At 36.6% G+C, this 72,089-nt stretch overlaps 4 protein-coding genes across 4 annotated transcripts; all 4 read left to right on the forward strand.

The window, feature by feature from the left end:
- The first annotated feature begins 23,661 nt into the window (after nucleotides 1–23,661).
- LOC127121744 (AT-hook motif nuclear-localized protein 28-like) lies at nucleotides 23,662–24,321 on the forward strand. The gene has a single exon (XM_051052189.1). It carries the CDS (start codon nucleotides 23,662–23,664, stop codon nucleotides 24,319–24,321), a length of 660 nt encoding a protein of 219 aa, XP_050908146.1.
- A 6,204-nt stretch (nucleotides 24,322–30,525) lies between these two features.
- On the forward strand, nucleotides 30,526–38,201 carry LOC127121745 (tetraspanin-8). Its single transcript, XM_051052190.1, has 3 exons — nucleotides 30,526–30,633; nucleotides 37,415–37,930; nucleotides 38,193–38,201. Exons 1-3 carry the CDS (start codon nucleotides 30,526–30,528, stop codon nucleotides 38,199–38,201), a joined length of 633 nt encoding a protein of 210 aa, XP_050908147.1.
- Nucleotides 38,202–38,616: 415 nt separating this feature from the next.
- On the forward strand, nucleotides 38,617–40,626 carry LOC127117862 (uncharacterized). Its single transcript, XM_051047983.1, has 5 exons — nucleotides 38,617–38,744; nucleotides 38,828–38,934; nucleotides 39,319–39,440; nucleotides 40,009–40,097; nucleotides 40,420–40,626. The coding sequence occupies exons 2-5, from the start codon at nucleotides 38,873–38,875 to the stop codon at nucleotides 40,513–40,515; spliced, it is 369 nt and encodes a 122-aa protein (XP_050903940.1). The 5' UTR covers nucleotides 38,617–38,744; nucleotides 38,828–38,872; the 3' UTR covers nucleotides 40,516–40,626.
- On the forward strand, nucleotides 40,531–41,613 carry LOC127121746 (uncharacterized). Its single transcript, XM_051052191.1, has 3 exons — nucleotides 40,531–40,587; nucleotides 40,882–41,187; nucleotides 41,338–41,613. The coding sequence occupies exons 1-3, from the start codon at nucleotides 40,531–40,533 to the stop codon at nucleotides 41,566–41,568; spliced, it is 594 nt and encodes a 197-aa protein (XP_050908148.1). The 3' UTR covers nucleotides 41,569–41,613.
- The last annotated feature ends 30,476 nt before the right edge of the window (nucleotides 41,614–72,089 follow it).

Here is a 72,089-nt window from a genome sequence, read left to right on the forward strand (position 1 = left end):
GGCCTAGGGTCAAAGAAGGAGAAATAGACCAAAACAGAACATGAACATTGATCAAAATCAAGATTAATCAAATAAGAACAAAGTCCAATTGGTCTCATATCAAAACTATGCACAAAAATCATTTCATAAGCAAATCATGTCAAACTAGGCAAGTTGAGAACTCGATGATGTAAACAGAATGAACACAAGCATATCAATACCAAAATGGCTCAATAAATTTAAGAAAAATCCTGCCTAAACAGAACACATTGAATGAGCAACACACCAAAATTCATTGGATTTGGATAAGTGGAAGCAAGTCAATTAAAATCAACAAGTCAAAGCATGTTCAAACAAGCTCATACAAGGCACTAGATCATGCATCAACTTCAAGCAAGCATAAAACAGAAACCAAACATGATAAATGAATGAAATCAAAGCCATGGCAAACTTCAAGATGTCTATAATACACATGCCAAATTTCAAGTCCATCCAATAAGCCACAAGAATTTCACAAATCATATAAGATCATGACTCACAAAAGATTCACAATTGGTCAAACAGGGGAGAAATTCTCAAACAAATAGAAAATGCATTCCAAAATTCCAGGAAAAATCATGCTCAAACTAGACATCCAGAAGTATCATTATGCAAAAATCCAGATCAATTCAAGTTCAATAGGCATGGCAAAGAAATCAAGAACATGAACAAGAAATGGTGTGACATACATTGTCACACCTTCAAAGATCACATCATATCTCACAATCCAGAAAGGCAAAAATCACAAACCATATACCAAAATGACCAGGAATGAGTCTAGACTACACATATAAAATTTCAAGAATTTTGGATCATCCATCATGATTTCACAAATGAAATGGTAAAGCATAGGCAAATAGCATACATGATCAAAACCATTAGACCAAAATAAAAACAAACCGTGCACAACTTTTGCTATCATGCTAGTAAAAAACTAGAGGGAAAAAGGAGATCAATGCAAAAATTCCCACTCAATTTGGATTATCCATGAATGACTTATGATTTTTTGAAGATTGAACATGAAATGAAATAAAAATTTGGAAAGTAAAATGAATAAGATGAACGCATGGCAATTATGTAAATATGCTGAACATATTTGAAATCAGGCGCCAACATGCAACGCTGCGTTTCATTAAAGGAAACGCAACCCCAATCACAACATGACAAGTGGACCACTCCATGCGCTGAAAACAGAAAACAACATGCAAGCGCGGGCCAGAAGGATCAAAAGTGGCCTGGAAAAGCAAACCCTAGGGTTCTTCATGAACTCATCGTGTTCATCATCAACATGAACCAACATGCACAGAAATCATCAAGCCATATATCAATCGAAACCTCTCACTTCATACATCAACAATCCAACATCATTTTCAATTAATTCAAGCTAACACAAACGGATCGAGCTAAAACAGATTTCACATGCATAGGTTCAAAACAGCATAACTTCCTCAAAACTCAATGAAATCAAACGATCTAAAGTGCAGAACAACCAGCAGCAAGGGATCTATAAGATGCATATCATTATTTCAAGAATTGGAAGATTCGAATTCTAACCTTGTTGGAGAAACAGAGTCGGAATCGTGTGAATCAAGGCCAGGAAGTGTGAAACAGATGCTCAATGATGATGAGGAAGATGAATGAATGCAAGACTTCAGCTCAACACAGCTTGATTTCGATGAAATTTCCAAATGCCATGTGAATGTTCAAGCTTCAACAGTTCCAATTCTTCAAGAATCCTCCAATATTTGCTTCAACAGATGTTCAATTATACCTGCAGATGATGATCAACACAAGAACAAGCAAAAGGAATGGTGAAATTCGATGCAAAAGTTGAAAAAAAAGTTTGAGAGAATTTGAGAGAATTTGAGAGATTTTGAGTTTGGATCTGAGATTGTGAAAATGTTGATTATGAATTCTGTTAGAATTAGGACTTTATACCACCTGTTAATCACACTAGCTAAACATGATTAGGCAAAATGGATTGGATTAGTGAAATTGGCATGTTAATGGAATTTGGCAAAAATGCCCTTATGCAAATATGACCAATGGAACAGTAAAATTCCACTTGAAGCAAGTCACAAATTCTGTTTTAAGGCAAATTGAATTGGTTTGGCATGAGAATTATGTGTACTTTTCAAAATGACCTTTTTTCCCACCAAAATTCAAATTGATTCACTTGAAAAATGCACTTTTTGTATGGTGATTTTTGATGAAATGTGATGATGGATTCTGATAGAGCATGTCAAAACAGATTTGCTCAAAAAAGAATCACATGAATTGGCCTTTTGGTTCAAGAGTTATGCCTTGTTGAAGTTCAACTTTTCTTGAAAATGATTTGATCATAATTTGCCAACCACAAATGAGAAATGGATGTTCTTGGACTTTTTGGAAAGGTAAGAGCAAGATCTTCAACTTTCATGTTGGACAAAACTTGATTTGAAGCTTTCTTGATGATGTAAAGTTGAGGAGAAAACCTTTCCATTTTTGGCAATTTGAAATTACAGGTCACTTACTATTTTTGGAAACTTTTTGTCTGACCTCCAATTCCTCAATGATGATGTTTGACATGTTATATGAGACTTGTATGGACATGAATAAGGTCTCTCAAACCATTTCCCACCTTCAAATCCCTGATTTTATGCACAGTTGACCATAGTTGACTTTGCTAGGGTTTTAGTTGACTGAGCCATGCTCTGATGAATTTCAAGCCTCTACCACTTGAGATCTTGATTCAAAATAATGTCACAACTCATATGAACTCTTATGAATGATCATGGTGCCCAAATTCTTCAAGAATGGCCACCATCTATGGCTCAATGAATTGCCTGTGACTGGTTTGACCTAATGTTGCTTCCTCTGCAAGTAACAAGGTTAGATGACAATATTTTTGTACTTTTGGTTAGTAAACAAATGAAAAGCAATGATATACAAATGCTAGACATGCTTGGTGATCAAGAACCACTCTCACAAAATAACCCACCCACAAAGAGGGAGGCAAGGTGCACAGTGATCCTTGAGGCAATGATATGATATGATGTGATGCCATGAGGGATCTTAGGGACAAAATTGGGGTCTTACAATATGGCATCAAAAATTGGGCCATCTGCATCTTAAAGGAATGAAGAGGATTATATCTGTTGAAGCTGTCAGAGGAATTCCAAACTTGAAGATTTATGAAGGAAGAGTTTGTAGGGAGTGTCAGATTGGAAAACAGACAAAGATGTCACATCAGAAGCTCAGACATGACACCACTTCCAGAGTGTTGGAACTTCTCCATATGGATTTGATGGGACCCATGCAGGTGAAAAGTCTTGGTGAAAAGAAGTATGCTTATGTAGTGGTGGATGACTTCTCTAGATATGATGTATTTGAAATCTTCAAAGATCTTTGTCTAAGACTTCAAAGAGAAAAAGAAAGTCAGGTTATCAGAATCAGAAGTGATTATGGGAAAGAATTTGAGAATAATAAATTTGCTGGATTCTGTGCATCAGAGGGAATTAGCCATGAGTTCTCATCTCCCATCACTCCCCAGCAAAATTGTGTGGTAGAAAGGAAAAATAGAACTCTCCAAGAATCAGCCAGAGCTATGATTCATGCTAAGAAATTACCCTACCACTTCTGGGCTGAAGCTATGAACACAGTCTGCTATGTTCACAACAGAGTAACCTTGAAGAAAGGGACTTCTACTACTTTATATGAAGTCTGGAAGGGGAGAAGACCTACAATCAAATACTTCCATGTGTTTGGTAGTAAATGTTATATCTTGACTGATCGTGAACAAAGAAGGAAGATGGATCCCAAGAGTGATGAAGGAATATTTCTGGGCTACTCAACAAACAGCAGAGCATTTAGAGTCTTTAATTCCAGAACAAAAGTAATGATGGAATCTATCAATTTTATGGTTGATGATTAGCAGACTGATGTCACAGATGATGTTGAGACATCCCCAAATGATCCCCCAGCTGATTTCCCAGACAAAAGTAATGAGAGTGAACTCACTCAAGCTGAAACTGAAGCTGACGAAACTAATAAGGGACCCTCTATCAGAATTCAGAAGGATCATCCCAAAGATCTCATTATAGGAGACCCAAATAAAGGGGTCACAACTAGATCAAGGGAAGTGATCTCACATGGATATTTTGTGTCCAAGATTGAGCCTAGGAATGTCAAGGAAGCCTTGAATGATGAATTCTGGATCAATTCCATGCAGGAAGAGTTAGGCCAATTCAAAAGAAATAAAGTATGGGAACTGGTTCCAAGACCTGAAGGAATAAATGTCATTGGAACAAAGTGGGTTTACAAGAATAAATCTGATGAACAAGCGGTGGTTACTAAAAATAAAGCAAGATTAGTAGCACAAGGATACACTCAAGTTGAAGGAGTTGACTTTGATGAAACATTTGCCCCTGTAGCTCGCCTTGAGTCCAATAGATTATTGCTTGGAGTGGCATGTATTCTAAAGTTTAAACTGTTCCAAATGGATGTAAAAAGTGCCTTCTTGAATGGCTACTTAAATGAGGAAGTGTATGTTGAACAACCTAAAGGGTTTATAGATCAAAATCTTCCAAAACATGTGTATAAGCTAAGGAAAGCCCTCTATGGTTTGAAACAAGCTCATAGGGCTTGGTATGATAGACTCACAGTGTTCCTCATTAACAGTGGATACAGGAAGGGAGGCATTGACAAGACCCTATTTGTTAAGAATGAAGGAGGAAAACTCATGGTGGCTCAAATATATGTGGATGATATTATGTTTTGTGGGATGTCAGATCAGATGGTCGAACATTTTGTTAAACAAATGTAATCTGAATTTGAAATGAGCCTTGTTGGAGAGTTGACCTATTTTCTTGGGCTACAAGTCAAGCAGATGGAAGATTCTATCTTTCTATCTCAAAGAAAATATGCCAAAAACATTGTTAAGAAGTTTGGCATGGAAAATACAAGTCATAAAACAACACCTGCTCCTACACATCTGAAAGTCTCCAAAGATGAAAATGGTGTTAGTGTAGATCAAAGTCTTTACAGAAGCATGATAGGAAGTTTGCTATATCTCACAGCAAGCATACCTGACATTGCTTTTGCTGTAGGTGTTTGTGCTAGATATCAAGCTGAACGAAAAGTCAGTCACATAAACCAAGTGAAAAGGATACTGAAATATGTCAATGGCACCAATGACTATGGGATGTTGTATACTCATGGATCTGGATCTATGCTGTCTGGATACTGTGATGCTGACTTGGTTGGGAGTGCTGATGATAGGAAAAGCACATCAGGAGGATGTTTCTTCTTGGGGAACAACTTAATATCATGGTTTAGTAAGAAATAAAATTTTGTGTCCCTGTCCACTGCTGAAGCTGAATACATAGCAGCTAGAAGTAGTTGTTCTCAACTGGTTTGGATGAAACAGATGCTGACTGAATATGTAACACCCTTCTACCCAATCGACATATTTAAATAAGTTATCAGAGTACCACATGTAGAAGAGTTTACATTTCTTACAACATACACTTATCGCATCACAACACATAACACATTATTTATTATATTTAAAACTTCGCAGCGGACAACAACATAATTATTATTATTCATCATATAATAATTCATAAAAATGTTTCAACATTGTCTCGACAAAACATCTCAACATTTTAATCCTCATGAACAACGTAAATAAAATATAATTATCTATCGAATCCCATAACCCCGGTGTCACATGACCAGAGCATTTGACTCGACTCCGTAGAATAGCTCTACATTTATTCTTCAAACCTCAACGAAAGCTACTCCTCTTTATCTGCACATTGCTCATCATAGATGAACATAAACACATGCAGAAGGGGTGAGAATTACATTATTAAATAATAATATAACGACAGAAATATAAACATAAATATATTTCACATATGCCAACACAGCTCATCATAATCATCATAATCAACATACTCATGAACATCAACAAAACAACATATCAAATGCAATGCATACACCCATGCATGACTCAACACGACTCGGTATACCCATTTTGTGACCACTACAGGATCACCACTCCCAGATTCATCACCATAGAATCCGGATTCCCCGCAAGGAACCAAGCCTCTCAACAAGCCCGGAGTCAACAACATCATTGGAACTCAGTCCGTTCATCACTAGGCATCGGCCTTTCATGAATGCATGCACACCAAACATGCATCATAATCAACATCGCAAAACATCGCAACAACAACATCATATGATCATGGTATCTTCATCATTAATAGCATGACATACAACTCAACAAAACAACAACAACATTACATCTTAACACATGGATTCATCACAATCAACCACAATAGGCCAAATCACCAATTCAACATAAAAATTAGTCATTTTTCAATACTGGAACAGTGTTAACCGGTTAACGCCACAGGTTAACCGGTTAACGCAGGCAGAACTCACTTCTGGGCAAAACGCAACAGTGTTAACCGGTTAACGCTATAGGTTAACCGGTTAACGCAGGCAAAACGCAACATTTTCACAATATACAACAGTGTTAACCGGTTAACACCCTGGGTTAACCGGTTAACGCAGACAAAACAGCAGTTCCTGCGCTAACACAAGGCAGAATGCAGAGTTCTCCGCATTTTCCGCCGTCGGAGGACTTCCGGACCTCCGATTCAACTTCCGTAAAAGGCTACGCGTTCGGGAAAACGCGACTCACACAACTACGGATTCAATTTCAGCTTAATTCGACTTATTCATCATAGTACTAAACGACGGTAAACCCCAACTTCCCCAATCTTCCTAATTCCCCAAAATCCATCAACAATCCTACATAAATCATGAAAATGCTCGCATATTATCATTTAATAAGGTTCAGACCCCTTACCTGAGATAATTCGGCAACTCAACGCTTCCGCTTTTCCGCTCTTCAGCCTTTGCTCTACAGCTTCTCCCTTCTCTGCAGCTTCTCAACTTCCACGTAAAACTCTTCTGTTCCAAATGAGAAACTTTTTCTCTTATCCCAACTTATATATTTTCCAATTATTATTATTCCAAATAATAATAATAATAACAATAATAATAATAATAATAACCCAATTTATTTAATTAAATTAATAAAATAATATTATCAACTTAATTAAATAATTCTTTTACTTTATTTGGGGTGTTACAACTCTCCCCCACTTTAGAAGTTTTCGTCCTCGAAAACATACCTCAAGCAAATAGAGCCGGATACGACTCCTTCATCTGATCTTCACGCTCCCAAGTCAAGCTCTCACCAGCTGGACCTCCCCAAACAACTTTCACCAGAGCAATCTTCTTACCTCTCAGGGTCTTCTCTTCTCGGCCATCCATCCGAATTGGCAACACCTCAACGGTCAAATTATCCCTCACCCGGATATCATCCAACTGAACAACATGCGAAGGATCCGCAATATATTTTCTCAACTGAGATACATGAAACACATCATGCAGATTAGAAAGCGACGGCGGTAAAGCTATCCGATACGCCACTTCCCCAACTCTCTTCAAAATCTGATACGGACCCACAAACCTCGGAGTAAGCTTTTTAGACTTTAAAGCTCTTCCCACACCTGTCGTCGGAGTAACTCTCAAGAACACATGATCTCCCTCTTGGAACTCAAGCGCCTTTCTCCTATTATCATGATAACTCTTCTGACGACTCTGAGAAATCTTCATTTTCTCCTGAATCATCTTAACCCTTTCAGTCGTCTGCTGCACAATCTCAGGTCCGAGTACAGCACTCTCACCTGATTCATACCAACACAATGGAGTTCTACACCTCCTACCATACAATGCTTCATATGGAGCCATACCGATACTAGCATGAAAACTATTATTATAAGTAAACTCCACCAACGGCAAATAACTATCCCAAGAACCACTCTGCTCCAACACACAAGCTCTCAACAAATCCTCCAAGGATTGGATAGTTCTTTCAGTCTGACCATCAGTCTGAGGATGATAAGCTGAACTCAACCTCAACTTGGTCCCCAACGCTTTCTGCAAACTTTCCCAAAATCTAGAAGTAAATCTGGGATCTCTATCAGACACAATACTGGATGGAATACCATGCAGCCTCACTATCTCCTCAATATACAACTCTGCCAACTTCTCTAAAGAGTGATTAATCTTCATCGGCACGAAATGCGCCGACTTAGTCAACCGATCCACAATCACCCAAATAGAATCATTACCTTTCACCGTCCTCGGCAATCCCGTCACAAAATCCATGGAAATGCTATCCCACTTCCATTCAGGAATCTTCAAAGGTTGCATCATACCTGCCGGTTTCTGATGTTCAATCTTTGACTTCTGACAAGTCAAACAGGCATACACAAACTTAGCAACATCTCTTTTCATACCAGCCCACCAAAACAACTTCTTCAAATCCTGATACATTTTAGTTGCACCTGGATGGATACTCAATCCACTCCTATGGCCCTCTTCAAGAATACTCTTTCTCAATTCAGACACCTCAGGAACACAAACTCTACCTTTAAATCGCAGGATGCCATTCTCATCAATCTCAAAATTACCACCATTACCCTGGTTAACCATAGTAATATGATCAACTAGAGCGACATCAACTTGCTGACCATTCCGAATATCTTCCAGAATTCCACTAGTCAACTTCAGCATACCCAACTTTACACTATCAGCGAAAACCTCACAACCCAAACTCATATCACGGAACTGTTCAATCAACTCAAGCTCCCGAACCATCATCATAGACATATGTAGAGACTTTCTACTCAGCGCATCTGCAACTACATTAGCCTTACCGGGATGATAACTCAATTCAAAGTCAAAATCCTTCAGTAATTCTAACCACCTTCTCTGCCTCATATTTAACTCTTTCTGATCAAACAGATACTTCAGACTCTTGTGATCACTGAACACTTCGAATCTGGAACCATACAGATAATGCCTCCACATTTTCAACACAAATACAACAGCTGCAAGTTCTAGATCATGCGTAGGATAATTCCTCTCATGAACTCTCAACTGTCTAGAAGCATAAGCTACAACTTTACCATTCTGCATCAAAACACCACCAAGACCCATCAAAGAAGCATCACAATAAACAACGAAGGACTCACCAGGATTAGGTAAGATCAACACTGGAGCACTAGTCAACCGCCTCTTCAACTCAACAAAACTCGCTTCACAAGCTGCATCCCACACATACACTTGACCCTTCTTAGTCAACTGCGTCAACGGCAATGCCAACTTAGAGAAGCCCTCAATAAATCTGCGATAATAACCAGCTAACCCTAGAAAACTGCGTATTTCAGTAGCAGACTTCGGAGTCTCCCACTGTAATACAGCATCAACTTTAGCAGGATCAACAGAAATTCCACCACTCGAAATCACATGGCCAAGGAAACTCACTTCCTTCAACCAGAACTCACATTTAGATAACTTGGCATATAACTTCTTTTCTCTTAACACCTGCAAAACAATTCTCAGATGTCCTGCATGCTCTTCTTCCGTCTTAGAATATATCAATATATCATCTATGAACACCACAACAAAATTATCAAGGTACGGATGAAATATACGATTCATATATTCCATAAACACACCTGGAGCATTAGACACACCGAACGGCATCACAGTGTATTCATAATGACCATACCTCGTACGGAAAGCAGTCTTCGCAATATCATCTGACTTCACTCGGATCTGATGATAACCCGACCGCAAATCAATCTTACTGAAAACATGAGCTCCAATCAACTGGTCCATCAAATCATCAATCCTCGGCAATGGATACCGATTCTTGATAGTCACCTTATTCAACTGCCGATAATCGACACACAACCTCATCGTACCTTCTTTCTTCTTCACTAACAATACTGGTGCACCCCAAGGAGAAACACTTGGACGCACAAACTTCTTCTCAAGCAATTCTTCAAGTTGCTTCTTCAATTCAACTAATTCAGTTGCCGACATTCTATAAGGAGACATCGACACTGGACTCGTACCTGGTACTAAGTCAATGGCAAATTCGACTTCACGTTCTGGAGGTAAATCGCTTACATCCTCCGGAAACACATCCTGAAATTCACAGACAACAGGCAATTCTATACTCACCACTTTCTTATCCGCTTGCAGAGACGCAAATAAAGCGAATATCTGAGCTTCATCTTTCACAAAATCCCCCACCTGCCTAGCAGATAGAAATCTTGCCTCATCATCCTCACCAACTTCAGAAAACCGCACCGTCTTCCTGTAGCAGTTGATAAACACGCCATAGAATTCTAGCCAATTCATTCCCAGAATAATATCGATTTGGCGCAAGGGTAAGCACACCAAATCAACCACGAACTCTCTCTCAAAGATCGTCAAATGACAACCTCGACAGACAACCGAAGTCTTCACAGAACCATTAGCAGGAGTATCTATCACCATACTTCCGCCTAGGGACGACATAGTCACACCAATCCTAGTTGCACACTCATATGAAATAAACGAATGAGTAGCACCAGTGTCAACAATAGCAAGCAATTCAACATTATTAATCAAGCAAGTACCTTTAATCAGATTATCTTCTTTAGGAGTTTCAGCCCCACTCAGAGCAAACACCCTACCAGTAGTATGAGCTGCAGTAGCCGCCTTCTTCGGTTTCGAGCACTGCGAACTGATATGACCTTTCTCGCCACAATTAAAACATGTCGGACCAGCATCCTTACATTCCGTAACTCTATGACCAGTCTGACCGCATCGGAAACATCTCAGCACTTTCTTGGTACAGCTATCAGCACGGTGGCCTGGCTCGCCACACTTGAAACATTTACCAGCTAGGGAAGATCCTCCCCCACTTGGCTTCTTCTCATCTACCACTTTCTGCTTACCTTTACCATTCGGAGATGCATAAGGACTACCGCGATCCTTATTCTTCTTCTCACTAAGACTTTTGTAATGAGCAGTCCTAGCCTTGCTATCTTCCTCAAATATCCTGCACTTATTAACCAATGTAGGAAACCTACGAATCTCCTGGTAACCAATGCCTTGTTTGATCTCGGGACGCAACCCGTTCTCAAACTTGACACACTTGGATCCCTCAGCATCAGCGTTATTATAGTGAGGACAATACTGCACCAGCTCCTCAAACTTCGAAGCGTAGTCAGCAACAGACATGTTACCCTGCTTCAGTTCTAGAAATTCCATCTCCTTCTTACATCGCACATCAGCAGGAAAATATTTCTCCAGAAAGGCCGTCTTGAACCTTTCCCAAGTCATCTCAGCACCTGGTACTTCAATTCTCTGGCGAGTGTTATCCCACCAGTTTTCAGCCTCTTCAGATAACATATGCGTACCAAACTGCACCTTCTGTGCTTCAGTACACGTCATCACCCGGAAAATCTTCTCTATTTCCTTCAGCCAAATCTGAGCACCATCTGGATCATAGCGCCCTTTGAATGTAGGGGGGTTATTCTTCAGAAACCTTCCCAAATTCTTAAACTCGTCGACCGGCGGATTCTGCTGCGCCTGCATAGCCTGCGCCATAGCAGCCAAAGCCTCAGCAATCGCACGGTCATTTTCTCCAGCCATACTCTGCACAACACAACCACAACCGTTAAATATCGACAGTGTCATTTACACTAATCGACCAACAGGGAAAACTTCACAATATGACTCGACTGGACTGACCATGCTCTGATACCACTAATGTAACACCCTTCTACCCAATCGACATATTTAAATAAGTTATCAGAGTACCACATGTAGAAGAGTTTACATTTCTTACAACATACACTTATCGCATCACAACACATAACACATTATTTATTATATTTAAAACTTCGCAGCGGACAACAACATAATTATTATTATTCATCATATAATAATTCATAAAAATGTTTCAACATTGTCTCGACAAAACATCTCAACATTTTAATCCTCATGAACAACGTAAATAAAATATAATTATCTATCGAATCCCATAACCCCGGTGTCACATGACCAGAGCATTTGACTCGACTCCGTAGAATAGCTCTACATTTATTCTTCAAACCTCAACGAAAGCTACTCCTCTTTATCTGCACATTGCTCATCATAGATGAACATAAACACATGCAGAAGGGGTGAGAATTACATTATTAAATAATAATATAACGACAGAAATATAAACATAAATATATTTCACATATGCCAACACAGCTCATCATAATCATCATAATCAACATACTCATGAACATCAACAAAACAACATATCAAATGCAATGCATACACCCATGCATGACTCAACACGACTCGGTATACCCATTTTGTGACCACTACAGGATCACCACTCCCAGATTCATCACCATAGAATCCGGATTCCCCGCAAGGAACCAAGCCTCTCAACAAGCCCGGAGTCAACAACATCATTGGAACTCAGTCCGTTCATCACTAGGCATCGGCCTTTCATGAATGCATGCACACCAAACATGCATCATAATCAACATCGCAAAACATCGCAACAACAACATCATATGATCATGGTATCTTCGTCATTAATAGCATGACATACAACTCAACAAAACAACAACAACATTACATCTTAACACATGGATTCATCACAATCAACCACAATAGGCCAAATCACCAATTCAACATAAAAATTAGTCATTTTTCAATACTGGAACAGTGTTAACCGGTTAACGCCACAGGTTAACCGGTTAACGCAGGCAGAACTCACTTCTGGGCAAAACGCAACAGTGTTAACCGGTTAACGCTATAGGTTAACCGGTTAACGCAGGCAAAACGCAACATTTTCACAATATACAACAGTGTTAACCGGTTAACACCCTGGGTTAACCGGTTAACGCAGACAAAACAGCAGTTCCTGCGCTAACACAAGGCAGAATGCAGAGTTCTCCGCATTTTCCGCCGTCGGAGGACTTCCGGACCTCCGATTCAACTTCCGTAAAAGGCTACGCGTTCGGGAAAACGCGACTCACACAACTACGGATTCAATTTCAGCTTAATTCGACTTATTCATCATAGTACTAAACGACGGTAAACCCCAACTTCCCCAATCTTCCTAATTCCCCAAAATCCATCAACAATCCTACATAAATCATGAAAATGCTCGCATATTATCATTTAATAAGGTTCAGACCCCTTACCTGAGATAATTCGGCAACTCAACGCTTCCGCTTTTCCGCTCTTCAGCCTTTGCTCTACAGCTTCTCCCTTCTCTGCAGCTTCTCAACTTCCACGTAAAACTCTTCTGTTCCAAATGAGAAACTTTTTCTCTTATCCCAACTTATATATTTTCCAATTATTATTATTCCAAATAATAATAATAATAACAATAATAATAATAATAATAACCCAATTTATTTAATTAAATTAATAAAATAATATTATCAACTTAATTAAATAATTCTTTTACTTTATTTGGGGTGTTACAGAATACAATGTCACGTAAGATGTCATGACATTGTACTGTGACAACCTGAGTGCTATAAATATTTCTAAGAATCCTATGCAGCACAGCAGGACAAAACACATTGATATTCGTCATCATTTTATTAAAGAACTAGTGGAAGAGAAAATCATAGCCATGGAGCATGCTACTACTGAAATGCAATTAGCTGACATATTTACAAAGGCTTTGGATGCTAATCAATTTGAATGTCTAAGAGGGAAATTAGGGAGTTGTATCTATGAGAATTTGTAGCAATTAATTTGGAGTGGAAAAGGTAATAAAAATATTGTCTGCCCACTTAAAATAAAGTTCCCCATTTATGGTAAATCATCACCTAGTATTGGAACTTCCATCTATAGCCTTTTCACACGCAACCTCTACTCAAACATTTCTACCTTCCTTCGACTTCATCAACCTTCTTTGCTAGGGCAACAGAAACCTTTCCACAAGCTCAACAAGATGTCACAACATCCTTCACCTTATGGTAGAGACAGAGGATCTGTTCACAGACCACCTATTCTGGATGGATCCAACTATGACTACTGGAAACCTCGAATGGTAGCCTTCCTAAAATCTTTGGATAATAAGGCTTGGAAGGCTGTTTTAGAAGGCTGGGAACATCCAGTTGTTACTAAGGAAGGGGAAGCTACAACTAATAAGAAGGCTAAGGAACAATGGACCAAGGAGGAGGATGATCTATCCCTTGGGAACTCTAAAGCATTGAATGCTATATTTAATGGGGTTGATAAGAACATCTTCAGATTGGTCAACAACTATGAGGTGGCTAAAGATGCTTGGAATATTCTCAAAACCACTCATGAAGGCACCTCTAGAGTGAAGATGTCTAGACTACAACTGCTCACTACCAAGTTTGAGAATTTGAGGATGAAAGAAAATGAAAATATTCATGAATTTCAAATGAATATCCTTGAAATTTCTAATGCCTCAGGAGCCCTGGGTGAGAAGATGTCAGATGAAAAACTAGTGAGGAAAATACTCAGGTCACTTCCTAAGAGATTTGCCATGAAAGTGTGTCGCTACCAGGATTTCACGATAACGAAACCGGGACTAAAGAGAATGCCAAAGAGAGGCAAACTCAGAAGAGTCTCCACTGAATTTTATTTAGTTTACCTCTATCGGAGAGGAGAGGGGAAATAGTCGATAAAACCCTCAAAAAAGAGACGCGCAAGGGAAGTGATAAAAGAGAATAAGGAGTCGGTCTCGCAACCGAGATTTGGGTTCGGAAGTCGGTTACGTAAGGGGAAGGTATTAGCACCCCTTACGTCCATGGTACTCCATGGGAACCATTTGGGTTGTTTTACATACATGAGATTTATCTATTTATTGTTTTATTTTCAAAAGATTGTGTGAAAAGAAGGGGGTGTCTTTGTTATTATAGTGCTCGCCAAGGATTGTGGCCCTTGTGCCTACATATCACTCATTCTGGGATGAAGAATCAGAGCTCCGCAGTTCGGAGTAGAAAATATTTGTGTGTTGGTTGATTTTACCTTTGAGAAAAGGGTTTTCAGGATGATGCGCTAAGGCACAAAAATGAGTTTGATGAGTTGTATGGTTTTTACCTTGAATAAGGGTTTTATGAAAGAATGTTTGTGATTATATTGTACTAAAGTCTATGGGCGAAGGTGATTATTCTAGACAACAAGTCAAGCGTCTTGCGTCCAAAATAATCAGAGTAAGGGTAGGAATGCTCCATTCTCACTCATTCTCCACCACTTAAGGCTCGTGGCGCACAATAATAATCGTAATTATTAAGTGTTTTGAATTTGATTATAAAAATGACACTTGACGTTGAATCAAGGGTTTGTTTTATTTAATCGTGAAATTTGGCTTATGCAACATGAATGCAAAGTAACCAACAAGAAATTAAAGAGTCTCATTGTAAGGTAGCCCAAGAGAAAGCCTTTTGTGTGCAAAAGTGACCTAAACTAAACAAAGGATAATGGTCTTACAAACATGTCCCCCTAAGGTGGTGCCATGATGCCATTCTTACAACATGCATGTAAGTTACGGATGAAAATCCAAGTGTTTACAAAGTATCACAAAGAGTAATGAAAAGGCCTCCCAGCAAAGGTCCTAAGATGAAATCCTCTAAGTCCAAGTTGATTAAGAGTGAAGTGAATATTTTTGGTCTTTATCATTTTATCATGTTTTTGTTATTTTTAATGTATGATGACAATAAAATAAATAAAAAGTAAATAAACATGCATGATGAGTTTGTACAATGATGATGATAATGAGTACTTGAATGTAAATGAACAATAAAATAAATTGCAAGGGAGTAAAGTGCAATAATATAAATGTTAGAAGTTAGTAGTTAATGGTTAGTGGTTAGTAGAATAACAATAAGCAAATATGATAACAAGTTAATGTGAAGAGAATGGTTTCATCTATGGATCAAATGACCCAAATATGGTTGAAATAGAGGAAATCTATCAATGCCTCAAAGTATCATGAATGATCTATTGATCAACCATTAATAGGTTTGAAGTATTGAAGATTTAATCAACTCTAAACAACCATGGTCATGATCTAATAGAACTCATCAACCAAATAAATGTAACAACAAGTCAAAAATAAATATTAAATGATAACAAGAAACAATGTAAAGGAAATGGTTTCATCTATGTATCAAATGACCCAAACATGATTGAAATAGAGGCAACCTATCAATGCCTCAAAGTATCATGAAGGATCTATTGATCAATCATTAATAGGTTTGAAACATTGAAGGTTTTATCAACTCTAAACAACCATAGTCATGATCTAATAGATCTCATCAACCAAATAAATGTAAATGATAACAAGAAACAAAGTTTGATTGAAAATGGTGGATAAAAAAGTAGTAAGAGCAAAAAATCCCTAAAAGGGTGTAAACCCAACAAAAACCACTTGTCTCAAAGTTGACTCAAATATCTCTCAAAATACAACCCAAGAGTAAAAATCCATTTTCAAACACAAAACAAAACCAAAAAATATCCAGGAGTTTGAGTCCAAAATATTATCAAGATTGTGGTGTCAAAACTAGGTTGTTGTTGTGTTTGGGTTTGAGAATGAATCAAAAAGCTTGGAAGAGGGTGGTTATGGTTGTTGTGGTAGAAAAATGGAAGGGAAGAAAGTTGTATGTTTATGTGGTGGTGGTGAATGATTATGTAAGTGAAGGTTACAAGTTTGCTACTGTATTTTGTTGTGTGGGGATGGTGGATTTTTTACATGGTGGTTGGGTGGTTCAAAGGAGAAAATAGGGTTTGGGTGAGTTAGGGTTTAGGTTGAAAAGAGGGAGCTTGAATGTGATTTGGACAGAGGTTTTGTGGCTTTCAAGCTTGAAAAATGAGTGGGGATAGTGCTCTATTTATGGGGGAAGCAAAGGGGTTGAAGGGGGTGAACCAAAAGGTCCTTTGTGTAAAAAACAGAGTCATTTTTGCTGCCTGCGCAGGTGTAATCAGTTACCCTGATTAGGGTAATCGGTTACACAGTCCCAAAATGGCCAAAAAATCAGTTTTTGGTTTGGGTAATCGGTTACCCAATTTTTTTTTGAAATAATGAATGTATGCATGTGCAGTAGGGTCATGGATCAGATGAAAATTGTATCGGGGTAGGGTGAATTATGGGGTATGACAGCTGCCCCTATTTAATCTTCTCGAATCTGAATGTTTAGATAGTAACGACTTCCACACATCCAAGGTAAGAGAGGATTAAATAAATAAAAATATCCAAAAATTCACTCTATTGGGAATGAAATGAATGTGATATGAAGTGATGGGTATTTGTGAAGGTTGTTCACGGGATGGAAAATAAATTTGATATGAAATCATCTATTGAGAATAGTTTATGGTATTATGTGGGGAGGACATGAGTCAGCTGTATGATGGTTATGTCACAATGTGTATGATATGCAATGTATGTTATGGCGTGTAACATAAGTATCTCTTCAATTGGAAAACAAAGAGAAAAGCTTCATGACAAAAGGTCAAGAAGAAAGATGAGAGGGAATATGACTTCGTTGGGGATAAGTTTCTTATGTAAAAGATAGTGAAAATCCCTAACAACGGCTGAGAAGATTTTAGTTCAGTGACGCTTCCTAGCAACAGCTGAAATACCTGAAATCTAAAGGTGTAGATCCCTAGCAACGACTAAGGAGGTTTTAGTTTAGTGACGCTTCCTAGCAACTGCTGGAATACCTGAAATATAAAGATGCAGATCCCTAGCAACGACTGGGGAGGTTTTAGTTCAGTGACGCTTCTTAAACAAAACAACCTCACCCTCTTCATCTTCCTCTCCAAAATCTCCACCCTACTATAACCTTTCCTCAGATACTGAACCATCTGACCCTCCCTCTCCAACTCTGGCTCAGCTCCAAACACGTGCTCTGGCCTCTCAACAACCAATACAATCCATTCCTGAACCAGAAGTCACCTCATCACCCATAGAAGAACCACACACAACCACATATGACCCTCCACCATCTGAAACAATTCACGCTGAAACACAACCACCTAACTCTGACATACCCCCACCAAATACATCCGCTGAACCACAAACTCCCACACTCAACCTAAGCCCTCCCACTTCTCCACCCCTAGCCTCTGAACCTGAAAACACCATTCCAACCCTTGAGGAAGCAATAATGGTGTTTGCAGAAGCTTCAGTTGATAAGGTCAAGTCTCTGACCATCAACTCTGGCATCAGTGATGATCCTTCCGCTGTAAGGACTCACTAGAACAGAGAGATTAGTTGGATGACCTCTGAAGCCTTTAAGCTGAAGGGCCTCTCTGAGCAAGTCCGCAACGACTTCATCAGAGACGCTGAGATCAGACTTCAGGAGCGCCTCGCCAGAGAAGCTGAGGAGCGAGCACACAAAGAAGCAGAAGAGAAAGCCAAGCAAGCAGAATTACAAAGGATCGAGGAAGCTAAAGCCAAAGCTCTAGCTGATGTCGCTGCTTCCGCTGAAGCTAAAGCCCAAGCCAAAGTTGTCGCTGAAGCTGAAGCACGCCTAGCTGAGGAATCTGCCACCAGGGTAGAACAGGATGCTCTGACTCAGGGGGAGTGCTCCACTTTTGTCCCCATGGTCCTAAAGACTCTTGAAGAACTTCAGAAAGAACAACAGGAAGTCCGAGCCAGATTGGATCAACAGGACTCAGTAAATGTCAACATTCAGAATCTGCTGACCCAACTGCTCCAGAGGATGCCTCCACCTCCGAACCCTTAGGCACCTAGGACTTGTTTATGTGTTCTTTTCCTTTTGCTTGTTGTTCTTTTGATTTGCTTGTTGCTCTGATTTGCTTGTTGTTGTTTTATTTTTCTGGATTCTTGTTTGTTGTCCGCGTTTCTGGAATCTGTACCTGCTATGTGAATATATACCTTTTGCTCTTTCATTTTCACTAAGTCTTTTTGATTTTGACAAAAAGGGGGAGAACTAAAAACAGCTATGATGAAAACATATCTAACTCCTATCAGAACTCTGCAAACATTGCTTCTAATCTTTTTAACTTAGAAATTTGCGGAAGAGTAGCTAGAAACACCATATCATGGAAGGTCCAGTAAGAACTTCTGAACTCCCAGACTTATCTCAGGGGGAGCTCACTTCCATCTGATCTAAAACTCTTATCTAAAAATGTTTCATCTCTGAATTAAGATTGTTTTGTCATCATCAAAAAGGGGGAGATTGTAAGAACAAAATTAGTTCTACAATAGAATTCCAGGATTTTGATGATAACAAATGATGAAACCAAAAATGACACCCTAACGAAATTTTTCTAAGTGTGCAGGACTCTGAACAGTAACAAGGGACTCTGATCTTTTTATCAGATACAAACATTGATCAGATACAAAGTGCTAGAAGATCAGACACATCTGAGGAAGAAGTGCGCCCAAGAAGTTCTGAATCTGAGCAAAGCAAGACAGTAAAAAGAACCAGAAGCTCTAACATCCACTGGTCTTAGTTCTGATGATCTAGAAGACTAGTACTCTGAGAAGCTCTGATGAAACTCCGACATAATCTCCTTCTAACACATGACTCCGATATAACAAGACTCTGATGAAGATTCACCAAATCCAGAAAGAGTAATGGAAAGAATTTCTCAATATGGAAAGGAAGTATTTTAAGAAAGAAGTTATTTAGGGAGACAAAATGGTTATGGCAAGAAACACAGAAGTAATGACATTGAATGCTCATCAAAGACCAATATTCTGTCATCACTCCAACGGTCCTTCTCACTACTATATAAATGACAGCCTACCTCATTGAGAGTACACAACAACGCACAGAAAAAGTTTTTCATATTCTCTCTCAATTTTCACGAGCTGCTGCTCATACGTGAAAACTCTTGCTCAAACATTTTGCTGTAATACTTGCTTACTCTTAGAAGCACTTTCTATTACAAATTTATTTTGCTAAATTGCTTTTGTTCCTCAAGTGACTCTGCGTAGTCTGTATACTTGAGAGGACTAAGAGATCATTCTCTTAGACGTTTGGTTGTATAATCTTTCAAGATTAGTGGATTAAGTCCTTTTTGAAGGCGAAATCACCTTGACCGAGTGGATTGGAGTAGCTTTGTTTTCTAAGTGAACCAATATAAAATTCTGTGTGTTCTTACTTTTGAAAAAGCTTTTAATTTCTAAAACAATTCAAACCCCCCTTTCTTGTTTTTCTCACCTTCAGTATTCACAGTATTCATAACATTAAGTATTCATAACATTGTATTCACAGTATTTTGAAGTGAATAGAGTTAACCCTTATTCTTGTAATGAAGTGAATAAAGTATTCATAACATTGTATTCACAGTATTTTGCAGTTGCAAAGTGAATAAGAAATTTTCCACAATTTGTAGATAGAGAGAAACTTTACATAATTTTAATTCTTCTCCTTCATTGTTCTTTACTTACTTTCTTTTTCCACTATTCTTCTTTTTTTATTGTTATTGTGTGGGTGATAACAATCTTATTCATCAAGATTGCTTGAAATTCTCCGTAGATTTTGGGGATTTTCAACAGAAATGACATATAAAAAAAACATAATTCATAAATTATTGTTCGTAAATTTTTAGAATGTATAAGAATTTTCATAAATAATTATGTGATTAGTTTGAACTATAAAGTAACAGTATAATAATTATTTTATTAGATGTATATATATGATTTCTAATAAATACAAATATGTCCTAAAAATGTACACATGTGTTATGGTGAAAAAATATATAAAAAATTTGTATGGTCTTTTGGTAGTAGATTGTTTGCTTAAATTTAGATAGAGATTGTTTAAGTATTCTTTATTAATCGAATGAAAATGGATAAGCATGAAACAAGCATAAAGACACGGGCATCAATCAATTGACTATACTAAATATACTTTAGTAAATGAGAATCTTCCATTTCTTTTTTTCTTTTATGATCATTAGCATATCGTCGAAGTCTGTTCATATATTATAGTCGAAGTATGTTAGGATTGTTAGCATATCAAATTGGATATGTTTGTTATCCCCAATTATTTAAGTTAGTTTGTTCTCTAAGTTATCTTATGTAATGAGTTTGTGTGTAAAAAATCATTAATTTAGTGAGTTAGTTTTCTTATAAATAGTATACTAGTCTCTTATCATTGAATGAGAAAAATCCTAATTAGGGTGAGAGATTATTTTCTATTATGTAACACTTGTAATTTTGTTTTAAAAAGAAAGTAAAAAATATCAGTTTATAACCAATTTCATTGTGTTCTTGTTGTTTTCTCATTTTCTAGTCTTGTGGATTTCTTACCGATTTAGAAATCAATTATACTTTCTAATTTCAGCATCATTTTTACAACATTTTCAATAACTAAAATTTCTTTCATATTTTTTATATTTATTAGTAACAACTTTGTCTTAATTTTTTAGATATATTTATCAATAACAAATCACTGTTACTCATTATTTTATTTATAAATGATAAATAAGTGCCCAATGTTTTTATATATAATAGTGACATATATTATCTCTAATTTTTATGCATCAATGATAATATATATTCAATCATTTTTATGTTAATTATTGATAAATATCCATCTTGTATTTTTGATGTATCAATAAGAAATATTGTTTTATGATTTTGTATAATTGTCATTCACAAATATTTATCCTTTGTTTTTTATGTATAAATAAAAAATATTTATTTCATACTTTGCTTATAACTATTGACAAAAAATAAATATCTTGTCTTTATTTTGTATATATTTGTCAGAGATAAATATTTTACCATGATGAAAATTATATTCTAATTATTTTTATTTTAAATTATTTGTCCCATTTTTTAACTTGAATTTATTTGAATTACTTGAATTTATTTGAATTACCATGATGAAAATAAATATTTGTTCCATATTTTTAAATTTAATTTATAATAAATAAAAATTAGATTATTATTTTTATTTTTATTTTGAAGATTAAAAAGTAAATATTAATTGCTTAGTACAAATAAATATTTTCTTTGTCTATGAATTATAGTTTCAAACGTTAAAAAATAGAAAATTAGAAGTGTGAAAAATTATGGTTAGTTTAATAGAATTATATTAATTTATAGTTAGTGTATTGTATTTGTTCTCATATTTTACATTGACGATATTAAAAACATTAATTTAGTTAATTATATAATCACAAATATTATTTGTTATGTGTATAATTTTAATCAAAAATTATAATTAGTGTATTATAATTGTTTTTAAAATTTTAAAAATATAAAAATTAACTAATTAATTAATGATAAATAATTGTTGATGGTTTATGAATGATATTTTTTAGCGAATCATTTAGATATTTAGTGAAAAATAATTTAATAACAATAAAATATACAAAATCAATAACTGTTCTCTTTTTTATGTTAAAATATTTTAATAAATATTCATTTTAACATGAATTATTCACATGTAATATTTTTATTAAAAAAAATTATATAATGGTATATTATAATTATTCCAACTTCTTTTAAAAGATATGGAAAAAAAAATTAAATAATTTATTATTGAATAATTGTATATGATTCTTTACGTCTAATATCACTATTAAGATTTATTTTCATAAAAAAAATTACATAAAACATTTTTTCAAATTGTTTATTAGTTTAGTGGTAAAGACATGGCCCATTAGAGAGGTAAGAATAAAGTCATTTTAACAATATGTGATTTCACATTTATATGTCCTTACACTTTTTTATAATTTTTTTTTACAAAAGTTTAACTTCAACAAATTCTTTAATCACTAATATTTATCGTATAAATAATATATGTTAAAATTATTAACTAATTGACCAATAATAAATAAATATTTGTCTGAGTATGAATTTATATATCAACAATCTTTTAATGAATTATTGTATAAAAAAAATCAAAAATACTGAAATGACATATAAAAAAACATAATTGATAAATTATTGTTTGAGAATTTTTAAAATGTATAAGAATTATTCTAAGAGATTAATTACTACACACTGTCGGTATAAAAAATTTTATACGGTCGATTCACCACTATTATCCGATTATATTATTTTATAGACTTTTAAAATAAAAATAAAACTATATCCAACATCTATGATTAATTAACTGTGTAAAATCTTTTTACACTGTCATTATATTTCAATTAAATTCTTTTTTTAAAATAATGGTAGGATTTGTACTTTATAGTATAACTATTATTTTATTAGATGTATATATATGATTTCTAATCAAATACAAATATGTCCTAAAAATGTTCACATGTCTTAGGCTGAAAAAAATGTATAAAAAGATTGTATGGTCTTTTGGAAGTAGTTCTTTATTAATTGAATGGAAAGGGATAAGCATGAAACAGTCATAAAAGACATGTGCATGAATCAGTTGACTAAACTAAATTTCATTCTATATTTGGAAATATACTTTAGTAAATCAGAATCTTCCATTTCCTTTTTCCTTTTATGAATAGAAAGTTATAGTAATTATTTTATGTTCTGCATTTTAATCATTTTATATCATGTATATTAAGTTACTTTATATAATCATACGAGAAAAAAAAAAGTTGACTGTATCTCATTTTAGAGTTTTTATTTATGAAATATGGACCTTGTATATTCAATTCTAGAGACTAATTTTTTGACCTAAAAGAAGACTAGTAATATTTTAGCCATGTATAAAATCTCAAGAATACTATAAATACTCAATCATATTGTTAAACTCTTCACAAAATACATTATCAATATTTTCAATGGCTGATCACGGAATTGGTTCTTCATCTTTCCCCCCATTCTCTTCTCTAAACATCAACCCAAACCCAATGGTGGTGCCTACACCATCACTTGGACAACCTTCTTCAAGTGAGGTTCGTGAGCTTCCTGAGGAATCAATTACCTACATGGAAAACATTGTTCTTGAGATCCCTATTGGAAATAACGTTGTGGAGGCCATAATCGAGTTTGCTAGGGGTCAGGAAGCCAGCATTGTCGTGACGAAGGGCTCGGGTCTTGTATCGGACATTACCCTTCTCGAACCAGACTCTCGTGTCGCGGCTTTCCAATTAGATGGCCCGTTCCATGTGTTATCGCTAACCGGAGTGTACTTAAATCCGGATTGTGGTCGTGTTCCTCGACTTATCTATGATCCATTATGTACTGCTTTTTGCCTTCAGCTCTCTGGATCTCGAGGACAAGTCTTTGGTGGAGTGATTGGAGGAAATATTAATGCTGCTAGTGACATTCAGGTTTCAGCCTCTCTTGTAAAGAGGCCTGAATCGATTAGGATAGTCACCACTAATGAGAATGTTCAGTTGTTTGAAGATGATGATGTCCCAACTATTGTTGGTGGTGTTCAAGTTGATGCTGATGCCAACATGAATGAAACTCAATCACAAGATCAAGTTCTCCTTTAGTTCATTATGTTAATTATGAGAATGTCATGCACTTGTTTTTCCTTGATGTTTTTCTAGCCTTTCCATTATCAATAAAACGTTTTTGTTTTTTGTTTTTATGTTTTGTTTGAAGAGATTAATAAATGATAGTTTTGAAGAGAGATTAACTTTTATGCATGAGAGTTATATACTAGATATATTCCTAATGATAGTTATAAATTTAGGAAAGTAACAAGGTGGAGATTTAGATTGATTTAAGGGGAAAATTGTTCATAAAACAAACATATGCACAACTATATTCAATTTAAATGTCTTATTTTTTTTTAAAAAAATTGATCCGATTTAATAATATAATTTTTTTATTTAATATTTAAATTGTAAATACATGATAAATAAGTATCATTTTTGTAAAATACAGTAAAATTAATATTACCAATCACGCTATATTATATTAAAGATGTATAAAATAATTAATAAAAAAATAAATCAAATTATATAAATAAGTAATTATGAAAATAACATACTAATAAAATAAACGTACTAAAAAAAATTAAAATATATGTAAGGGGTTCGGTTTTAAAAATTTAAGAAATCCATTTTGATATGGTCTTAGTATTGAAATATATAATTATAAGGGATTTTGTTTGTAAAAAATATGAAATCCATTTTAATATGATCAGTTTAAACAAAAATATATTTCGATGTCTCTAATATTGTTTTATGTGATTTTTGATTTATTGAATTAATTTATAGTTTTAAATTAGATCGATATAGTTTTGAACATCCTATAGTTTTGGTTTTGGTGTTGTATGTGTTGTCTTTAAAATTAAATTATGTATTATGCAAGTGATTAGGGATTATGGGCTCTGCTAGGGTTTCTTTGTGCTAGGGGGAATTGTGATCTCCGTCGAGGCGAAGCTCTTTCACGGTGGTTTAAAGTCCTAATCTTAGGATTAGGGGCCACCCTGAAGGGACATCGGGGCTAGGGCGATTGTTCTTCCCTTGGGGTTTTCTTTCAGCGAAGCATTTGTTTCACTCGTTTGAAAATTTGGGAATTTCTTTCATTTTAGAGTTCCATGGATCCTCAAGAGGAAGGGTTTGTGAGTGCAACCCCAATCAAGGTATTTGATTCATAAGATATTCACACTCGTAACATTATGGGTATCTGTAGCGGGGTATTCGTTACCATTAGAGATATTGACTAAATCTAAGGTAAACCATACAAGTCGAGTCGTCACCGCGCTTCTATTTATCCAAAGGAATGGTTAGAAAGCGAACAAAAACCTAAAAGTTTTATCGAATAAAAAACTAGTAAAAAAGTCAGAGATCGGGGTAAGGGGGTTGGTTATGCAATGGGAAGGTTTTAAGCACCCAAAACATCCTAGGTACTCCTAGGGAGCCCTTTTCATACTTGTTGTATGGTTGGTGTTTTGTAAAAATTTATTTGTGCAAACATGATTGAAGAGATGAGAAGAGAATATACAAGTTTATTTACATTTTTGTGTTTGGATGGATAAACCCATTGCCTACGTACCATCTTAAAAAAGATTAGGATCAAAACCTCGTAGTTCGGGGTAAAAATCTCAAAACAAGTTGGTGAACTGATTGGTCCAAAATCCTTAAGGTCTTTTGTTATCCAAGGGAGAAAACTCAACCTAAAACCACAAGTCCACCATGTGAGGATAGCTTCGACATGCTAGTGAGGGGTTAACCCTATAATAAGCATGGAAGACTCATTGTCCATCACTAAGGATGTAGATGAGTATTATATCTACCTCAAGGATAACTCAAACCTAATAGCTAAAGGTTATGAAAAAAATTTGATTAAGAAGGTGGCCATTGAAACCACAAAAGCATTTGAAGGAGTTATATTTACCAATGAAAAGTATGTACAAAATGGTCAAAATTGACTTAGGCGTTCAATTCAAAATAAGTATTAAGAAAAGATGGTTTGAAAATCAAAAGCATAAGGCTTAGGTTTCTAATGTTGAAAACAAGTGTTAAATGTTTACACAAAAGTTTTGGCTTGGGTTAGAGTGGAGAGAAGAAGAAGAATGGCTAAAGTCCTAAGCATACAAGAAGTAAGGGACAAGAAGCAAAACCACCCAATGAGTTCCTCTCTTGAGATCATATTGATGATCCAAGTAGCTCTTATCCTTTGGAATAAGCAATCATATAAGCATAAACTCAAGCAATCAACAATCAAATGAACCCTTAGAAAGCTCCTTAATGTATCTTGGATCTCTCTCTCTTAGAAGCTCATGGCAATGGTTCCTCAATTTGGATCAAGTTGGAATCCCTAGCACAAGAACACACACATCAAAAAGTTCTATAAACAATCAAAGAATGGACAGGAGGGAGTTTAGAATATAGTCCTTTCAATGTTCAACTTCAAGCTTTAAGCATTCTAAAGGCGTGAGGCCTAGTTGCTCTTTGACATTTAAGCACTCTAAAGATATGAGGCCTAGTTGCTCTTTGACTCCAAATTTGCATTGGGAAGGTCCTAAAGTCTAAGTCCATTTTGTCCAATTCTTTGCATTTTGGTTCACAACAAACAAAACAAAACACAAACACAAATGATATATACACAATTATATGCTCAAGTGAGCAAAAGGCAAATGGCATTAACATAAACATGTGTTCAAATGAGCAAAGGAAAAAGAAAATGAATAATATGTACAAGAATGATAAATTGCATAAATGTAAAGTGCAAAAAGTAAAGGTTAACGGTTAGTGGTTAGTGTTAGTAGTTAGTGTGCCATAAGGCAAATTTAGCGTTATGTTAAGCAATCGTAATTGGACTTATGTAGAAGTCACAACTATCTGAGGTCGGTCAATAATAATGTAGGCAACAACACAAGTTAGAAGTCTTGATTAGTGAACCAAGTTCCAACAACTTGCCATGCCAAAAAAGAAGAAGAGGATTGATCTTGTATTGGTTTAAGTCATTTGCATGATTTAGGAAATAACCTATCCTTAATGCAAAGCCATTCACTTGATCATTTGATCAAGATGAATTAGATTTGAATCAAAGAAGATTAAGCCTCCCTAATCAATGCTAACTTGTCAACCTTTAACTCATTGATCAAAAAGAAAAAAAAAGAAGGAGATGAATAATGGAAAATGGAGATGAAAAGAATAAATGACATTAAATGAAATAGAATGTACCAATCAACAAGTGTTGACCAATGACATTGAGGATCATGGTCAAACAATCAAAAACAGAAGAGAGATGAAGATTGGAAGTCAAGAGAATAAACAAAATATTTTTGGCATTTTTAATATTTAAAATAAACTTGAATTAAAATAAAAAAGAAAGGTCAAACTTCAAAATCACTTCAAATCAACCTTGAAAGGTCCAAGTGATTTATCCCAAGTTCAACAAGGTCAAACAAAGTTTGACAAAAAATCTCAGCACTTTTAAAAGTCAGAAACTATTTTTAATCAATTAAAAATGGGGAAAAATAACCTAATTCAACTAAAATCTCAAATAAATCTCAAATCAATTAAAAAATTGATGAGAATATTTTTCATAGATCCATCATCATTCAAATAGGTTGAGAAAATATTTTTGCATTTTTTGAATATCAGAAACTATTTAAAATGAATTAAAAATAGCCAGAAAAGAGAAAATTCACAAGAAATATTAAATGACAAAATAAAAAATATTAAAAATCATTTTTAGAAACTAGAATTTAAATGGAGAAGAATGCAATTGGTCCCATATTTTTTGGATTAAAAATAAAGAAGTTATGAATTTTTGAAATTAGAGGAAATAAAAGAAATAAAATCAGAAATTAAAAATAGAGAAAAAACCAGGAGCGTCTGATCAAGCCTCATTAATTGACGTGGTTGATCAAACGCTCCACATGCGCGCGCTCACGGTAGGCTTGAGTCAATGAGAAACATGTGGTATTTAAAAAAGTCATAAGATCCAAGCGTGAAGATTAGATCTGGAGATGCCATCACACGGTCCACAATCCATCTAGAAAAGGGACGGTGGCCAGAGCCACCGTCTTCTCCAGTGAGCATGAAGGTTCCGGCCAAAGTTGTAGGCAATAAAAACTTAACCAAATGAAGTGATCCTCATATCATTGGAAAGCTGGGGTGATGTATATCACCCCTGTACCATTGGTTTTCCTTCTAGATCTCCATGGGAAGAGAAATCAGAAGAGGAAAATAATGGAGTTCAAACTGAACTTGATGATTTTGCAAAATTAAAAGCACAATTCAAATGCCTCTAGTGAGAGGACTTCAGACAACACAATAGCCAGGCAAATGGATCAAAGATTAATGAGTTTCGAGGAAAAAAACCAGTTGATGATCACCTTTGAATTGGGAAGATTTGAGCTACCTTCCTTGCTTCCTTTGGCAAAGCAGAAGATCAACGGATCATATGATGAAGGTCTAGGAACTTTAGATCTAAAGATTCAACCAGATTCAGTTGAATTTTAGATCTGAAAAATTGAAGAAAATGTGAACTAGTTCCTTTAGGTGTGGATGGGTTTTGATTTCTGCAGCATTTCAGATTGATTCAGGGTCCTCAATTATGCAGCATAACATGTCTATTTATAGCTGTATTGGAGGCAAGGCAAGGAAATACTCGTGTGCATGGCAAGTGGATATTCTTTGCATGGGCTTGCATGATCATGTAGAAGGCCCAAATTCAATTGCATTTGCATGCTGATGACCAAACAACTTGAAATGGACGTGCAGATGGCAATGCAATGGCTTGTGCAATGAGTTTCAACATGTTATGCATAATTGAGCCTAAAACTTCACCTCTTCGAAAATGCCACTTGAAAAATTGAAACATAGGCATGTGGGTAATGGTTGGAAAGGTCTTGACATGAGGAACAAATGTTATGTTGGACCAAAACTCATTTGAAGTGTGAAAATTTATGAAAACAGGCCATGAAGTTCATAGTGCAAAACATGCCTTTGAGAATTTTGTCAAAATGAACCAACTTCAAGCCCTTCTGTTTTGATGATGCAAGCCCCAAATAAAGAAACCTCCAACATCAAAGTTGTAGATATTCTCAAGACAATAAAAATTGATTTAAATTTTGCATCATTTGGAGTTTTTATGAAGGAGTTATGGGCACTTGAAGTTGGACTTTTTTGCCTTTCAATGCATTTGGTCCAAAGTGACCTATAATGTTTTGCATTATCACATGTATTTCCTTTGAGATTTTGAAATTTTGTTCAACATAACATTTGAATTAGACATCTCAAAAGTTCCAATGAATTTGATCCCACCTCAAAATCATAAAAAATGAATGCGTTATGTTCTTGGGAAGTTGACCCAAAATTAGGGTTTCAGTCAAAATGACCTATAATGTCTTGGAATGGGAGATGATCTTCCAAGCTTCAAATCAATTTTTGATGAACATGAAAGTTGTTCATATTGTCCTTAAGAACATTTTTCATTTTGGGATCATCTCTATTTGACCAACACATAAAAAGTTAGGTCTCAGTGCACTTCAAAATAGTCAGATGAATTGACTGATCAACTTCTCAAGTCCACAACTCATATCTTGATGAATTGATGATTGAGGACACTTAAATAAGTTCAAATATGCATGAAATGATGAATTAGAGGACTTACCTTGATTGTATTTGACCATGGGCTGAGGTTGCTTCACTAGCAAGGCATTGTAGGTGATCAGCTGAATTAGGGTTTCCTTGAGGAACAAACCTCAAACCCTTTGATTTGCTTTGATCAAAATGATGAGTTGAGATACTAGGGAGGCATATTTGATGGATGATAGCTTTGGTAACCATTACCATGCTTGCTTTCATCCTCTCTTGACCATATCTTTGCACAAAGGATCTCCTTGAAGCTCTTGACCTTGTGATTGCTCAAGCTACAAACAAAAGATGTTAGTGACATATTTTTGTGCTTTTGGTTAGTGAATAAAGATGAGAAAAGCCATAATATACAATTCAAGCATACTTGGTGATCTCAAACCACTCACAAGAGGTCCCACCCAAAGGCAAAGGGAACCAAGATGCTTATGATCCTTGAGGCTTTACAAATGCAATGTTATGAGGCCATGAGGGATCTTAGGGACAAAATTGGGGTCTTACAGTATAAAGATTCGGGAGCTGATCAAAGATCTTAAGAATGCTCATTCTCAACCAAACCCTGACAGAAAGTATGAATTACTGGAAAACCAACAATATCTGCAACTGAATAAAGAAACCAATATTTCGTATAAGAACATGGTCACATGGGAGTCTTGCAAAGTTCCTGATAACCAGAGTCAGCATGAGGAAGTGATGGCAGAAATAGAAGAAGAAGCGAACAAGATTTGCATCGAGGAACATACGGTTGGTGGTTATGAATGTCCTCAATTCATGTAATCAGTGATGGAGGAAAAAATGATAGCAAAACCTTGGGGGAAAAGGAATCATTATCAAGATGTTGGGGGGAAAATAGGTTATAAGGCTCATGAAAATAGGCTTCAACAATTATGGGCACGAATGGGGGTTCTGAGCATCGTGGATCTTGGCCAGGACTACTACCTTGTCGCATTTTCCAGTGAAGAAGATCACCAAACAACTCTTATGGAAGGCCCGTGGCTCATCTACGATCATTATTTCACAATGCATGAGTGAAACCCTAATTTATATCATTCCAATGATGTTGTTAAGCAATTGACTGTGTGGGTTAGAATTTTCAAACTACCCATAGAGTATTATGACCAAAAGATTCTAACCTTCATTGATAATCATATTGGCAATGCTATCAAGGTGGATAAAAAAAAATTTACCAGGGAACATTGGAAGAATGCGAGAGTCTGTTTTCAAGTTGATTTATCCAAACCTCTCCTTGCTATGTTTACAATCAAAGGAAGGAACTGGAAAGTGGAGTATGAAGGACTCCATTTGTTATGTCTAGGCTATGGGAAATATGGGCATTATTTTGAGAACTGCATCACAACAATCATGATGAATAAGGAAAGTCAGGGGCCCTGGACATAGAAAACAATGGCAATGCTGGTTCTACTTCCAACCCCAAGATTTAGGAAATTAAAAAGGGACATGGATGATTGTGCATAAAGAGAGAAGAGGGAACAAAGGTAAAATAGAAGCCAACAAAGATACAACTTTGGGGAAAGGCACGATAGTTGTAACTCCCCCACATTTCTCCGCCATATGCAAAATATCATTGAAATCATATGCCATTAACCACCCAGTGGACATGTTGTGAGAAATACCTTTAAGCTTCTTCCACAAAATCTTTTTGTTATCCTCTCTAGGGATGGTATAAAATGTAGTTAAAGCCCAACTATGCCCATCATTCGTGTGAATATTAACATGAATAAATTAAAAATGCAGCTTCAAAATATGAATTTGGAGTTTGTCCTCTTATCATCCCATAACAATACCACCTGCATAACCATTAGCTTCAATGTTCGCAAAACCTTTAAAGCCCATACGATCAAAGGTTTTTGGAGTTTCCCAGGATCAAACCTAGTTTCCATGATAACAAGAATATCAGGGTGCTTCTCCTTAATGTACTAATTGCACATTCAAAAGAAGGTTTTGTTTCTAGCTCCTCGACAATTCTAAAACATACAAGATAGTTTATCAGTCATCAATCGATGTATTAGAAAGTTGAGGTTACCTTGTTTACACACGGGTGTTTCAACCACCATTTCAGAGTCTTATTCAACCTTATTTTCCCTTTCTTCTTCTGCAGAGTCAATGTTGACTTGATATTGTTCTATGTCAAGGTCAACAAGGATGGAAGGCGCATGTGTAGGTAATTAAGATGAGATAGAAGTAGCTCCTTGATCCCTTATAATTGTAGGTGCTAACTTTTCAAGGTTATTCTACAGGCCACTTTGCACATCATTATCGTATCTCCATTAGATCCTTTGCTCATATCCACCTAACAATCACTTAGAATCTTCCCCACCTCAATGTTTGTCATGAGTTTTCCCAAGTTCTGTCTATTTTTGTTCCCCATTCCTCCTTTAGATTTTTCCTTACTAATTCCTTTTGAAAATATTTCCAAACTCTACTTCATGTTTACACCTTTCTTGCCTTTGTTTTTGCCTTGTTACTTCTTTTAGGACACTTGCGTATTCTTCATAACTTCCCATTGAACTTCCTTGTCTACTTCCATGGTTTTCTTGATCAAGCAAGGTTGGACCTTGTTAATGCAGGAGTTTCTTCCTTCCTTTCATGTAGCTTAGTAGTATCCATATTTCCAACATTATCTTCCTCCATCAGGGCTGAAAAGTGAGATCCTTTGTTCTTGGTGCTCTCCCCATTGCCATTGGAAACATATGCAACATACACCTTAACCCGATCCCAGGGGAAAGAACATTAGTCACACCCCTCTAGAAGCCCGTAGGTTGGCGAGGAAATAAGGAAATGAAGAAGTGTTAACTAAACTATAAAGAGTACTAGTCTCGTTGAAGTAATAAAATAATTTGTCTCCACATGGATTGCAAATTCGAACAAGGTAATAACAATGCGATATAAAACAAATAACAAGAGGGTTTTCAATTATGATTGGTACAAAAAACAAGCACGATAAGAAATTTGGAGTAAAGTTCGATAAAAAAGATAAATTAGATTTTTATTTTGAATCCCCTAATTATATTTGTTGATGAATGTGTATTACATGAGTAACTATTATGCGTTAATTTTAGGGAGAATTAACAAGACCGTTGTATCCAATTCATTAATGTACAACTCACTAATTTATACGGTAGTTCCCTAATTCCTTAGGAAAATTGAAAGTTAAACTATAAATTTCTAAGTTCGTTAACTCTAAAGCCACAACTTATAATTACCTGTTACTAGTTAATTATTATGTTGAACAATTGTCCTAATTCAGATCGGTAGACTTATGATCAATAATCCCTACTCATCTAAGATCACTTTGTGTGCTTGTCAACACACAAAGAATAGTAATAACAAGAACAATTGAATAATAATTCTAACATAAAATAATTAAATAATTTCAAACATTCATATGATCCAACAGAGTACAATTAGGATTATCTCTAAAGACCTAATCTAAAATAGCTTAGCTACTCATAGTGAAATTAATAATTACCATGAGTTGATAAGTGTTCATCGAAATAGTTGGAAAATAACTTCTCGAATGACTCTAATTCTCTTTAAGATCGCTCACAAAAGTTCCTGACTATCACTTTCTCTGCCTAGAATTCTTAACCCCCAAAAAATAGCAAAAATTCCTTTTAAATGATGCACACACGTGTCTTGAAAATACATCATCGCGACCATGTTAGCAAGCATCGCGATCGCCATATGAGCTCATCGCACCCAAGATGAAAGCATCACGACAACGAGGAAAAAAGAGGCAAATCTTTTTTTTTTCCTTCCTTTTTCTTCTTATTTTTTCTAAATCCCAACTTTCTTCACCTTTGGTTTTTTTTCACATTTTTTCATCTTTTGGTTTGACTTTTGTTCATAATTTCACCAATTTAGTCGAAATTTCTCACAAATATTATGTAATTTATCATTTTAATATAAAAGATGTTGAATTCCACATAAACCGATTGACAAGTACAATTATCTATTATTAATTTGTTTATGTAAGGCGGTGCAATTGCTTACTTTGTTATTACTTTGTTTATTTAATATTAAAAATATGGAAACACCATAAATTAATAGTTTTTATGTAAAATATGTTATATAATATATTAAAAATTAATATTATAAAATGATAAAAAATTATTTTTTTTTATTTTTATATATTTTATTCTCATCGACCCCAAACCCGTTCTATTGCTATATTTTGACCATTTCAATAGAGTTATTCTGCAATTGAGACTAAGAGGTTAAAGTGTAAGAACCTCGAGCATGTAGTTCCTCCTCCTTCTAGGACCAACGTTTCGCGAAGAGACTAAGGGCTAAATAAAACATACATTATTTATATATATGTATATCATTCATTATATAACATTTACATTTTAACATTTATATTTTATGACATCAACATATACAAGTTAGGAATTTATTTTTAAAAATTAATAAATGTATCTAATAATTTCTTTTAAAAAGTTATATTTAAGGATAATTTTTTATGAAATGGTACTTATATTTAGAAATAGGAGAATAATAGTAATTTTCGTCCGTTTTAAAATAATTTTGGAAAAACATATAAACCTTATAATATATCAATATTTTTCTAATATTTATTGACATTCATGAATTTTTTTGTTTTAATTTATTAATAAAATTAATTAATTTTAGAATTAAATATATCAGAGATCCTCGTAAATATGTTAACATTCAATTTAAATTCTTCTAAAACATTTCTTAAAACAATAGTCATCACAAACTTTTATGTTTATAAAATTGGTCTCTCCCATTAATTTCTATTGACGGATGCTACGTGACATATTATATGGATTTTTTGATAACATGACATACACATGTCAATATAATCGTGACAAAAAATATTGACATGGATGTCACATGTTAATTGATTCCATTTTATAAAATTTATACTAACACCACCATTCTTAAAATTCAAAAATGATAGTTAATCTATAACTAATTCTTAATTAACCTCTAACTAATTTAAACACACCATTTTATTAATAATACAAACACTATCATAATATTTTAGTGTCTACCATAAGAATTACATGCTATTAATAATGTTCATATTGGTTTTAGAACTCATTCAAATACAAGCACAAAACACAAACAACTTAATAAAATAAAATTATTTAGATTGATGAGTTAAAGAAATCTCATAAAAATGAAAACAATTACTATATAGTATCTATGTCAATGTTTTTTTATCACGTTGACATTGTCACATGAATGTCACGTCATAAAAAGAATTAAAGTAACATATGTCACGTTAACTTGTGTTAACAGTCGTTAATAGAACGAATAAAAAATGTGGATAAAAAATATCAGGAGAAACATTTTTTAAAGAAAAATTCTAAAAATAAATAAATTGAAGGTTAATATATTTATAAGGATTAATTTTAATTCAATGTATTTTATTATTATAATTAATAGTTTAAGTGCATTTTAATAGTTGAATGGAAGTGTATTAGCATTAAACTAAAGTAAAGTGATCAGCAGGAACGAATTTACGAAATTGAATCTCATATCATATTTGGAAAATATACTCTAATAAAAGAAAATTTTATATTATATTTGGAAAATATACCGAGAAGCTTCCGTTTCCTTTTTCCTTATATATATATATATATATATATATATATATATATATATATATATATATATATATATATATATATATATATATATATATATATATATATATATATATATATATATATATATATATATATATATAATTGGTGTCAAATCGAATTGAATTAATGATTAAAATCTGAAAAATAAATGAGATTTTAATTTATTGGTTTTGAATCGTTGTATAAACAAATCTGGTAGAATATACAACTGAACCAATAAAATACCCTTGTGTATTAACATAAAATAATATTTTGTGTTTGTGAATTGATTTAGTGTTAATGTGATCAAAATTTGAAAAGTATAATATTTATATTTTCGCATTAAATCTTATGTGCGTACTTTTGAAAAATCTTCGATATTATGTTTTTGAAAAAGTGGTTGGATTTTTAAAGATTTTCTATTCACCCCATCTAAACTGTTTTTAAAGTGTTCTAATCGTGAGCATCTTCCTCCAACGTCTATGTTCCGCGAGGAAGTGGACTAAATATATATATATATATATATATATATATATATATATATATATATATATATATATATATATATATATATATATATATATATATATATAATTCATCATAACTTTTATATTTTAAGACGTTAACATATATAAAGATAATTTTTTACCAAATGGAACTTCTATTTAGAAATAGGATAATAATTATGATTTTCATTGTTGTAAGCTTTTCAACGTTTGATGTATCTATATACTAAAGGTTCATAAAATATAAAAAATTAGGGTTTTGAATTGGGTTTTAGATATAACAAATTTTTCGTAAACTAATGACAGGAACAACAATGATAGAAATACACAACATTTATATATTGATTCATTATTAACTAAATTAATTCAGTTCACTCGTCAAAGTGATTTTGACTTTTCACAAAGACTTAATTCACTAATCAAACATATTATAAATTCAAAGAACAACTGTCAATGACTTAGTCTCTCAAAAAATATAACCAAAGTTAAAATACAAAGAGTGTGTGTTTACAATAATGTTTCTAAACAAGCATATACACAAGATGAATTTTAGATTTTACACTTAAGAAAACATATAAGTAAAAACTCTAAGTGTAGTGAGTGTTGTAATTTTTGTTTATCTTGTTTGTAGTTCTTCTTTTACTCACTTCGTTGTTATTCTTATTTTTCATCTCTTCTTTAAAATTATATGTCCTCTTTAAATAAACGACGAATAGCATCATTGGAGGATAGAATTGAAAACTTCTTCAATTTCAAAGCTGTAAAAATGGTATGTGGTTGAGCCGTGAATTATGGAGATCTGTTTGGTAATAAATTCCTTAATAATTACAACATATTTGTCCTTTTAAATAAACATTTGATTTTTCCGCTTGAATGTACTATTTCAAGAATATTCTTTCAATATTATTCTCTAAATGTTTGGCTTTGTATTTGAGATGATTTGAAGTTTGATCAGAGTTCAGAGCTTTGAAGATTAGACTTCAGAGTCACTACGCCAAAAATGACTTTTAACAGCGCATCTTAGACAGCGCTTTTAAAAGAAAGCGCTGTCTAAGGTTAAATTTAAAATAAAACACGGAAAATGTTCCAAAAAAATAATGAAAGCGCTGTCTAAGGGGGGGTCTTAGACAGCGCTTTCTAAAAGCGCTGTCTAAGACCCCCCTTAGACAGCGCTTTTAGAAAGCGCTTTTAAATATTTACCTTAGTCAGCGCTTTTGATAAAGCGCTGTCTAAAGTCTTTAAATTAAAAAAAAAAATTAAAACCAAAAGCGCTGTCTAAGGTCTAACTAAAATAAAACCAGTATCCCCAACTTCTTTAAGAAAAATCTGTATTATTCCACAAAATAGAGAATAAGTCGTTTCAAAAACCAAACAAGAAACGCGTCTCTTTCTTAGTAATAGCGTGTAAAATTAATTCGATTCAGTAACAACCTAATCGGAATCCTCAATTTCCTAACCCTACTCCTCTCAATCCCAATTCTAGTCATGGGAGTATGGCTCCACAAACAATCCACCACTGAATGCGAACGCTTCTTAGAAAAACCCATTATTGCCCTTGGCGTTTTCCTCTTGGTTGTTTCTCTCATGGGTTTAATCGGTGCTTGTTGCAGAGTCTCATGGCTTCTGTGGTTCTATCTTCTCGTCATGTTCTTGCTTATTGTTCTTCTTTTCGCTTTCACGATCTTTGCGTTTGTTGTTACTAACAAAGGTGCGGGTGAAGCTTTGTCGAATCGGGGGTATAAGGAGTATAGGCTTGGGGATTATTCGAATTGGTTGCAGAATAAGGTTACGAATGGGAATACTTGGGAGAGGATTAGGGGTTGTTTGGAATCGGGGAAGCTTTGCTCTGAATATCATTTCAAGTTTTTGAATGATAATATTGAGAAATTTCATGCTGAACAGTTGTCTGCTCTTCAGGTTAGGGTTTTTTGTTTTTGGTTATTGGATTTATGTTCTTGTGTTTGTTGATTTTCTGGGTTGGGGTCTAAATTTTAGCTTTCATGTTGTGATTTATATTTAGGGTTTTTGATTTTGATTATGTGGATTGGGATCAAAATTTTAGCTTGCATGTGAGTTTTGTAGCAATTGTGAGCTTTGTTATTGTGTTTAGCTGAAATTTTTAGGTTATAAGGAAAGTGAAAAATTTTAGGTTTTAATTACTGATTTACTATTTATGTAGAAAAAGTGATTATGAAGTTTCTGAATATGTGAGCATGCAGGAATCATGCAGGAATTTCACGTTATGATAGTACTGTAATGCATTCTTGTGTTTGTGTAGGATTAAATTATTTGATTTAGTTTATAAGGTAGTGCTACTTTATATAACTTTTTTTTGAGTATTCAATTTCAAGGTATCTTTCTGAAAAGTGGGTTTTTAAACTGGGATTTGTGAGGAGTCATGGTTTCTTTCTGAAAAGTGTATAGACTTTTTATTTTTAAAAACTGGGATTGCTTTTGGTCTGAAAAGGGTGTGTTCTTTATGGAAACAGATTTCAAATGAATCTTTGTTGAACTTTTTTGCATCCTTTTTTGTTACTAGTTTTTTTGGTATGGTTTGTTTGTGTTTGCATTTTATTATTTTTAATCTGTGCTGTTTCATTTATGAAATTTGAAGATATGAAATGGCATTTTAAGGTTATTTGATTTTAATGTGTGAGCAGGAAAGAAGGCTCTGTGGAAGCATAATGTCTATGGGTTGGCGCCAAGTGTTGCATCGGCACACCATATATTGGTATTATTTGACATTCTAATGCTCTAATTTCTTTGATTTTCTCTCCTGTTTGCAATTGATAAGTTACTGTTATTTTGTTGTAGACGTATGCTAAGAATCACAATGATACTAATCTATTGGTGGAAGTAATGAAACTTTTGAAGAGGAATGATTTACCATTGCAACCGGGCACGGCAGATATAGTTTTTAGGTATGTCATTCTTTTTGCATTTTCATGATTTTGTTTTGCAGTACAAAGGGTCTTCTGTGAATAAGATTTTAATATGGTGTTTACCTCTAAAAGGAGTTGCTGAACTTTTTGTTGATTTCATTGTTATTCCCTTTAAACTGGCTGGCATGCTTCATTTTCAAATCATGATCTGTTGTTAGTTCCCCCAAAGCTCTATTTGATTGTATGAAGGCAATTTGGTGCCTCTTTGTGCCTTAGGCTACAAGCCTACAATGCAGTTAGTTTGCTTGGTTTTTAGTATTGTCCAACACTAGACAAATTATGAATCTCACCTTTTCTTGTTATGTTGCTTTTGTTCTCTTAAGTATGTTTTTCTGACCTGTTACCTGGGTCAACCATTTGCAGCATTTGTTACAATACAGATGAATGGGAGTTGATTAATAAGTACGCGAAAAGGTTTGTTAAGGCTGGTGTAAAACTACGACAAACCTCATTTGATACATGGATGAGATTTGCTGCCAAAAGAGGTGCTCATACTTGATGTCTTTTGTCTGCCTAATTCTATAAGCTTCTATTGAACTTCAACATAAGTTTGTTAAAGAGGATTGCTATTCCTAAATTGAACACTAAACTATCCATAAAACTATGGAGACAATAATTTGCCTAGTATTTAATGGCTTTATTTTTTCTTTCTCTCCGAACTTGCATCTTCCCAAATGTTGGCTAGCTGTGTTTTCTCAGCTTTTAGGAAATTGGAAGAAACCCAAAAGGGAGACTATAATCACATCCAGATTTGTGAATTTGGTTATACTGTTGATCATTTTGCACATTTGCATTTTGGACTGAGGAATCATGCTAAAAAAAGATTACTTTGTGACTAATGTGCCTTGACTTGCTCTGTCTGTATCATTTTTGAAATAAATTAGTTCAACTATATTAGTAACTTCTTGACAAATTTGATGGCAATGAATACATATAGTACATTAGTAGTATCATGTGATTTCAAGACCATGCTATATATGATTTTTGGGCTTTTAAAATATTTTCTGCTTATGATGAACTAAGTGTTTATGCCTTTCATTTTCATGTCTGCAGGAGACACTGAGTCATTATGGAAAATAGAAAAGTTGAGATCTGATTCAATGAAGCAGCACACTTTGGCAACTGGGTTTTCTTGCGCCAAGGTAGCAAATCCATTCACACCTGTGTTTGTAACTTATTGTGTGTTATCTTTCAGTTTTGCTCAATCTTGTACATAATTATTTTGCTTTTAAAACATGTTTGTATTCATCAATCTGTTCTTTAAAAAGAGATCAATTGTATTTTTGAAAGAAAAATAATGGAAAAACATTTTTAATTTTCCCAGTTTGAGAATCTTTACCTAATATGATTTTGCTTCAAATATGTTCTCGATGCTGATATGTGTTTCGACTTCCCAGTGCTGATTATGTTATAGCTGAGTTCCACTTTGATAGCAAGTCTAAGCCTGTTTTTATGATTTTGCAGGGCCTTTTATTGGAACGTAAACCTAATGACGCCGTTGCCATCATTCAAGTTCTAAATCAGGTATGGAGTGTATGTTGTTTACTTCTTCCTATGTGATAAATTTCTTCACCAATGAGTGAAACAAAGAAATGCTTCTCAAATAGAAATAAAACAGCGCTAGATGAAATTGTAATGTTATTACCCTGGAAAGATTGGTCAAAGTACAAATCAGTTTTTATAAGAATAGTTTTGGAATTGTGGAAAAAGTTATAGCTTTTTGTATTGATACTTCAGTTCAGAGTCAAGTTAGTTCCACATCAGTTGCTGAGGATGAAATTATAGTTATATCATTAATTGCATTTGTTAGAACACTTTTTCTTGGTAATGATATGATATGAACGAGTGTTGGTAAACTGAGTGGAAGGTCGTATATGTCTTTGGGCAAGTTCACATTAGTTCCTTGTATAAGTCAGTGCATAACAGATTTTTCTTCTCCTCTTAGGTCTTAGAGTATCACAGTTTAACGGAGATAAAAGTGGTAGTGGTGCTACCCCTGATCGTACACAGAAGACTATTACCAATTTCATTACTTCAGGAGAAGCCAATAGGAAAAAGGACCCTTTTTCAGATGTTACAGATCATGACTTTATCAGTGATATAGAAACTGATCCTTCGATTGATGTTGGGCACACAAGCCAGCTTGATAGCAGAGATCCTTTTGATGGTAATCATTCATTAGATGTAAATCACCAAAGCTGCACTCTCTGGAAAAATGATGGTGCAGAGAAGGTATATCTCCTTTTCTCTCTTTATTTTTCGAAGTAGCTGACATATATTGATATAGGTCAGTTTCCGCAATCGAATAATTGCTTTGGCGGATTGAGGAGCATGTTGATGTTTTTTAGCGCTACTATTTATCATCTCTGCCGTATTTACCAGGTACAAACTTCTGGTAATGATGCTGCAAGTTCTCACCACAGTGCATGTACAGAGATGCTTGGATCAACTTCATTCCAGGGGAAGTTTGAGGGGAAAAATGTGATAGGTCTATGTTTTTTCAGTCAGGATCAAAAGCACCGAATCAATAGACAAAGCAAATCCAAGAAGCAAAAGTTGTCGCAGAGAGAGGGCCGATATACGCCCATTGATTATTTTTTTGTTAAGGAGTAATCAAAGCTTTAAGTTATTATTGTATAATTTGTATCTTATTTTACCTCACATCAATAATTTCTAAGTCTCTAGGAATGTCTTTTCTCCACATAAGATAAAATATGTATAGTTGTATTATGAATCTTGATATGATTAATAAAATAGTCTCATTCATTCACCGTGTGTTTAATTTTTCTTAGTTTACGTGAATTGTAGAAAAAAGGCCAAAATGGCATATATAAAATGTGATAAAATCTGGTTGAAAACAGGTAGAAATTCTGGTTTATAAACCTGGAAAAAATGTGGTTTAAAACAAAAGCTTCAAAAATTTTCGTATACCTTAGACAGCGCTTTTGTAAAAAACGCTGTCTAAGGGGGATTAGAAAGCGCTGTCTAAGGGGGGGGCTTAGACAGCGCTTTTTGAAAAGCGCTGTCTAAGGTATACCTAAAAAAATTAAAATAGGAGGGTCTTAGAAAGCGCTTTTGGCCAAAGCGCTGTCTAAGGGGGTGGGGCTTAGACAGCGCTTTTCAAAAGCGCTGTCTAAGGGGGGGGCTTAGACAGCGCTTTTAAGATTTAAAAAAGCGCTGTCTAAACCTTTAGCAGCGGAGGTTTAGACAGCGCTTTAAAGCGCTGTCTAAGGCTAAAAAAAGCGCTGTCTAAGGTCTTGTTTGTTGTAGTGAGTCTAGTGAAAATGAAGCTTCGACTATCATAGTAAATCTGGATTGTTTGATTCAGGAGCGTATGATTGATTGTCAGTTAAACACTTCATATTCTAATCTTTCTTTTAGAATTTATTGAAGTCTAAAGTCTATAGTCCGCTTTGTCCAGAGTCTGCTCTGCTCTATTTAGAGTCTAGAGTATGTTTTCTTTATCTTTAAGATTTTGCATACTTAATAAAATTATTAGTGTACAAAATTGTTCTTTATGCTTTACTATCATCAAAATTTAAAGATTGTAGATGTAGAACCAAACTTGTCACAAAATTTTATTTAAAAAATATAAATATAAACCACTTCATCAATTTAAAATAATTTCGAAAAACATATAAACCTTAGTATTTTCTTAATGTTCTATTGACATTCATGAATATTTTTTTGTTGTAGTGTTTTTTATTAATTGAATGGAAGGGGACAACCATGAAACACTCGTAAAGACATGTGCATGATTCAGTTTGACTAAACTAAATTTCATATTATATTTGAAAAATATAATTTAGTAAAAGACAATCTTCCATTTCATTTTTCCTTTTATGGATAGAAAGATATAGTAATTATTTTATCTTCTGCATTTTAATTATTTTATATCATGTATATTAAGTTACTTTAAATATATAAGCATAACAGAGAAAAAAAAGTTGACTATATATCTTATTTTAGGGTATTTATTTATGAATTGTGAATCCTATGTATTCAATTCTAGAGACTGATTTTTGACCTAAATGAAGACTAATAATATTTTAACCATGTTAAAAATCTCAAGAGAACTATAAATACTCAATCATATTGCTACTCTCTTCACAAAATGCATTATCAAATACATATCAATATTTTTAATGGCGGATCACAAAATTGAAGCCTCATCTTTCTCCCAGAACACAGTGGTGTTGCCTACACCATAACTTGGACAATCTTCTTCAAGTGAGATTCCTGAAACTCCTGAAGAGTCATGAAGACATTGTCCTTGAGATCTCTAGTGGAAATAATGTTGTGGATGCCATAATTGACTTTGCTAAGCGTCATGTATTTCAATTGATTTTGGCCAAGTGAAGACATTGTATTTGAAGCATTTGCTAGTATACTTGTTCCCAGAACACAGGTCTTGTATTTGACATTACCCTTCTCAAACTAGGTTCTCATATCCCAATTTTTCAATTGATTTTGTTATTGTTGTTTTAGTTGTTATTGTTGTTCTACCTCTTGCCGCCGATGTTTAATTTGTAAAAGAAAATATTATTATATTTTCAATATATTTCATGTTTTATTAATATAAAATGTTAGTTATATTATCTTGATTTATTTAGCAACGGAGAGGATACCTCTCTCTTTTAGGTTATTTTTTAATTTAAAAAGAAATAATATTAAACCTTAGTTTATTACAAAATCTAGGGAAAAATAATTAAGTTTTATCTCAATATATCTTTGTCGTCCATTTATACAGTAACATCGTTCAAGATAATGTAATCATATTGATCCACAAGAAATCTCTACACCCAATCAGGGTGTTAGGTTGTAAAACCCAAACATTGTTGTGAAACTCTCTATGTTTAATCAGAGGGTCGTGAGATTTTACAAAGTAAAAGTATCACTGTGATAGATTATAAGAGAGAAAAAAGTAGGTTTATTTAATATGTGGTTGGTGAGAGTGTATTTGCAATGCCAAAGATCTCTGTGATGGATTGGAAGAGCAGGAAACAAAATCTGGTTCAAGGTTGATTTTCTAACATAACCTCTGATCATGTAACTACAAGTATATTTTATTTATCTAATCTTTTTTTATATTTTATATCAGAAACAAATGCATGCAATATCCAATATTTATTCTTTGAGAGGGTTCAAATGGAGATAGATACCACTATTTGCCACCCCAAATTTATAATGATGAAGATGATTCGAACAATGATAAAGATGATTTGAATCCATAATTTGTTAAACATTTATACTTGTGTATGAAAACGATAAATAATATAATATAAGTAACTTCGTATATTCATAAAACATGAAATATATGTTTCTTTCAGTTTTTTCAACATTGACCCCAAGAGCAAAAATGTTCTTAAGAACAATATGAACAACTTTCATTTTCATCAAAAATTGATTTGAAGCTTGGAAGGTCATCATCCATTCCAAGACATTATAGGTCACTTTGGACCTAATGCATTGAAATGTGAAAAAGTCCAACTTCAAATGCCCATAACTTCTTCATAAAAAATCCAAATGATTCAACATTTAAGTCCAAATTGATTGTCTTGAAAATATCTACAACTTTCATGTTAAAGATTTTATCATTTGGAGCTTGCATCATTGAGACAGAGGGGTTTGAACATTGGCCAAATTTGGAAACTTCACATATGCATGTTTTGGACCCCACACTTCAAGCTCAAATTTCATTAATTTCTAAGGCCCAATTGGAGTTTTGATCAACATAGCATTTGTTCCTTATGCAACAAGCTTTCTAACCATTACTCATAAGGTTGCATTTGGAGTTGGGAAGCATCATTTTCGAAGAGGTGAAGAGTTATGTGCATTTTTGAAAACTTGATTCAATTGCCATGCATGAGCTGATTACATCTATTTTGTACGTCCAATTCATTCAATTATGATCTCAGCTTGCCAAGCCATGTGGAATTCGGCCCTCCATGCGCCTGTACAGGCTCATGCATGGAGGCCCTTTCCATTCATGCAAATTTAAAGTCACACATTCAGCATTGCTTACAACTCTCTCCATCTATAAATACCATGCCATAGCTTCACAATTCTTCAACCTAATGGCGCCTAAACCCCTTCTGAATTGAATCCCCACCCCTACCAAAGGAACAAATCTCATTTTTCTCTAAATTTTCAGATATGAAATTCAATTGCATTGATTGATTTTTAAGATCCATATTTCCTAAGCCTCTTCACCTTGATCCATTGAAGCTTCTGTTTGCAAAAGGAACCAAAGAGAGTGACTCAATTCTTCACAATCCAAAGGTTTTGCTCAACTGTATTTTGCTTCAAATCTCCTCATATATTGCTCTATTTGCCTTGATTTTGTGTTGTTTGAAGTCCTCTTCATAGAGGCATCATTGTTGTGTTCTTAATTGTTGAAATCAAGCAAGTTCAGTTGAACACCACCAAAGTTCCATCTCTGATTTCTCTCTTAATAGGGATCTAGAGTGGAATTGAGTGGCATATGAGTGATGTACATCACTCCACCTTTCGAACGGTACCTAGATCGTGCATTTTGATGCACGTTTGAATCTCTACAATTTTTTGCCTTCGCCGGAGCTAGCCGGAGAAGACGGTGGCGCTGGCCACCGTCTGGTCTCCAGATTGGATCTGAGTCGTCCATCTCAGTTTCCAGATCTAATCTCCTCCACACATTGTTATGACTTTCTTTTATTATTTGTGTTGCTCAGTTGACTTAGGTCCATGATGCGCGCGCATGCCATAGCCGTTTGATCTGCCAGATCATTTAATGAATTGGATCTAACGCGTGTGGATTTTCCTGATTTTCTAATTTCTGATTTTATTTTCTTTTATTTCTTTTAATTCCATTTTATTTCTAAAATTCATATCTCTTTTATTATTGGTCCAAAAATTATGGGACCAATTGCATTATTTCTCATTTATTTTCTATTTTCTAAAAATGATTTTTAATATTTTTTATTTTGTCATTTGCTATTTTTTAGTAATTTTCTCTTTTCTGGTTATTTTTAATTCATTTTAAATAGTTTTTGATATTCAAAAAATACAAAAGTATTTTCTCAACCTCTTTGAATGATGATAGATCTATGAAAAATATTCTCATCAATTTATTAATTGATTTGAGATTTATTTGAGATTTTAGTTCAATTAGGTTATTTTTATGCATTTTTAATTGATTTAAAATAGTTTCTGACTTTTAAAAATGCTAAAAAAATTTGTCAAACTTTGTTTGACCTTGCTGAACTTGGGATAATTCACTTGGACATTTCAAAGTTGATTTAAAGTGAGTTTGAAGTTTGACCTTCCTTTAATATTTTAATTCAAGTTTATTGGTAAATATTAAAAATGCCAAAATTATTTTGTTTATTTCTTGACTTCCAATCTTCATCTTGCTTCTGTTTTCTATTGTTTGACCTTGACTTCCCTATCTTTGGTCAACATTTGTTGATTGGTACATTCTATTTCATTTAATGCACTTTATGTCTTCATTTCTAATTCTCCATCTTCTTCTTCTTCTTCTTCTTTTCTTTTTGATCAATGAGTTAAAGATTGATAGTTAGCATTGATTAGGGAGGTTTAATCTTCCTTGATTCAAATCTAATTCATCTTGATCAAATGATCAAGTGAATGGCTTTGCATTAAGGATAGATTGCTTTCTAAATCATGCAAAGGACTTAAACCAATACAAGATCATTTCTCAACTTCTTTTTGGCATGGCAAGTTGTTGGAGTTTGATTCACTAATCAAGACCTCTAACTTGTGTTGTTTCCTACATTATTATTGACCGACCTCAGATAGTTGTGACTTCTGCATAAGTCCAATTACGATTGCTTAACATAGCGCTAAATTTGCCTTATGGCACACTAACTACTAACATTGACCATTAACCATTAACATTTACTTCTTGCACTTTACATTTATGCAATTTACTATTCTTGCACATATTATTCATTTGCTTCTTCTTTTGCTCATTTGAGCACATGTTTATGTTAATGCAATTTGCCTTTTGCTCACTTGAGCACATAATTGTGTATATATTATTATGCTTGTGTTTTGTTTTGATTATTGTGGACCAAAATGCAAAGAAATGGACAAATGGACTTAGACTTTAGGACTTTCCCTATGCAAATTTGGAGCCAAAGAGCAACTAGGCATTGGGCTTTTAGAGTGCTATAAAATTCAAAGAGCAACTAGGCATTGGGCCTTTAGAATGCTATAAATGTTGAAGAGGACTTTGAAAGGACCAATTTCTAAACTCTTTCTTGTTCATTCTTGATTTGTTTGATAGAACTTTTTAATGTGTGTGTTCTTGTGCTAGGGATTCCAACATTGAGCCTAAGTGAGGAACCATTTCCATGAGCTTCTAAGTGAAAGATACAAGATACATTGAGGATCTCCTAAGGAGCTTGTTTGATTGTGTTGATTGTTTGAGCTTACTATTATTATGCTTGCATATTCCAAAGGATGGGAGCTACTTGGATCATCAATATGATCTCAAGAGAGGAACTCCATTTGTGGTCTTGTTTCTTATCCCTTATCTCTTGTATGCTTAGGACTTTAGCCATTCTTCTTCTTCCCTCCACTCTAACCCAAGCCAAAAATTTTGTGCAAACATTTAACACTTCTTTCCAAATATTAGAAACTTAAGCCTTATGCTTTTGATTTTCAAACTTTCTTTTCATAACACTCATTTTGAATTGAACTTCTAAGTCAACTTTGACCATATTTTGTACATACTTTTCATTGGTAAATATAACTCATTCAAATGCTTTTGTGGTTTCAATGGCCATTTCCTTAATCAAAATTTTTCATAACCTTTAGCTATTAGGTTTGAGTTATCCTTGAGGTAGATGTAATACTCACCTATATCCTTAGTGATGGACAATGAGTCTTCCATGCTTATTATAGGGTTAACCCCTCACTAGTATGTTGAAGCTATCCTCACATGGTGGATTTGTAGTTTTAGGTTGAGTTTTCTCCCTTGGATAACAAAAGACCTTAAGGCTTTTGGACCAATCAATTCACCAACTCATTTTGAGATTTTTACCCCGAACTACGAGGTTTTGATCCTAATCTTTTAAAGATGGTACGTAGGCAATGAGTTTATCCATCCAAACACAAAATGTAAATAATTTGTATATTCTTCTCTCATCTCTTCAATCATGTTCGCACAAACAAATTTTCACAAAATACCAACCTTACAACAAGTATGAAAAGGGCTCCCTAGGAGTACCTAGGATGTTTTGGGTGCTTAAAACCTTCCCATTGCATAACCAACCCCCTTACCCCGATCTCTGGCATTTTTACTAGTTTTTGATTCGATAAAACTTTCAGGTTTTTGTTCGTTTTCTAACCATTCCTTTGGATAAATAGAAGTGCGGTGGCGACTCGACTTGTATGGTTTACCTTGGATTTAGTCAATATCTCTAATGGTAACGAATACCCCGCTACAGAAAAGTGGCGACTCTGCTGGGGATATTTGCCTAGTGGGTTTTGCCTACTTTTCATATTTGTTGTATTGTTGTGTATATTGTTTTGTGACATATTTTTGTGCAATTTGGGATTACTGTATTGTATGTAATGATTGAATTGCTTGAATATTAATTCCTTGTATGCTTGGTGATCTTTGTGAGATGAGTTCTATACCCGAACTCGAGTGCACTTAGGATAGGAGAATGGCATAGTCTTGTTGATTTGTGTGGAGTTATTCCTTAGCAAGTTGACCTGCAAGTCCATTCACTTGGTGGAGGTCATGTTGGGATCAATAATGTCACACAAGTAGTTGTGGTTAGACATTACTCTTTCCAATATAGACCTTAGAAGCCAAGGACCTTAGTTTACCAAGCCCATCTTGGCCTATTCTTAGGATGTAGTGTGAAAGTTGTTCAAGTGTAAGATTTGATACGATTGTTACGCGATACTACACTCATAAGAGTCTCTCTCGAGAATATTTTTGGAATACGAGTAGTCGTTTATCCGATAATATCTGAAAGATGGGATGATGACTATGGGAACCTCTTGTAGAACATGTTTGGCAGGTTTAAACCCTAGTACACTCCCTTTGGGTGGTTCTTAACCGAGACTCCATGCTCGTGACTTGCAACAAACCCTTGATTCATGGTCGATCCGTTCTTGTATCCTTAATATCAATGGAACTTGGGTGTTGATAAGGTGTAAACCATAATCCATCAAAATGGATGATTGATATTAAGGATGACATGATCCATCCCATGACCTTTGTTTGGTGTGCTTTGCTTGATCCTTGAGTGTGATTGTTGCATTCATGCACCCATTTGCATCCATACCATCAATAATAAGAGAATTTTCAAGGAACTTAAGAGGTCTATTTGCAAATTTTCAGACATGGAAAGACAAAGAAGGAATACAAAGAAGTACAGTTTCAGACAACCCGACTTGAAAGAGCTAAGGAATTTGACATCCTATGTATTAGATCCCTTGGGTTTCAAGGCTCGTTTTGGGAAGCTCCTATCTGTTCTGACTACTCAGGTGGACGAAGGATTGATGAGTGTATTGGTGCAATTTTATGATCCCTTGTACCGCTGCTTTACATTTCCGGATTTTCAGCTTTTGCCCACGCTTGAGGAGTATGCCTACCTTGTGGGTATATCTATTCTAGACCAGTTGTCGTTCAGTGGCTTAGAGAGTGTTCCTACTTCTCGAGAGATTGTTGATCTGTTGCATATAGATGAATCTCTGGTTGGTACTCATATGACTACAAAGGTGGAATTCAAGGTCTCCCTTCTGAGTTCCTCATTGCTCAAGCTACTATGTATGGGAAGGCCATGAGTGAGGACGCCTTTGAGGCCATATTCGTACTTCTCATCTATGGGCTAGTGTTATTCCCCAACATCGACAAGTTTGTGGATGTGAACGCTATTAGGATTTTCTCTACTCTTAATCTCGTTCCGACTCTGTTGGGTGACACTTACTTTTCTTTGCATATGAGGAATGAAAAGGGTGGTGGTACCATTGTGTGTTGTTTGCCTCTGTTGTACAAGTGGTTTATTTCGCACTTGCCTCAGACGGTCGCCTTCAAGGAGAACAAAGGATGTCTACGGTGGTCTACGAAACTCATGTCTCTCACCAATGATGATATCTCTTGGTACAACCGTGTGTATGATGGTGTGCAGATTATCGACTCTTGTGGTGAATTCTCCAATGTGCCTCTTCTTGGTACATGTGGTGGGATTAACTACAACCCTATTTTGGCACGTCGTCAGCTTGGGTTCCCCCTAAAGGATAAACCCAATAACATTCTGTTAGAGGGTGTGTTCTTTCAGGAGGGTAAAGATCCCCAAGGCTTGAAGGGCAGGATGGTCCGCGCTTGGCGCAAGATTCATAAGAAAGGAAGGAAGGAGCTAGGTCCGAAGAACTGTATCGCTTTGGAGCCTTATACTTCTTGGGTTAGGAAGAGAGCTTCCGAGTACCTCATGCCTTACGAGTATCCAAGACCTACACCTTTGGTAGTGGCTGGGCCTTCAACCCTCCCTGACCAAGGAGTAGAGGAGTTGAGAGACGAAGACCGTTCACGTGCTTGGATCCGTGAACGAGAGGAGTTGCTTCAGCAGATCAAGGAGAAGGATGCTTTGATAGAGTTCCTCGAGCATCAGGTTATTGATGATCCTGATGATGCATGGACTTCTCTACTTCCCCAGTCTTCCAAATTTTGGAAGAGGAAGTACGATCGACTCGCCAAGGAGAAGGAAGACATGGAAGCAGCCTATGAGGAGGAGGTGAAGAGGCTTCGTGCATCTTATCTTCCAGTCTCTCGAGCTTTAGATGATTGTTTCTAGGGATCCATAGGATGATCATTTTCCTTCTCTCTTATATTATATTTGGTTACCAATACTGTACTTCTTTGGTGTAAAAATATTTCCAAATATTATTTAATGTGATATTTCCATATGTGATAAATGTTTAATATTTCCAATATTTGCAAATAGAACTCTAAAGTTCCTCTGATAAATAAATAAAAAATCATATGCACAAGCATCGCATGCATCATGTGCATAAGCAGGTTTTGCTCCAGGTTTCTTGGTCTATGGTCTAACTCTGTGCTCTTCATTTAATTTGAAGACAAGATGACTCACTGGTACTACACCAGAGCCAACATTTCAAGACCGATGGATCATTTAGAACAAGAGAACCGCGAGTTGAATGAGGAAGTAGCCAGATTGACTGCCCTGATGGAGTCATTCATGGCTGCCTAGAGCCAGTGTTCTCCAACACCTTCAACTCTTCCCCAGAGGATAGTCATTTATGAGATTGTCTCTTCAACTGTGCCTGCGGCCAGCGTACACTTTGTTCCGACGGCCATGCCAGCCGGGTTTCCGTGGGGGATGCCTCCTAATTTCATGCCTGAGGGTCCTGCACCTACCTTCGCTTCTCTGCCGGCATCTAGCCCGGTCCTTGCTGTTCCTCCTCCTGTCGTGCATACTATGCCCAGAGTAGACGACACCATCTATCATTCTAAGCTGTCTGAGGGTCCAGATGTCTATGAAAAGATAGATGCTATGAACGACCAATTTCTTGAGCTCCGTAAGGAATTGAAAACTCTCAGAGGAAAGGATCTTTTTGGCAAGTCTGCTGCCGAACTCTGCTTGGTTCCTAATGTGAAGATCCCTGTGAAATTCAAAGTCCCTGACTTTGAAAAGTACAAAGGAAATACTTTCCCTCTCAACCACCTGGTCATGTATGCCAGGAAAATGTCTACTCAGACCGACAACGACCAACTGCTCATCCACTACTTCCAGGACAGTTTGTCCGGTGCTTCCCTACATTGGTATATGGGCTTGGACAGTGTGAACATCTGATCCTTCAATGACCTTGGCGAGGCCTTCGTCAAGCAGTACAAATACAATGTGGATATGGCTCCCGATAGGGATCAATTGAGGGCCATGTCCTATAAGGACAAGGAAACATTCAAGGAGTACGCCCAGAGGTGGCGAGAGTTAGCAGCATAGATCGTGCCCCCGCTAGAAGAGAAAGAGATGACCAAGATCTTTTTGAAGACCTTGAGTTCTTTTTATTATGAGCGGATGATTGCCAACGCTCCTTCTGACTTCACCGAGATGGTGAATATGGGGATGCGTTTGGAAGAGGGAGTCAGGGAAGGGCGCCTGACTAGAGAAGAAGGCTCTTCTACCAAACGGTATGGGACGTTTGGGAAGAAGAAAGATGGTGAGGCACATGTTGTGACCTCCCATGTTAAACCAAGAAGACCCTTTGTGAGGATAAAGACCGTGCGTCCTGCCGGTAACCAGCACCAGGTGGCTCATATAGCACCTGTTTTCAGAGATAATTAGCAATATCAGCAACATAACAATAATCAGCAACAATCACATCCGCAATATCAACAACAACGGCACCGTCCTCATCAGCAGGCCTACCAGCCTCGAAACAGTAATCAACCAGCACAAGTTACGAGAGGAAAAGGGTCACCTTTGATCCTATTCCGATGACATATGCAGAACTGTATCCCTTTTTGATAGAGAGGAAGTTGATTACGCCACGAGACCCACCGGTTATACCTACTAACCCCTAGTGGTGGTATAAGCCCGAATTACACTGTGTTTATCATTCCGGTGCTCCCGGACACGACGTGGAAAATTGCTACCCTTTGAAGACCAAGGTTCAAGACCTTGTAAGATGTGGTATTCTGTGTTTCGAGGACGTAGGTCCTAACGTGAAGAAGAACCCATTGCCCGAGCATGGGAAATCTGTCAACATGGTCCAGGGCTATCCTGGAAAGTACAAGGTCAAATATGTCAGTCATATTCGACAATCTCTGGTCGAGATGCATAGATTGCTCTGCAGAGAGGTTGTCGCCAGGTGCGTAAGGATGTTCAAGAAATGCTGAATGAAGGAGTCATTGAAATCCTTCAAAACAGAAATGTTGAAGAAGATGCTGATGAAGTCAACATAATTTCTCCAGTATTCCGGATCCCTGAGCCTGTTATCATCAAGTATGATGGTAGCAAGCAGAAGGTTTCTCCTGCTTTGATCATTAAGCACGCCGGCCCTGTACCATATTCTTCTGAGAAGGCGGTCCCCTATCGCTACAATGATGTAGCATTGGAGAATGGGAAAGAGGTGCCCCTGCCCTCTTCATCTGTTGTTAATAATGCTGACGTCAGCGGCCTGACCCGCAGCGGTCGTGTTTTCTCGGCTCCGCCAAAGCCGCAAGCTGATGTTCGAAGGAATGATAATGCTGATTATGTTGAACGCCCGATTGGGAAGGTTGTGAACGCTCCGAATCCGGCACTTGTTGCTAAACCTACCTCTACGTTGAAAACTTCTGTCTCTGTTGGCCCGAGTGGCAATACGAAAGAAGACTGTGATGAGATACTAAGGCTCATCAAGAGAAGTGAGTACAACGTTGTAGATCAGCTTCTACAAACGCCATACAAAATCTCTGTATTATCTCTGCTGATGAATTCAGAACCACACCGAGAAGCTCTGCATAAGGTGTTGGATATGGCGTATGTGGATCACGACGTCATGATTGAACAATTCGAAAGTATTGTTGTAAACATTACCGCTTGTAACAATTTGAGTTTTTGTGATGCTGATCTCCCCAAGGAGGGAAGAGACCACAACTTGGCATTACACATATCTATGAGTTGCAAAGACGACGCCATGTCCAATGTGTTGGTGGACACTGGGTCATCGTTAAATGTATTGCCAAAATCCACTCTTGCAAAGTTATCATATCAGGGGCCTCCCATGAGGCAGAGTGGAGTAGTTGTGGACGCTTTTAATGGGTCGCGTAAAACTGTGATTGGAGAGGTCGATCTCCCAGTCAAAATCGGACCAAGTGATTTCCAGATTACCTTCCAGGTTATGGATATTCACCCATCGTATAGTTGTCTCTTAGGCAGACCATGGATTCACGAAGCAGGCGCCGTGACATCCACCCTACACCAGAAACTGAAGTTTGTGAAAAACAAGAAGCTGGTGGTGGTAGGGGGAGAAAAGGCTCTCTTGGTTAGCCATTTGTCTTCCTTCTCTTATATAGATGCTGAGGATGAAGTTGGAACTCCATTCCAAGCTTTATCTATTGCTGAACCTATTAAGTAGGGAACTTCTTCATTTGCTTCCTATAAAGATGCAAAGTTGGCCATTGAGCATGGTGCAACTGCTGGATTGGGGCAAATGATTGAGTTGGAGGACAACAAATCCCAGGCTGGCATAGGCTACTCTTCTGGTATCTTCAACAAACAAGGGTTGTTCAAGAGTGGTGGATTCATCCACACCGGTCAAGATGAAGAGGCTACTGCCATTCTGGAAGAGGATGTAGAGGATTCTAGCAACTTCATCATTCCTGGAGGGATCTGCAATAATTGGGTCGCTGTGGATATTCCAACAGTTATCCATAAGTCAAAGTAATGTTCATTGTGTTTGAAAACCCTTCTCCCATGCCAAAAGGAGGAGTGATGACGTTGTCGGCTCATAAATACAATGATATTTTCATTCAATAAATTCATGTTAAATGTTTGTTTTTCCAATTATTTTCCCTTTTCGCTTTTGCATGAAATTGGTGATCACATAAAACCCAAAGTAAGAATAAAATCAATCTTTTCATCTGCATAATGACTTTCCTTGTTTGAGTTCTAAAATCTTTTATATCCAAAATCATTATGCAGGTTGGTCAAACCCATTGAACATAATGATCCAACACCATCTCCCAACTTTGAATTCCCTGTATTTGAGGCAGAAGAGGATGATGTTGAAGAGATTCATGACGAGATTACCCGTCTACTTGAGCATGAAGAGAAGGTCATTCAGCCACATCTTGAGAATTAGGAAACAGTCAACTTGGGGTCTGGAGATTGTGTGCGAGAAGTAAAGATTGGGGCACTCCTAGAAGAATCTGTTAAGAAGGGGTTGATTGAATTGCTACAAGAGTATGTCGGCGTCTTTGCCTGGTCGTATGAAGACATGCCTGGTCTGGATACAGATATCGTGCAACATTTCCTGCCTTTGAAGCCTGAGTGTGTGCCTGTGAAGCAGAAGCTCAGAAGAACTCATCCTGATATGGCATTGAAGATCAAAGAGGAAGTTCAGAAGCAAATTGATGCGGGGTTTCTGGTGACTTCTACATATCCTCAATTGGTGGCCAATACTGTGCCCGTGCCTAAGAAGGATGGAAAAGTCCGAATGTGTGTGGACTATAGAGACTTGAATAAAGCTAGTCCGAAAGATGATTTACCTCTACCACATATTGATATGTTGGTAGATAATACATCTAAATTCAATGTCTTCTCGTTTATGGATGGATTTTCCGGATATAACCAAATTAAGATGGCACCCGAGGATATGGAGAAGACAACATTCATCACACCTTGGGGAACATTCTGTTATCGAGTGATGCCCTTCGGTTTGAAGAACGCCGGAGCCACGTATCAACGAGCTATGACTACCTTGTTTCATGATATGATGCACAAGGAGATCGAAGTGTATGTTGATGATATGATTGCTAAGTCAAGAACGGAAGTTGAACATGTAGAGCACTTGTTGAAGCTTTTTCAGCGTTTGAGGAAGTACAAACTTCGTTTGAATCCGAACAAGTGTACATTTGGAGTCCGTTCCGGCAAGTTATTGGGCTTTATTGTCAGTGAAAGAGGTATTGAGGTTGATCCTGCAAAGGTCAAAGAAATACAAGAGATGCCTGCGCCCAAAACTGAGAAGCAAGTCCGAGGTTTTCTTGGCCGCTTGAATTACATTTCCAGATTCATATCCCACATGACTGCTACATGTGCGCCGATATTCAAGCTCCTCCGGAAAGATCAGTCTCATGATTGGACCGAGGATTTCCAAAAGGCCTTTGACAGTATCAAAGAGTATTTGTTTGAGCCTCCGATTCTGTCTCCGCCTGTTGAAGGAAGACTGTTGATTATGTATCTGACAGTTCTTGAAGACTCTATGGGTTGTGTCCTTGGTCAGCAAGATGAATCGGGAAAGAAAGAGTATGTTATCTACTACCTGAGTAAGAAGTTCACCGAGTGTGAGTCTCGATACTCGATGCTTGAGAAAACATGTTGTGCTTTGGCTTGGGCCGCTAAGCGCTTACGCCAGTATATGTTGAATCATACGACTTGGTTGATATCCAAAATGGATCCAATTAAGTATATCTTTGAGAAGCCTGCTTTAACTGGGAGGATTGCCCGTTGGCAGATTTTTTTATATGAGTATGATATTGAGTATCGAGCTCAGAAGGCAATAAAAGGTAGTATCTTGGCTGACCACTTGGCACATCAACCAATCGAGGATTATCAGTCAGTTCAGTACGACTTCCCAGATGAGGAGATTCTGTATTTGAAAATGAAAGATTGTGATGAGCCTACGCTCGATGAAGGGCCAGAGCCTGGTTCCCGATGGAGCATGGTGTTTGATAGCTTGTGAATCAATATGGAAATGGTATTGGGGCAATGATTATTACTCCTCAGGGCACACATTTCCTTTTACAGCAAGGCTAACTTTCAAATGCATGAATAATATGGCTGAGTATGAGGCTTGTATTATGGGATTGGAAGAATGTATTAATATTAGGATCAAGCATCTCGATGTTTATGGTGATTCGGCCCTCGTTGTTAATCAGATTAAGGGTGAATGGGAAACGAATAAGCCTGGCCTCATCCCATATAGAGATTATGCAAGGGGGATTTCAATGTTCTTTACTGAGGTTGACTTCCATCATATTCCTCGAGATGAGAATCGGATGGCAGATGCTCTTGCTACGCTTGCTTCAATGATTGTGGTAAGACTTTGGGATGAAGTTCCCAATATCACTGTGATGCGCTTGGATAGACCAGCTCATGTATTTGCAGTAGAGGAGGTGCAAGATGATAAGCCGTGGTAGTATGATATCAAGTGCTTTCTTCAGAATCAGATTTACCCGCCTGGGGCATCTGTGAAAGGTAGAAAGACTTTGAGGAGATTGTCAAGCAGTTTCTACCTCAATGGTGATGTGCTTTATAAAAGGAATTTTGACATGGTTCTGCTCAGATGCGTTGATAGACACGAAGCAGACCTGTTGATGACTGAAGTCCATGAGGGTTCATTTGGTACTCATTCCAATGGACATGCCATGGCTAGGAAGATGTTGAGAGCAGACTACTATTGGCTGACTATGGAGTCTGACTGCTGCATATATGTGAAGAAATGCCATAAGTGTCAGATTTATGCGGATAAGATTCATATTCCTCCGACACTTCTGAATGTGGTTTCATCACCATGGCCTTTCTCTATGTGGGGAATTGACATGATTGGCATGATAGAGCCAAAAGCGTCTAACTTCATTCTCGTAGCAATTGATTACTTCACCAAGTGGGTTGAAGCGGCATCATATGCAAATGTGACCAGGCAGGTGGTTGTGAAGTTTATCAAGAATCAACTCATATGCCGCTATGGTGTTCCAGATAAGATCATTATTGATAATGGATCTAACCTGAACAACAAGATGATGAAAGAGCTGTGTAGCGAGTTCAAGAACGCACATCATAATTCTTCTCCTTACAGACCCAAGATGAATGAGGCTGTTGAAACTGATAATAAGAACATCAAGAAGATTATCTAGAAGATGGTTGTTACGTATAAAGATTGGCATGAGATGCTGCCATTTGGTTTGCATGGTTATCGTACATCTGTCCGCACTTCAACAGGGGCAACCCCTTTTTCTCTTGTTTACGGCATGGAGGTTGTGCTCCCAGTAGAGGTGGAGATCCCATCAATGAGAGTCTTGATGGAAGCCAAGTTGACTGATGCTGAATGGGTTCAGAGTCGTTATGACCAACTGAATTTGATTGAAGAGAAGAGATTAACTTCCATGTGCCATGGCCAGTTATATCAGCAAAGGATGAAGAAAGCCTTTGATAAGAAGGTCAAGCCTCGTGTGTTCCGAGAAGGTGACCTAGTGCTCAAGAAAGTCTTGTCATTCGCGCCCGATTCTAGGGGCAAGTGGACTCCAAACTATGAAGGTCCATATGTTGTTAAGAGAGCCTTTTCAGGCGGTGCTTTGATACTTACAACTATGGATGAGGAGGATTTCACTCGTCCTGTGAATTCAGATGCAGTAAAGAAATGCTTCGCCTAAAATAAAAACAAAATACCTTGCTAAGTTGAATACCCGAAAGGGCGACTTAGGCAAAAATGAGCGTCTCGGTGGGTTGAAAACCCGAAAGGGCGATCCAGGCAAAAGTTAGAGACATAAAAAATGAATATGTATCCCGCTAGATTGAGTACCTCACCCTGGGGCAATCTAGGCAAAAATTAGGGATTTTTGGCAAGTAACTGCATCCTGACAAGACTTTGCTCTACCAACTGTCGTCTGTCAGAGATTCTCGCTCAGTCATCGTCAGCTGAAGTTTCAAATACATTGGATTCAGAGTTGGTGGAGAAATGGTCATTATGTTCAATGTAGCCCTTTTCCAATATATATCACCAATTTCAAATTTGTAAAGATCTATGGAGTCTTGCCATTTGCAGACTACCATTCCATCAAATAAATTTGAGCCTTTATCCAATTATTTGCACTCTTATTGGTTTTTATTCAACAAATGTTTTGCATGTTTTAATTGAGAAATATCATTGTTTTAAATAAACAAATTTTCATAACTTGTTTTTAAACAAAGTGAACATTCACAATGATAAAAAGATACTTGGGATGTCTTCAATGCTCTCCCAAATATGGTATGATTCTCAACAGGGTAAGACATTTGTTCATATTCCTGGCATGGTTGTGTCCTCTTCCTCCGAAGCCTTTTTTGCGGTTTTTCTCCCGAGCAGAGTGTTTGGTAAAAGATATTCATCCCGCCTTCCTTCAGCAGAGTAGTGATCCTCCTCCTCAGTAGGGATCCATCCCCTCCTCTGATAATTTCCCCAGAAGAGTTGCTTTTACGGTGGATTTTATCTGTGCGATCCTGTCCCCAGTCGGAATGGCCGATATTCATTCCCCTGCAGAGATCCCTTATTTCCTGGTCCCCATCAGATTGGATGTTCTCCCCTGGGCCTGGCTTTCTCTCCCGAGATGTAGTACCGGATGTTTGTTCGTCAATCTCTGGACCTGTTTGTGGTAGATATGTCTGTTTTGTTAGCATCCATCATACATAAACCACACATATGTGCATATAATTTTAAACATTCAGATATTCATGTTGCATTCTTTGCCATATATCTTTGTTTGCTATCTCTTGCTAGTTGGTAATGTATTTCCCCAAGCAGATGTTTGTGTCTGATTTCCCCATGTAGATTCAGCCCCATAAGCAGAGAGTGTTTATCCTTCCTTCCATATTCCCCACTGAGTTATGTCCTCGTGGATGATGGTTGTTTCTGTAACACCCTTCTAAATACCCCAAATTATTTAATTAAAATAATAACATGTTAATCAGAGTAATTATGCCCCGAAGGGTGTCACACAATCATTTCACAAACATTTATCAAAACATCCTGTCATGCTCATTTATTTATCAAATAAAACAGTTGCATAATACGCAGCGGATACAAAACATCAACATTCAAAGCATGTACTACATTACATGTAAAGTTGATCAACAACTAAATTAAAACATAGTCAAACATCCCCTCCCGATGTTACATCTACCAGAGCATGACCCACTAAGGACGACACTAGACTCCATAGCACTAGCTTCTACTCAACTCACTGCTCGTTACCTGAAAAATAGTTGTAAGGGTGAGTTCTTCAATCAATATAATAAGCATTATAGAACAACATGTAATGCTAAGTAAATAACACATTAATTCACCCTAATCAAACTACGCACTCAGCAACGGCAATATTCATCCAACCATCATATTCAACAGTAAAAATCTCAATCATATTCAACATTAACAACACACACACACAACACACATATGATACTGGAATGCATCCATTCATATCATATGCCATACATTCATTGTGCAATGAGACTCTTATGCATGCGGTACCGACTATGTTGTGAACATATAGTTCAACCTCACCGTCCAAATCCAGGCACGGCTACCAAGCTCACTAGTCCCACTCATTTGAGACATAGTGACTCACTCACTAATTCCTCACCATGGGAATTAGCTACCACCCCAAATGGGCCATGATATGCACGCTAATCACCTAGCATGCAAACAACAACAACAATCAACATGATTTACTCACTAATTCCTCACCATGGGAATTAGCTACCACCCGAAGGCCACAATACGCATGCTAATCACCTAGCAATGCAACATCAACGATAATCAAGAATAGACACATGCTCACACTCTAAGCCATAGAATAGTCTATTCACAAATGCATACATTCACAACATCATGTATACCATTCCACATTATCAACACAATTTATCATAAAAGCATACTATATCATGCCAAACCACAACCACAATATTAGCACACTCCACTAATATCTATACTGCTCAAAACAGCGGGAATTAATCTCTATTACATCATAGGCCAACATAGGCCAACCCTCAAATAGGCACACAACATTAAAATTAACATTTTTCCACTCTGCAACAGCGTTAACCGGTTAACGCCCTGGGTTAACCGGTTAACGCAGCACAACACGCCTTCTGTCTCAAAATTTAACAGTGTTAACCGGTTAACGCCCTGGGTTAACCGGTTAACGCAGCACAAACAGCCAAATATCAGAAATTACAACAGTGTTAACCGGTTAACACCCTGGGTTAACCGGTTAACGCAGACAAAACAGCACATATTCATAATCCAACACAGTGTTAACCGGTTAACACCCTGGGTTAACCGGTTAACGCAAGACAGAAGCTGTTCCTGCGCTAACTCAAGGCAGAATGCAGAATTCTCCGCATTTTCCGCCATTGGAGGACTTCCGGACCTCCGAATCCGATTCCGTAAAAAGCCATACGATCGGGAAATTACAACAGACTCAATTACCGACTAAACTTCAACTTCTAACACGGTTCATCCAACAAAATTTCAGCATTCACAATTCCCAATTAGGGTCAATCAACAGCTTATCACTACCCATGACATATTATCCCATAATACCCGTTAATTGACGATAAACCCCCCTTACCTGAGTTCTTCCGGCGAATCTCTAAGCTCAAGCCCTTCCTTCTTCAACCTTCAGCCCTCGCTCTGTCTCTTTGCCCTTTTCCTCTTCTTTCACGATCGTTCTCTGTTTCACGTAAAACCTTTTCTTACCAAATGGGATATTTCCTTAAGTCCAACTTATATATTTTCCAAAATAATAATCCAATAATAATAATAATAAAATTTCCAATTATTTAATTAAATTAATAAATAAATTATTAACTCAATTCAAATAATTATTTTATTATTATCGGGGTGTTACAACTCTCCCCCACTAAAAGAGTTTTCGTCCTCGAAAACATACCTCAAGCGAATAACTCCGGATAAGACTCTTTCATCTGACTCTCAAGTTCCCAAGTCACATTGCCACCTGCTGGTCCTCCCCAAGCTACCTTCACCAAGGCAATCTCTTTACCCCGCAACTGCTTCAACTCTCGATCCTCAATCCTCATAGGTGATGTTTCCACAGTCAGGTTATCTCTCACCTGTACATCATCTACTTGGACTACATGCGACGGATCATGAATGTACCTCCTCAACTGAGACACATGAAAAACGTCATGCAGATTCGCAAGCGACGGCGGTAAAGCGATACGATAGGCTACTTCCCTTATCCTCTCCAAAATCTGATAAGGACCAATAAATCGAGGTGTCAACTTCTTCGACTTCAAGGCTCGACCAACACCAGTTATCGGAGTAACACGAAGAAACACATGATCTCCCTCTTGGAACTCAAGTGATTTCCTCCTCTTATCATGATAACTCTTCTGACGACTCTGAACAATTCTCATCTTATCCTGAATCATCTTAATCTTTTCCGTAGTTTGTTGAACAATCTCCGGTCCAACCACCGCACTCTCACCGGATTCATACCAACATAAAGGTGTCCGACATCTCCTACCATACAAAGCTTCAAACGGTGCCATACCAATACTCGAATGAAAACTATTGTTGTAGGTAAACTCAATCAAAGGCAAATAACAATCCCAAGCACCTCCTTTTTCCAAAACACACGCTCTCAAAAGATCCTCCAGTGACTGAATCGTCCTCTCAGTCTGACCATCAGTCTGCGGATGATATGCAGAACTCAATCTCAGCTTAGTTCCCAAAGCCTTCTGCAAACCTTCCCAAAACTTCGATGTAAATCTAGGATCTCTGTCCGAAACAATACTCGACGGAATACCATGCAAACTTACAATTTTCTCAATATACAACTCAGCTAATCTCTCTAACGGATAATCCATTCTGATCGGAATGAAATGAGCCGATTTTGTCAATCTGTCAACAATCACCTAAATAGCTTCAAAATTCTTAATTGTCCTCGGTAAACCAGAAACAAAATCCATACTGATACTATCCCACTTCCACTCTGGAATAGCCAACGGTTGCATTAGCCCAGACGGCTTCTGATGCTCAATCTTTGACTTCTGACAAGTCAAACAAGAATAAACAAAACTCGCAATTTCCCTTTTCATTCCTGGCCACCAAAATAACTTTTTCAAATCATGATACATCTTCGTAGCCCCAGGATGAATACTCAGGCCACTACGATGTCCTTCTTCAAGAATACTCTTCTTAAGTTCAGTAACATCCGGAATACACACCCGACTACCAAATTTCAAAATACCATTCCCATCAACTCTGAATTCACCACCTTGACCTTGATTCACTAACGTCAACTTATCAACCAACACATATCGGATTTCTGACCCTCTCTGATCTCGTCCAGAATACCACTTGTTAACTTCAACATTCCCAATTTAACACTATTGTGAGTACTCTCACACACCAAACTCAAGTCTCTAAACTGCTCAATTAAATCCAATTCCTTAACCATTAACATAGACATATGCAATGATTTCCGACTCAATGCGTCAGCCACAACGTTTGCTTTACCCGGATGGTAATTCAAACCAAAATCATAATCCTTCAGAAATTCTAACCATCTCCTCTGTCTCATATTCAGCTCTTTCTGATCAAACAAATACTTTAAACTCTTATGGTCACTGAAAACCTCAAATCTTGACCCGTACAAATAATGCCTCCATAACTTCAGAACAAATACCACAGCTGCCAACTCCAAATCATGCGTCGGATAGTTCCTCTCATGAACCCTTAGTTGTCTCGAAGCATAAGCTATAACCTGCTTATTCTGCATCAACACACCACCTAAACCCAACAATGAAGCATCACAATAAACCTCAAATAATTCCGACGAACTCGGTAATATCAGAATAGGAGCAGTAGTTAACCTTCTCTTTAACTCTTGGAAACCTTCTTCACATTTTGAGTCCCAAACAAACGCTTGCCCCTTTCTAGTCAACATCGTCAACGGTAACGCCAACTTAGAGAACCCCTCAATAAATTTCCTATAGTAACCTGCAAGTCCAAGAAAACTCCTTATCTCAGAAACTGACTTCGGAGCTTCCCACTTAGACACCGCTTCTATCTTAGAAGGATCAACAGCAACACCACCTCTTGAAATCACATGACCAAGAAAACTAACCTCTTCTAACCAAAATTCACATTTTGAGAGTTTAGCAAATAACTTCTTTTCTCGTAGAACTTCCAACACCACTCTCAAATGCTCAGCATGTTCTTCTTCAGATTTCGAATACACCAAAATGTCATCAATAAACACCACAACAAACTGATCTAGATACGGATGAAAAATCCTATTCATATACTCCATGAATACTCCAGGCGCATTAGTCACCCCAAAAGGCATTACAGAATACTCATAATGTCCATACCTTGTTCTGAAAGCAGTCTTCTGAATATCTTCAGTCTTCACACGTATCTGATGATACCCAGATCTCAAATCTATCTTGCTGAACACACTAGCACCAACCAATTGGTCCATCAAATCATCAATCCTCGGTAAAGGATACCGATTCTTGATCGTCACTTTATTCAGTTGTCTGTAATCCACACACAACCTCATAGTACCTTCTTTCTTCTTAACCAACAACACTGGTGCACCCCACGGTGACACACTCGGACGAATAAATTTCTTATCCAACAAATCTTCCAACTGACTCTTCAATTCAGCTAGCTCAACAGCAGACATACGATAAGGAGCCATCGATATCGGTCTAGTACCAGGTACCAAATCAATCGAGAACTCAACTTCACGCTCTGGCGGTAATTCATTCACTTCTTCCGGAAACACATCAGGAAAATCACACACCACAGCTAGATCACCAATCACCAGTTTATCTTTAGCTTCCAAAGTCGCTAACAGCATAAACAACTCTGCCCCATCTGCTACTTCCTCATTCACCTGCCTCGCTGATAGAAACAAACTCTTGCCTTCCTCAATCTCAGGAAATATCACAGTCTTATCAAAACAATTGATAGAAACCCGGTTAAACACCAACCAGTTCATACCCAAGATAACATCAATCTGCACTAATGGAAGACACACAAGGTCTATCCCAAAGTTCCTACCAAAAATACTCAAAGGGCAACTTAAACAAATTGAAGTAGTAGTCACTGAACCCTTCGCAGGAGTGTCAATCGCCATACTACCAAACATCTCAGATATTTCTAACTTAAGTTTCACAGCACAATCCAAAGATATAAAGGAATGAGTAGCACCGGTGTCAATAATAGCTACAAGAGGAAAGCCATTAATATAACACGTACCTCGGGTCAAACGCTCATCTGCAAAAGTCTCAGAACCTGATAAAGCAAAAACCTTGCCTCCCGACTGATTCTCTTTCTTTGGCTTAGGACACTGTGGACTGATATGACCCACCTCTCCACAGTTGAAGCAAGTCACAGTCTTCAACCGGCAATCTGCAGCCAAATGACCACCTTTTCCACATTTGAAACACTTCTTCTCATTACTGGTACACTCATGGATACGATGTCCAGCCTGACCACATCTGTAACACTTAGCAGGAGCACTAGAATCTCCTCCACTAGGCCTCTTCATTCCACTCTGCCTCTGAAAACCTTTGCCAGCTGCATACGGTTTCCCACGATCAACCTGATTCTTACCCTTCCTATCAACCCTCTGCTGATAGCTCTCTGCTCTGGCTTTGGAATCCTGTTCAAAAATTCTGCAACAGTCAACCAAGTCAGAAAACACCCTGATCCGCTGATATCCAATAGCCTGCTTGATCTCGGGACGCAACCCGTTCTCAAACTTCACACACTTGGAAAATTCTCCAGTAGCCTCACTATAGGTTGTATAATACTTCGACAGCTCTGTGAACTTAGCAGCATACTCCGTAACAGACCTGTTACCCTGCTTCAATTCCAAGAATTCTATCTCTTTCTTCCCTCTGACATCCTCTGGAAAGTACTTCCTCAGGAATCTTTCCCTGAACACAGCCCAAGTAATCTCAGCATTTCCAGCAGTTTCCAACTCAGTGCGGGTAGCAACCCACCAATCATCAGCTTCTTCTGACAGCATATGTGTACCGAACCTGACCTTCTGGTTATCAGCACACTCAGTTACTCTGAAGATCCTCTCTATCTCTTTCAACCACTTCTGAGCACCATCTGGATCGTATGCTCCTTTGAACATCGGAGGATTGTTCTTCTGGAACTCACTCAACTGACGAGCAGCTCCCATCCCCACAACATTCGGATTTCCTCCAAGTACTCCAGCTAGCATACCCAGAGCCTCAGCAATCGCAGCATCATCTCTACCTCTTCCAGCCATCTCTATTCTGAAAACCCAACAACTAAAACAAATAAGTACTGATAGGGTTACACAACACCTATCCCGTACAGGGGAACAGAATAACTACGACTCAACATGACCGACTATGCTCTGATACCACTAATGTAACACCCTTCTAAATACCCCAAATTATTTAATTAAAATAATAACATGTTAATCAGAGTAATTATGCCCCGAAGGGTGTCACACAATCATTTCACAAACATTTATCAAAACATCCTGTCATGCTCATTTATTTATCAAATAAAACAGTTGCATAATACGCAGCGGATACAAAACATCAACATTCAAAGCATGTACTACATTACATGTAAAGTTGATCAACAACTAAATTAAAACATAGTCAAACATCCCCTCCCGATGTTACATCTACCAGAGCATGACCCACTAAGGACGACACTAGACTCCATAGCACTAGCTTCTACTCAACTCACTGCTCGTTACCTGAAAAATAGTTGTAAGGGTGAGTTCTTCAATCAATATAATAAGCATTATAGAACAACATGTAATGCTAAGTAAATAACACATTAATTCACCCTAATCAAACTACGCACTCAGCAACGGCAATATTCATCCAACCATCATATTCAACAGTAAAAATCTCAATCATATTCAACATTAACAACACAACACACAACACACATATGATACTGGAATGCATCCATTCATATCATATGCCATACATTCATTGTGCAATGAGACTCTTATGCATGCGGTATCGACTATGTTGTGAACATATAGTTCAACCTCACCGTCCAAATCCAGGCACGGCTACCAAGCTCACTAGTCCCACTCATTTGAGACATAGTGACTCACTCACTAATTCCTCACCATGGGAATTAGCTACCACCCCAAATGGGCCATGATATGCACGCTAATCACCTAGCATGCAAACAACAACAACAATCAACATGATTTACTCACTAATTCCTCACCATGGGAATTAGCTACCACCCGAAGGCCACAATACGCATGCTAATCACCTAGCAATGCAACATCAACGATAATCAAGAATAGACACATGCTCACACTCTAAGCCATAGAATAGTCTATTCACAAATGCATACATTCACAACATCATGTATACCATTCCACATTATCAACACAATTTATCATAAAAGCATACTATATCATGCCAAACCACAACCACAATATTAGCACACTCCACTAATATCTATACTGCTCAAAACAGCGGGAATTAATCTCTATTACATCATAGGCCAACATAGGCCAACCCTCAAATAGGCACACAACATTAAAATTAACATTTTTCCACTCTGCAACAGCGTTAACCGGTTAACGCCCTGGGTTAACCGGTTAACGCAGCACAACACGCCTTCTGTCTCAAAATTTAACAGTGTTAACCGGTTAACGCCCTGGGTTAACCGGTTAACGCAGCACAAACAGCCAAATATCAGAAATTACAACAGTGTTAACCGGTTAACACCCTGGGTTAACCGGTTAACGCAGACAAAACAGCACATATTCATAATCCAACACAGTGTTAACCGGTTAACACCCTGGGTTAACCGGTTAACGCAAGACAGAAGCTGTTCCTGCGCTAACTCAAGGCAGAATGCAGAATTCTCCGCATTTTCCGCCATTGGAGGACTTCCGGACCTCCGAATCCGATTCCGTAAAAAGCCATACGATCGGGAAATTACAACAGACTCAATTACCGACTAAACTTCAACTTCTAACACGGTTCATCCAACAAAATTTCAGCATTCACAATTCCCAATTAGGGTCAATCAACAGCTTATCACTACCCATGACATATTATCCCATAATACCCGTTAATTGACGATAAACCCCCCTTACCTGAGTTCTTCCGGCGAATCTCTAAGCTCAAGCCCTTCCTTCTTCAACCTTCAGCCCTCGCTCTGTCTCTTTGCCCTTTTCCTCTTCTTTCACGATCGTTCTCTGTTTCACGTAAAACCTTTTCTTACCAAATGGGATATTTCCTTAAGTCCAACTTATATATTTTCCAAAATAATAATCCAATAATAATAATAATAAAATTTCCAATTATTTAATTAAATTAATAAATAAATTATTAACTCAATTCAAATAATTATTTTATTATTATCGGGGTGTTACAGTTTCTGTTTTCCTCCCAATGCATATATTGGGATGGAACCCCCCTGAGTTATATTCTCATAGGGATGAGTCTTGTTTCATCGCGCCTCTCTAGTTTTTTCTTAGATTGGCTTTTGGCGTTTTTCCTTGCACTTCCCCGTTAGTCTAGATGAATGATTGCTCAGTAACTAGTAATCGTCCATCTTCTCCCCGGCGAAGTCTGTGGCCTTCTACCCTCATACCGGTAGTTATAAGTCCCATTTCTTTGGTTTTCTACCCTTATACCGGTAGTTGTAAACCCTATTTTTATCCCCTTGCAGAGTTGACCTTTTTGTTCATCCTAACTGATGACGGTTACTCTTCCGTGGTTTTCTACCCAGTATCTGGTAGATGTAATCCCCTCCTTGACGGTTATCTTTATCTAATATTCGGTATTGATATTCCTTCACCCCTTTTTGAGCATATCTCCCAGTAACCGGTGATATGTCTCCTGGATTGTTGCCTTTATCAATGTACCCCCTTCGGGTCATCTTTCATTTGCCCATTGTCGGTAATGATTGATTCTCCTTTGTTTCGGTCATCATTTTATACCTAGTTTTTGGTATGCTGATGCCCCTTTTCTTTCGGTCGATTTATCCTTTATTAACCCAGTAACCGGTTATGGATAATCTTCCATGCAAGTGTGTTATCTATGTTCTGACGGTAATAGATAATATATCTCATGCACTCTTTGGTCGAAGTCTTTTGTTCTTCCCCAGTCAAGCAAGATTCGTATCTCCTTTTGTGGAATCGAATGCCCATCCTATAATCGAGTCTGCTTTTTAGCCCTCTTTTGGATGATGAGTGTCTTGGAAATATTCCCCAATTCACGCCTTGGTCGGTCACCTATTATATGCCCAGTAACCGGTATCCCTGGTGTTCGTTCCCCTCTGCTCCCTATTATGACTTTTTGTCCCCCCGTGGAGTCAGATTTTCCTAAGTTGAAATATACCTTTTTAGGTTTTCCTCAGATGATTTCGGATGTTTGATATCTCTCACCTTTATACCGGTCTTAGATATTCATTTTCCCCGAGCATGTTGTTCTCTCACCCTTATACCGGTGTTTCGATCACATGTCTCTTCGAGCTTATTACCCAGTAACCGGTAATACCTCATCCTGGTGTTTCCCCAGAGGAGTCCTATTTGGATGTTCCCCAGCGAGGTCCCTTAGTGGATTTCCCTCATTTGAGTCCGGATTTTCATCCGAAGTATCCTTTGTGGATAATTCAGCTGTATTGGCATATTCCCTAATACATGCGCCTTTGAGTCCGCTCGAGTCTTTCCATTGACTTATGTTCATGGAATTCTACTCATGTCTCACCAAGTTCTAAGTCGTGACCTGCTCACGCAATTTATCTCTTTCCTATCCCCATAAGAGTCCCAGAGTCTCTGTCCCATGGAGTGAATTACTCACATGGATTGTCAGTTTCTCCTGATTTCTCTTCTTTGTGGATATATATCCCCACAGAGTATTACCCTTTTGCATAGATACATTCGCATCATGAGGTCTCTTAGAGACCAAAATTCGTCTCTTTGTTATTATTTAAGCACATTCTACCTCGTCGAGACGAAGATTTTAACCTTCACTTCTCCGGCTAGAATGACCTTAAATAGGGGCATCTGTAAGACTCCAATTTTGACCCTAAGATCCCTCATGGCATCATAACATGGAATTTGCATAGCCTCAAGGATCATAAGCATCTTGGTTCCCTTTGCCCTTTGGGTGGGATCCCTCTTGAGAGTGGTTTGAGATCACCAAGCATGCTTGAATTTTATATTATTGCTTTCCTCATTTTATTTACAAACCAAAAGCATAAAAATGTGTCACTAACATCTTTTGATTGTAGCTTGAGCAGTCACAAGATCCAAAGCTTCTAGGAGATCCTTTGTGCAATGATATGGTCAAGAGAAGATGAAAGCAAGCATGGTAATGGTTCCCAAAGCCCTCATCCATCAAGTATGCCTCCCAAGTATCTCAATTCATCATTTTGATCAAAGCAAGTCAAGGGGTTTGAGGCTTGTTTCCCAAGGAAACCCTAATTCATCTGCTCATCAATTGTGCCTTGTTCATGAAGCAACCTCGACCCATGGTCAAATAAAATCAAGGGAAGTTATTTAGTTCATCATTTCATGCATATTTGAACTTATTTGATTGCCCTCAATCATCAATTCATCAAGATATGAGGTGTGGACTTGAGAAGTTGATCAGTCAATTCATCTGACTATTTTGAAATACACTGAGACATAACGTTTTATGTGTTGGTCAAATGGAGATGACCTCAAGAGAAAACATGTTCTTAAGAACAATATGAACAACTTTTATGTTCATCAAAAATTTATTTGAAGCTTGTAAGGTCATCATCCATTCCAAGACATTATAGGTCATTTTGACTGAAACCCTAATTTTAGGTCAACTTCCCAAGAACATAACTCATTCATTTTTCATGATTTTGAGGTGAGACCTAATGCATTAAAAATATTATTGTGTCTAATTCAAATGATATGTTAAGAAAAATTGAAAAATCTCAAAAGAAATACATGTGATAATGCAAAACATTATAGGTCACTTTGGACCTAATGCATTGAAATGTGAAAAAGTCCAACTTCAAATGCCCATAACTTCTTCATCAAAATTCCAAATGATGCAAAATTTAGTCCAAATTGATTGTCTTGAAACGGTCTACAACTTTCATATTGAAGATTTTATCATTTGGAGCTTGCATCATTGAGACAGAGGGGCTTGAACATTGGCCAAATTTGGAAACTTCACATATGCATATTTTGCACCCCACACTTCAAACTCAAATTTCATTAATTTCCAAGGCCCAATTGGAGTTTTGTTCAACATAGCATTTGTTCCTTATGCAACAAGCTTTCTAACCATTACTCATAAGGTTGCATTTGGAATTGGGAAGCATCATTTTCGAAGAGGTGAAGAATTAGGTGCATTTTTGAAAACGTGATTCAATTGCCATGCATGAGCTGATTACATCTATTTTGCACATCCAATTCATTCAATTATGATCTCAGCTTTCCAAGCCATGTGGAATTGGGCCCTCCATGCGCCTGTACAGGCCCATGCATGGAGGCCCTTTCCATTCATGCAAATTTGAAGTCACACATTCAACATTGCTTACAACTCTCTCCATCTATAAATACCATGCCATAGCTTCACAATTCTTCAACCTAATGGCGCCTAAACCCCTGCTGAATTGAATCCCTACCCCTACCAAAGGAATAAATCTCATTTTTCTCTAAATTTTCAGATCTGAAATTCAATTGCATTGATTGATTTTTAAGATCCATAGTTCCTAAGCCTCTTCACCTTGATCCATTGAAGCTTCTGTTTGCAAAAGGAACCAAAGAGAGTGACTCAATTCTTCACAATTCAAAGGTTTTGCTCAACTGTATTTTGCTTCGAATCTCCTCATATATTGCTCCATTTGCCTTGATTTTGTGTTGTCTGAAGTCCTCTTCATAGAGGCATCATTGCTGTGTTCTTAATTGTTGAAATCAAGAAAGTTCAAACACCACCAAAGTTCCATCTCTGATTTCTCTCTTAATAGGGATCTAGAGTGGAATTGAGTGGCATAGAAGTGATGTACATCACTTCACCTTTCGAACGGTACTGTCATACCCCGATTTTGGTCCTAAATTTTTTATGTTTGTTTGGCATGCTTGGCCTAACCTTACTTTGGTTTTATATGAGGATTGATTTTTTGATCCAAAGTCATGGTGTTGTGATTATGGATACATCTATGGTCTGGGTCATCTGAACAACCAAGTTTCTTGTGTTTCTAGCCACTTGCCAGTCATGTTATTGGTTCATGGATACTATGTCAAAACCCTAACCTTATGGTCTCATTTCATGGCCTTGTTCATGTACATCAAAAGTCATCCAAGTCATAAAAAAAAAAAACAATTTGGAAACCAACTTCAAACCATTTTGTTAATCCATTTCAATTTATTTCATGTCATTGTAAACCATTACATTTGATTCCATACAAGAAAAATACAAAATTTGACATTTTTGACCAATTGTTGACTTTGGTCAACGGTTGACTTTTTGGTCAACTTTGACCAAAGTCAACCCAAAATCCAAAAACCCTAAATTTCACCCTAACCAATAATTCATTGTCCATTTACAAAGAAAATACAATTTTGATCATTTGTTGACTTTGGTCAACGTTTGACTTTTTGGTCAACTTTGACCAAAGTCAACTCTCACTTGCTC

This window comes from Lathyrus oleraceus, chromosome 2 (assembly GCF_024323335.1).
Source record: "Lathyrus oleraceus cultivar Zhongwan6 chromosome 2, CAAS_Psat_ZW6_1.0, whole genome shotgun sequence".
Taxonomy (NCBI): domain Eukaryota; kingdom Viridiplantae; phylum Streptophyta; class Magnoliopsida; order Fabales; family Fabaceae; genus Lathyrus; species Lathyrus oleraceus.

What these genes read in the sequence shown, in the direction of transcription:
- LOC127121745 (XM_051052190.1), top strand. Translation starts at nt 30,526, where the DNA reads ATGGTCACATGGGAGTCTTGCAAAGTTCCTGATAACCAGAGTCAGCAT. An exon ending in TTTGCATCGAGGAACATACG is followed by an intron (nt 30,634 to 37,414) that starts GTTGGTGGTTAT and finishes TCTTAGTAATAG; the next exon opens with CGTGTAAAATTAATTCGATT.
- LOC127121744 (XM_051052189.1), top strand. Translation starts at nt 23,662, where the DNA reads ATGGCTGATCACGGAATTGGTTCTTCATCTTTCCCCCCATTCTCTTCT.
- LOC127121746 (XM_051052191.1), top strand. Translation starts at nt 40,531, where the DNA reads ATGAGTGAAACAAAGAAATGCTTCTCAAATAGAAATAAAACAGCGCTA. An exon ending in AAACAGCGCTAGATGAAATT is followed by an intron (nt 40,588 to 40,881) that starts GTAATGTTATTA and finishes AGTGCATAACAG; the next exon opens with ATTTTTCTTCTCCTCTTAGG. An exon ending in AAAATGATGGTGCAGAGAAG is followed by an intron (nt 41,188 to 41,337) that starts GTATATCTCCTT and finishes CGTATTTACCAG; the next exon opens with GTACAAACTTCTGGTAATGA.
- LOC127117862 (XM_051047983.1), top strand. Translation starts at nt 38,873, where the DNA reads ATGAAACTTTTGAAGAGGAATGATTTACCATTGCAACCGGGCACGGCA. An exon ending in GAGATTTGCTGCCAAAAGAG is followed by an intron (nt 39,441 to 40,008) that starts GTGCTCATACTT and finishes TCATGTCTGCAG; the next exon opens with GAGACACTGAGTCATTATGG. An exon ending in CTGGGTTTTCTTGCGCCAAG is followed by an intron (nt 40,098 to 40,419) that starts GTAGCAAATCCA and finishes ATGATTTTGCAG; the next exon opens with GGCCTTTTATTGGAACGTAA.